The sequence below is a fragment of the Podarcis melisellensis genome, assembly GCF_964234715.1.
Source record: "Podarcis melisellensis genome assembly, chromosome: 18".
NCBI lineage: Eukaryota > Metazoa > Chordata > Lepidosauria > Squamata > Lacertidae > Podarcis > Podarcis melisellensis.
In genome coordinates, this window is record NC_138536.1 from 12,545,324 (window position 1) to 12,609,865 (window position 64,542).

General features: G+C 47.8%; 2 protein-coding genes across 10 annotated transcripts; one reads left to right on the top strand and one right to left on the bottom strand.

Annotated features, from left to right (window-relative positions):
- The first annotated feature begins 12,172 nt into the window (after nt 1-12,172).
- Nucleotides 12,173-21,181, top strand: LOC309360703 (vomeronasal type-2 receptor 26-like). 3 transcript variants are annotated; one of them, XM_081895464.1, is made up of 6 exons: nt 12,173-13,146; nt 13,914-14,205; nt 15,731-16,585; nt 17,344-17,562; nt 18,122-18,248; nt 19,494-21,181. In XM_081895464.1, exons 1-6 carry the CDS (start codon nt 12,932-12,934, stop codon nt 20,396-20,398), a joined length of 2,613 nt encoding a protein of 870 aa, XP_081751590.1. In that variant the 5' UTR covers nt 12,173-12,931; the 3' UTR covers nt 20,399-21,181. The 3 variants fall into 3 exon arrangements, with proteins under 3 accessions (XP_081751590.1, XP_081751591.1, XP_081751592.1); XM_081895465.1 differs by having other exon boundaries at nt 18,125-18,248; XM_081895466.1 differs by lacking the exon at nt 17,344-17,562.
- A 2,032-nt stretch (nt 21,182-23,213) lies between these two features.
- On the bottom strand, nt 23,214-59,802 carry SLC5A5 (solute carrier family 5 member 5). Of its 7 annotated transcripts, XM_081895543.1 has the most exons (18): nt 59,730-59,802; nt 53,494-53,605; nt 48,962-49,035; nt 45,408-45,678; nt 38,426-38,491; nt 37,567-37,618; nt 37,189-37,256; nt 35,014-35,168; nt 34,755-34,895; nt 32,366-32,495; nt 31,791-31,879; nt 30,433-30,545; nt 29,994-30,064; nt 27,930-28,016; nt 27,377-27,582; nt 26,163-26,266; nt 25,627-25,730; nt 23,214-25,105 (listed from the first exon to the last, which is right to left on the bottom strand). In XM_081895543.1, the coding sequence occupies exons 2-18, from the start codon at nt 53,599-53,601 to the stop codon at nt 24,911-24,913; spliced, it is 2,034 nt and encodes a 677-aa protein (XP_081751669.1). In that variant the 5' UTR covers nt 53,602-53,605; nt 59,730-59,802; the 3' UTR covers nt 23,214-24,910. The 7 variants fall into 7 exon arrangements, with proteins under 7 accessions (XP_081751669.1, XP_081751671.1, XP_081751674.1 ...); XM_081895545.1 differs by lacking the exon at nt 53,494-53,605; XM_081895548.1 differs by lacking the exon at nt 45,408-45,678.
- Between the last annotated feature and the right edge of the window lie 4,740 nt (nt 59,803-64,542).

Consider the following 64,542-nt stretch of genomic DNA (forward strand, 5'->3'; position numbering starts at 1 on the left):
CGACGGTCATCTCCAGGCTTGACTACTGTAATTCGTTCTATGTGGGGCTGCCCTTGAAGCTGTCCCAGAAACTCCAGCGGGTGCAGAATGCTGCAGCGAGGCTCCTCACGGGGTCTCTGCCATGGGAGCAGATTCACCCAGTGCTTTTCAAGCTGCACTGGCTCCCGGTGGAGTACAGGGTCAGATTTAAGATGCTGCTTTTGACCTTTAAAGCCCTTCATGGCCTAGGACCCTCGTACCTACGGGACCGCCTCTCCTGGTATGTCCCACGGAGAGCCTCAAGGTCCATAAATAACAACACCCTAGTGGTCCCAGGCCCTAAAGAAGTTAGATTGGCTTCAACCAGAGCCAGGGCCTTTTCAACTCTGGCTCTGGCCTGGTGGAACGCTCTGCCTCATGAGACCAGGGCCCTGCAGGATCTGATTTCTTTCCGCAGGGCCTGTAAGACAGAGTTGTTCCGCCTGGCCTTTGGATTGGAGCCAATTTGATTCCTTCCCTCTCTTTTTTTCTTTTCCTTCTCCTCCTGCGATGAGGCTACATTTTAATATTTTAATGTTCCATTATTTTAATGCTGTATTTTATTTTTGTTTTTAAGTTGTAATCATTCAACTTGTTTTTATTATTGCTTGTAAGCTGCTCTGAGCCCGGCCTTGGCTGGGGAGGGCGGGGTATAAATAAAATATTATTATTATTATTGATATTTTATTATGTTATACATATGCTGCAAGCTGCCCAGAGTTGCTAGGGAAACCCAGCCAGCTGGGCAGAGTATAAATAATAAAATTATTATTATTATTATTTAACCTGGGGCTTGAACCGACGACCCTGAGATTAAAGCATATATCTCTTCAAATCATTCCCCAATGCCTATCATGTAGAAGAGGGCAAAGAACGGGTCTCCATTGTCCATCATGATCCCAACCCTGTATACAACTAAGAATACTGCAAAAAGCAAAATTGCTACATTTGTATAATAATAATAATACTCCAACCCCCTCTTTGAGCAATGTCTTTTATCGGGACGGGATGGGGGGGGGATTCAAATCAGATGCAAATGTAGCACAGTTATCCTTTGAGACTTCTTTGATGTCTGTATTGTGTGCCAGTAGAGAGCGACTACGCAAGCATGGCGCACGAGGTCAGCCTCTCTCTCCTGTTTCCTAACTATACATGCAGCGGGGGGGACGAGCTGCTCTCCGTCATTGGGGGCCTTAACACCAGAATCTCAAAGCCGATGGCACACATCTGGACGAACTTCAAGGTTCCTCAGGTACCTTATGTTTCCATGGGGGGTGTTAACTTGGGTGGTATTGTTTAATTTGGTTGGTGGGGTTGCTTTAAATTGCTTTTAATCATAGAAGCATAGAGTTGGGAGGGACCCTGCAGATCATCTAGTCCAACCCTCTGCAAGGCAGAAATAGGCAGCTGTCCCTGACGGGGATCGATCCTGCAACATATATATATATATATTGTTTTTAAAATACAAAATTATAAAACATACCACACAATTTATCACAAATACATTCTTATTGGACTTCCATCAGCACCTCTGATAATCCTCCGTCTTATTCACTTCTTACGCATTTCCTAACTTAATATTGCCTTTACTTTCTGAACATATCCCATCCCCTTCTTCATTTTTGCAATATTTCTAATATTATTCCTCACAGATCTTCTTGCAAACCTACAAATGTCGCCTGGTCATCGCAAATACTTTTCAAATAATCCGTAAATTTACTCCAGTCCTCGGTAAACTTCTGGTTTCGGATCCTTCCCGTTAGTTTATCAAGTTCCGCATAGTCCATTGATTTCATCCTCCATTCTTCCATCGTTGGTAATTCTTCTTGCTTCCATTTTTGGGCCAATAGTATTCTTGCTGCTGTTACTGCATATAGAAAAAGCTTACATTCCTTTTTATTTACGGTATATCGTTTCCAACAATACCCAAGAGAAATGCTTCTGGTTTCTTTATAAATGGTTTATTTATAAATTTTGGTTTCTTTATAAAAAAAATTCAATTCATTATATAGCATCTCCCAGAAGCATTTCACCTTTTTACATTCCCACCACATGTGATAAAATGTTCCCTCTTTTTCCTTACATTTCCAACATTTGTTACTTACTCCTGCAACTTGTGGTGTTATCAGCACCACACTGTTAACTTGGATTTATGAATTTGTATTTGTAGGGGCTTTTGTTGAGGAGTGTATTTTTTATTAGTTTGAAGACATTAATATTAATTTTTGCTACTTTAATTATTTTTATGATGTATGTTGTGCTTTTATGTTGCAGCTTTGTGTTGTGAACATGCCCTGAGACCTACGTTTACAGGGCAGTATAATAATAATAATAATAATAATAATAATAATGCCAACTGCACACAAGACCCATCAGCAGGAAAGGGCATCTAAATGCACAGCTGCATACAATTGATTTAAAACCAATGAAAAACCAATAGTGGGGATTTTGGTATGAGATACTGAAAACTGGCAGCTGCTCTCCTTGCTTTCAGGAAGGGAGCTTTTTGCAACGAGAGCTAGAGAAGCTGGGGACCGTTTGCATGCAACCAGTTGCTCCAGCCCTGAGCTCTGTTGCTTCCCTTCCCTTTCCACATTCCAACTTCTCAATATCCTCTCGGTGTTCTTTCATCTCAACTGTTCCTAAAATTTGATCCACTTCTGGTTCTTCAGTTAGGTTTCCTGTCCTTTGACTCCATTCTGAGTGACCCAGTCCACTCCCCAAGCTTCTACCACACTGACATGCAGAACATGGCGTTGTTCTCCCTCCTCCTCTACTTCCAGTGGAACTGGGTTGGGATCATTGTTCTGAAAAGTGACTGAAGTGACAATTTCATCCAGAGCCTGAAAGCATTATTTGCCCAGAATGACATCTGTGCAGATTTTGAAAGGAAGATCCTTCAACGGTTCTCTGTATTCAATGACATTGCAGAAGATCAGGTTGCACTAATCTTGACAGTTTTTGAGAGCAAGGCCCAGGTTGTGATCGCCACAGAGGTCACCAATATCATTTTCTGTCTACAAGGAACACACCAACACTACATTTGGGAAGGTCTGGATCCTGACAACCGAGTGCGAACTTGCTGCAGTTGGGTATCATTATGCGTGGTGGAATGTGCAATCCTTCCATGGCGCTTTGTCCTTCACAGTCCACACGAGACGTTCCAGGATTCGACCGCTATCTTTCAGCTTTAGATCCATACTGACCCCACAGTGATGTTTTTCTCAGTGACTGGTGGGAAGTTGCGTTTGACTATGAGGTTCTGAAAGCAGGCCACGCTTCACCAGATGGCTGGGGACGTTGCACAGGAGAGGAGAAGCTGGAGGACCTGCCAGCCTTTGTGTTTGATATGAGCATGACCGGCCACAGCTACAGCATCTACAATGCGGTCTCTTCTGTGGCACAGGCATTGCATGACCTGTACACATCTGCATCGAAACACAAAAACACAGAAGATGGAAAGGGGGCATTTCTTCTGAACCTGGAACCATGGCAGGAACCATTCTATTCCCGCTTACTCCTGATTTTCTCCCAGCAGAGTTTCAGAAATCCAAGTCAACAGACCACAAAGTTAGTGTGAACATTGCTTGTTGGATTGTCTTGGTCCTGCCCCTCACAAGATGTTTTCTAAACTGTATTGTTTACATCTGCAAAACGTTGAGGTTCTCCTGGGCCTGATGGTGCCTCTGCCACTATGTGCCACTTGGAGAACAGAGGATGCTATTAGTTCATGGATGGAGCTAGAGCAGCGGTTCTCAACCTGTGGGTCCCCAGATGTTGTTGGACTACAACTCCCATCATCCCTGACCACTGGTGATGCTGGCTCAGAATGATGGGAGTTGTAGTCCAACAACATCTGGGGACCCACAGGTTGAGAAACACTGAGCTAGAGAGAGATTGTGCATTTCTGTATCACCAAGACTGGGTTTTAGCTTCTAGATCTCTAAACTTTGTTTTCTACATCTGCAAACATTGGGGTTCTTCAGGGCCTGATGCCGTTATGTATCATGTGGAGAATGGAGGATGCTATTAGTTCATGGATGGAGCTAGAAATGATTATGTCCTTTCCCTTACTCCATCTCTGAGATGCAGGGGGAAATGGAACTCCCATTAGCTGGAATGTTTCGATCCAATCCATGGCCCCTTGCCAACCCACCCCTACCAACAATGTTTCATTCCAGATCCATTATTCTTTGAGGAACATCCGCTTCAACAACAGCACTGGGGATGAAATCTCCTTTGGGGAACATGGGATGAAGTCTGCCGGGTTCGATATCATCAACTGGGCCATCTTCTCGAACAAATCTATGGCATGGAGGAATGTGGGGTGGATGGACCCTGGGGCTGCTGCAGGAGCAGATTTTGAGATGGACCCAGATGTTGTTGTATGGGCTAACCAGGTGGGGACCAAACTGGGTGCAAACAGAGCGGTAGCCACTGGAGCTGCTGCAGCAAGGAAGTCCTCTGCTCACTATAACCAATCACCGTCCATTAACCCAACTAGGCTTTGGGAAGGAGGAGGGAGAACTCCAGAACCCTGTCCAAGCCCCCACACCTCTTTTCTGAAGCCAGCATTTACAGGCTTTGAGAAGGAGGTGGGAAAGCGACCTGTCAGCTCAGAACCCGGTGTGGGGGAACTGGTCGCACTGGCCTAACTGTGCTGGGCCCAGGGGTAACAGGTCCAGGTCCAGTCCTGTTATGTACTGAGTTGAATAGGATTCAAACTGCAGCAGTCTGATTGGTCTTAGAACAATAGGATTCAGAATGCAGCAGTCTGATTGGTCCTAGAACAATGCAGCAGTATGATTGGTTGGCAGGAGCCACCCAATCCAGCTCCAGATAGAAGTGAATCCACAACCTGATTGGCCTACAGGAGAATTCCGGAATTAGCCAATCACGTGCAGCCCATTGTGTAAATAATGTATATAAAGCAGATACTTTGAGGGGACATTCATTCCCTCCTCATCACTATGAGCTGAATAAAGAGCATGAAATCCACTCTCGACTCTGAGTATATTTCACTGGCGACGAAGGTGGGATCCCGCTGAGCTGACCGCCACACACAGCACCGCCACCTGCCGCACCGCTGCCTCGCACCATGTATCCAGGCTTCAGCTCCAGGACCCAAGGAACTCAGAATGACAACCGACAGCAGCTTCTCGCCATTCAACCCAGCATCCGGAGACTGGGAAGCGTGTGTGTCAGGGGCTCAGGAGCAGAGGCACAGGAGAGGGAGGAAATGGAGAGCGAGGGGGAGGAATCTGAGGGGAGCGTAGGCGATGACAGTGGTCCGAGGGATTCCCTGAGTCTCTCCAGCGAATCGGAAGATTCACAGAAGGGGGCGCCCATGGCCAGGGCAAGGGGGGTGCCTAGGGGGACACCCCAGGAAGAAGGGGCCAGAGGGGAATCAGAGAGCAGCAGTTGGAAATCAGGACCAGCTTCCCCACCAGAGCGCAGTGGGGGGGAGGAGTCCCAGGTACCGGGATCAGGCTGCTCACCACCAGCGAGAGGAGATGAGTCAGGATTGACCACGCCTCCATCGGAGAGCGCGGAAACGGTCAGGAGGAAGGTTGGAGGCTGGGCGCGCGCGCCAAGTTCAAATGTACAGGCGAGCGGCACAGCAGGTAGCCCGGATAGGGAACCAGGTCCTAAAGCCCGCCGGAAGGAGGGACAAGAGTCGGGGGTCAGCGTCAGAAGAGTCCAGGAAGGAGGAGACCCCGGGGGGCAGAAGGACCCAGAGGAGGAAAGAACAACGGAAGAGGTGGAGTAAGGCTAGAGTCTTAAACTGGTGTACAGGGGGCGGAGATTCAGACGGAGCTTCGCCGGTCTAGGTTCTAGACATAGAGCTGCACGCTGCGGCTTGTAAATGGAAACTGAACTTCAATAAAGACTTTTGTACATTACCACCGGCTGGGGTTGGTCCTCTGTGAGCTGGGACCTAGAGGCAGCTCTGACAGTATGCCTCCTGTTTCACCTTCCTCCTAGAAGCCAAAGGGGTCACCGACGAAGAAGATGCCAAGAAGAGGGCGATATTCTTCAGCGTCTGCGGAGAGGAGACATTTGAAATAGCCCGGGCTCTCTTTGCACCTGAAGACGTCGCTACTGTTCCATACAAAACAATAATGGAACGGCTGAAGGGGCACTTTTTGCCACAGCCCTCAGTGGTGGCTCGTCGAAATGCCTTCTACGCAAAGCGGCAAGCCCCTGGGGAAACCATAACTAGGTTTGTGACCTCTCTCCGCCAAGCCGCCCGGTTCTGCAACTTCTCAGAATTGGAGAACATGCTTTGTGACCGCCTCGTTGGTGGCCTGAAGGATGAGAAGCTGCAACGACGCCTCTACGCTAAGAAGGACCTAACGTTCCAGGTTGCCCTGGAGGAGGCCCTGGCAACAGAAGCTGCCGAAAGGTCGACGCAAGAGGCACGACCGAGCCTGCCGTCCCAACCGAGGACCTCACCGACGACTCAGGATCTGACAGGGAGGAGGTGCACCGAGTACAGCAGCGCACTCAAGCAGTGCACAGACCACAGCTGCCTCGACGAGGAGGGAACTGCGCAAGCTGCAGGGAGAGTCACGAGAGGAGGACCTGCCGTTTCCGCAACGGCAGTGTGGAAAATTGGGGCACATCGCCCAGTTGTGTCGGGCTCGGCCCACCCGACGCCAGGCATCAGATGACTGATCCAAGAGCCCCAGATTCCAGGGCCCAACGCACCAAGGCAACTCGACGGAGCTCACAGACTTCCAGGTATACCAGTTGCCCCACCCCAACGTAGAGAAAATTTATGTAGAGGTACAGATAGAGGAGGCCCCATGCCGCATGGAGCTTGACACGGGTTCAACTCTATCCATAATCTTGGCAAGGACCTTAAGGAAACTGTGTCTTAGTGAGGGTCCCCAACTCAGGCCGGCCCCATTCACCCTCCGGGACCTCCAGAAACGTAAGGTCCCCACAATGGGGGTGGGGACCTTCAGGGTGCAATATCGAGGGCGGACGTGGCAACTGGACTTGCTTGTGGTCAAGGGCCCCTACATTAGCTTACTGGGATTGGCATGGTTTGGATCACTGGGGCTAGCCATCACCGGGGTGAACCACATGAGCTTACAAGTGGACGTGGACGCCATATGCAAGGAATTTCCGGGGTTTTTTATGGGAAATTGGGACAGTATACAGCCCCCCCATTGCTCTACAGCTTGACCCCGCAGTACGACCTGTCAGGCTCAAGGCCCGCCAGGTCCCGTTCGCCCTGAAACCCTGTATAGACGAGGAATTGGACCGGCACGTGGAGCGAGGAGTGCTGGAGCCGGTGCCTAATGCCCCCTGGGAAACCCCAATCGTCACACCCATCAAGCCTAATGGTTCGGTCCGCATCTGTGCAGACTACAAATGTACAAGGCCCTCACGGCCCACGCATACCCAGTGCCAGTGGTCAGCCATGTCCTTGCCACCCTGGCTGGGTCAAAAAATTTTGGCAAGCTGGACTTGGTCCAAGCATATCAACAGCTGCCAGTAGATGAGGCTATAGCAGAGGCACAGACGATTGTGACGCACAGAGGAGCGTTCAGGGTAAAGCGGCTGCAATTCGGGGTCAGCGTGGCACCAGGCATATTCCAGAATCTAATGGACTCTCTCTTTAAAGGGATTCCTGGCGTCACCCCCTTCTTCGATGATGTGTTGATTGCTGGGCCCACACCAGAGGAGTTTGAGGACCGCCTCCGCACCGTTCTGCACCATTTCCAGACAGCGGGTCTCAAGGTGAAGCGGGAAAAATGTCTACTAGGAGTGCCTCAGGTGGACTTTCTGGGATTTATGGTGGACGCAGAAGGGGTCACCCGACTGGGGACAAGGTTCGGGCCATTTGTGATGCCCCAGCGCCCAATAACAAGACTGAACTTCAGGCCTTCTTGGGACTAATGAACTTTTACCATTCCTTCCTTCCCCACAAGGCGGCAGTAGCGGAGCCCCTACACAGACTCCTGGACAAGCGAGCTCCTTGGGTGTGGGGCCAGCGCCAGGAGGCTGCATTCCAGGCAGTCAAGGACTTGCTTGTCTCAAACTCGGTCTTGGCACACTTCGACGAGAGGCTGCTGGTGGTGCTAGCATGCGACGCCTCGCCCTATGGCATCAGCGCTGTCCTGGGACACCAACTCCCGGATGGAAGAGAGGTACTGGTGGCATACTTTCCCCAGACACTCAACGCAACCGAGCGGAACTACTCGCAAATCAACAAGGAGGGTCTGGCAATCGTGAAGGGAGTAAAAAAAATCAATGATTTCTTGTACGGGCGGCCCTTTACCGTGGTGACTGACCACAAGCCGTTGCTTGGCTTGTTTGCCCCCGAAAAGCAGACCCCCAAGTGCTATCTCCTCGCATCCTCAGGTGGTCAATTTTCCTTGCCAGCTACCAGTATGCACTGATTCACCGCCCTGGGAAAGCGATGGGCCATGCGGACGCCCTCAGCAGGCTACCACTACCGGAAACAGGCCCCGACCGAGCACCTGCACAAGAGGTTATGAGCCTGGAGCTGCTTCCCGACCGCCCCATTCAGGCACAAGAAGTTGCACACCATTCCAAGAAAGATAGGGTCATCTCCCGGGTCCTGGACTGGGTGTGGAGGGGATGGCCCAGCAGCAGCCCCGGGCCAGAATTCGCCGGCTACACAACCCACAAACATGAACTGTCGGCCCACAAGGGGTGCCTGTTATGGGGAAGCAGGGTCGTTGTTCCCCAGCCCCTCCACAAAAGGGTCCTCACAGCCCTACACGAGACACATCCAGGGGTAGTGAGAATGAAGGCCCTTGCCAGGAGTTATGTGTGGTGGCCGGGGATCGACGGAGAGATAGAGGCCTGGGTCAAACACTGCCAGGCCTGCCAAGAATCCCGCCCAGATCCCCCAAGGGCCCCAGTCCAGTCCTGGGAGTCTGCCCGAGCACCATGGTCACGCCTGCATGTGGACTTCGCTGGCCCCTTTCAGGGGAAAACATTCTTCATAGTGGTGGACTCCTGCACCAAATGGCTGGAAGTCGCACTGGTACCGTCCACTTCCACGTCCGCAGCCATCCGGGTACTACGCAGGCTGTTTGAAACCCATGGGCTCCCTGGCACTCTCGTCTCAGACAACAGGAACGCATTTACGTCAGGAGAATTCCAAACCTTCACAGCACAGAACTCCATCCGCCACATCCGTTCGGCGCCATTCCACCCGGCCACCAATGGCCAAGCAGAACGCATGGTGCGGACCACCAAGGACGCCCTCCGCCGCATGACGCAAGGGGATTGGGAGTACCGCCTTTGCACATTCCTTCTAGCACAGCACAGCACACCCAGCTCAACGACTGGCCGGAGCCCCGCTGAACTACTAATGGGTCGGCGCCTTGCAATCAGATTGGACCGCCTTCACCCTGATAGAGCTCAGGATGAGGTAGTGGGGGGGGAGGCAGGAACCCCTGGACCTTCGTGGTCCAGGAAATAATTTTGGGGCAGGCCCTGCATGGGTACCCGCCACAGTCATCAGGGTCACTGGCCCCGTGTCGTACGAAGTGCTAACGGATGGGGGGCAATGCTGGCGCCGCCACTGCGACCAGATACGGCAACGATTCCCGGGAGAAAATCAGGAGGAGGACAGGTCAAAGGAGTCCCAAGGGAACAGTGGGGCAGTGAGGCCCATACAACAGGAGGGGCCAGCAGGAGAGGCAGAATCAGTAAATAGAGAGAGGACCCGCAAGGCCGAAAGGACACCGGAACCAGAACCACGACTGAGCGAGCTGGTTGCACCAGACCAAACGGCCCCATCACATTCAGGATCCTTGGAACATGAGCCAGAACCTGAACCCCGGACCAGGGAACACCCCAGGCTGCAACACACACGTAGGCCGCCAGCGTACCTTGAAGACTATGAATGCGACCTCCCGGGCAGGACTGGAACTTAGAGGGGAGGGGTGTTATGTACTGAGTTGAATAGGATCCAAACTGCAGCAGTCTGATTGGTCCTAGAACAATAGGATCAAAAATGCAGCAGTCTGATTGGTCCTAGAACAATGCAGCAGTATGATTGGTTGGCAGGAGCCACCCAATCCAGCTCCAGATAGAAGTGAATCCACAACCTGATTGGCCTACAGGAGAATTCCGGAATTAGCCAATCATGACCTCCTTCTTTGGAGGTCTTTAACTCCTTTTTTGGAGGTCTTTAAGCAGAGGCTTGACAACCATATGTCAGGAGTGCTCTGATGGTGTTTCCTGCTTAGCAGGGGGTTGGACTCGATGGCCCTTGTGGTCTCTTCCAACTATGTGCAGCCCATTGTGTAAATAATGTATATAAAGCAGATACTTTGAGGGGACATTCATTCCCTCCTCACCACTATGAGCTGAATAAAGAGCATGAAATCTACTCTCGACTCTGAGTATATTTCAAGTCCCAAATCCAAGGATTCTGTGAGGAGTCAGTCCGACAGGGCCAAGGCAGGACACGAGGCAGGAAACCAGGCAAGGTCAGGCACAGGATCACAGGCAGGTTCTGGCAAACAGCAACGTTGCTCCCGCAACCTGGGGCGGGGTCCGACAGCCTTTTATCTCTGTCGGGTAATGGCCGGTCCTGATCCCCCGGTGACTCACCTCCCTGTCTCGCCCAAAGGCAAGCATTCCTCCTGCAAGTACCCAGGTCTCTCCTTCTCTCAGACCTCAGTCTCTGCAGCTCGGGAGATGTTGGTGGGTTACCAGACCCAGGGGCCGCCTCAGCCTCCCCTGACCCAACTGGTAGTGGAGCAGATGTAAGTGATGGCCCAGCTGAAGGCAACGAGGTCATCCCCGCATCTGGAGCCAGGGCAGGCTCAGGCCCCTGACTGGGCCCAGCTGGTACTTGTTGCAGGGAAACCTGTGAAGACTGGGGCTCTTCAGAATCAAACTAGGTTCAGACACCGCCTGAGGCAAAGGATCCGGTGCAGACTGAGATTCCTCTGGCTCTGAGTCCGAGCCTGAGTCCCAGGCCATCACAGTAACTCCACCTCAGAACCATTAATATTTGTGCTGCCTGCCTGGGCAAGCTAGGAAACTCAAGGATGAGAAGCCCGTCTGCTGCTATGAGTGCATTCCTGTCTCCACCCGAAAAGGAACAGATCTCTAAACAGTTGTTTTGCTCATTCCAGGAGCCACTCACTGCACCAAGTGCCCAGACGATCAACACCCCAACCAGTCTAGTATCCCCAAGAACGTCAACTTCCTTTCTTATGAAGATCATCTGGGCTTTGCTTGAGCTTCTCTTGCCTTCTCCCTCTTTCTCCTCACATCTCTGTGCTGGCGATCTTCATTAAACACCGAGACGCCAACAACCGAGACTCACCTGCCTCATCTCCCTCCTGCTCTGCTTCCTCGGCTCCTTCCTCTTCCTCACCTGTTGCCTCCGACAAACGGCTTTTGGAACCACCTTCTCCCTTGCCGTTTCTTCTGTGTTGGCCAGAACTGTCCTGGTGACTCTTGCCTTCACGGCCACCAAGCCAGGAAACAGGGCCAGAAGATTGTTGAAGGGACAAACAGCAACTTTGATTGTCCTGGCCTGTCCCCTCATCCAGGCTGGTCTCTGGGCTGCCTGGCTGCTCACTTCTCCCCTTCCTTCTTTACCCAGCGAGATTGTAGTGGAATGCAGGGAAGGCTCCCTTGCCATGTTTTACTCTGTCTTGGCTTACATGGGTTTCCTGGCCCTTGTCAGCTTCACGGTGGCCTTCCTAGCTAGGAAGCTCCCTGATAGTTTTAATGAAGCCAAGTTTAACACCTTCAGCATGCTGGTCTTTTGCAGCGTTTGGGTCTCCTTCGTCCCAACCTACCTGAGCACCAAAGGGAAGTTCATGGTGACTGTGGAGGTCTTCTCCATCTTGGCCTCTGGTACTGGTCTCCTGGCTTGCTTCTTTCTCCCAAAATGCTACATTATTCTCCTGAGACCCGATCTCAACAGCAGAGAACATCTAATGAGGAAAAAATAATTAGGAAATTTAACACATTGAAGTTTAACACATTGAAGTTATCCAATAAACAAACCACAAGGAAGGTAGCCATATCATCCTGTTATTAATGTTCACTCTCCTTGGGAGATACCTGCAAGAAAAGTAGGAAGGATCTTCATCAGGGTGGGAGGCTGGGAGAGGAGGTGGGCACCCAGGTGAGAGCTGGAGGAGTCTGCTTTTCTATGTGTGGATAAATGCTAAGATATGCACTATATAAATGTGATAAAGGGTCTTTTTAGTTACCCTTATTCTAATCTTTCCCCTCTTTTTCTTTTCTATACAATTGTGTTTTGCATTTTCTTATAAATGAGCTTGAATTTTATTGTTTAATGTGTAAAAAAACCCACCTTTCATAAAATTGTTATAGCAAACATGGGCAATGCCCTTCCATATTTTTAGACAGGAACTGCTCCTGGAAGGTGAACCTGAGACCTTCTGCATGCAAAGTGGGCACTCAGAGATTGAACTATGGACCTTTCCATTAGAAAGCAAAGTTGTGATTCTAGTCTCTTTGATTTGAATGAATGGTTTTGATAGGCTTGCCAGGAGAGTGGTCCGTCCAGGCTGGTATGGCCTATAGCGAATTTCCATGGTTCCAGAAAACATGTTTATCATTTCTTCCTAAGATGGTGCAAAAAGAACTTACAGCATGAATTATCTTCTCGTCCCTGAAATTATCGCAATAACAGTCATTCCTGTTGAACCTCTGGAGGCTTACAACCATTGAGTCAATAATAAAGCAAAATACAGGACAAAACCGTCTTGTGGTAATAAGAAAAATGATCATGTTGAGCTACTCCATTTTATGCCTGACTATTGATCTCTCTGACCTAAAGCCCCACTGAAATTGGTGGTTTTCAAATCAGGTTCTGCAAAGGTGCAATTGTTGTTTCAAGGGAATATAATATCTCTCTGAGCTGCGGATGATTCGGTTGCTGCTCTTGTCCTGGCTCCTGCCTCAAGGCAGCTGCTTGATGAAGGGGAGAGGGACACGATCCGTGAAGCCCTTTCAACTCTACGAACACTTCCATAGGGAGGGAGATCTCATTGTGGGTGGGAATTTACCCCTCTTCAGGGCTGTGGTCAAAGACCCATCCTTTAAAGAGTATTCCAGAGAACAGGACCATCCTGATTTAAAGTAAGTATTCAGACAGGTAGGGCTCTGAGTTGGAAACTGGGTTGCTTTCCCTGCCCCCGCCCCCCCCAACTGAAATGCTGTTCATCTTTCTTGTGCAATCTGGGGACGTCCTATGCTAGGGCAGGAGTGGGGTGGGATCTGCTGGGGAGGTTGAAAGGAGTAAAATATCTCTACAACAATTTGCTGTATAGTCTCCCTCTCAATGTCACCATTTCATTTAGTAAGAAATCACTGCTTTGCATCCAATTGCTTCCTTATTGTTCAACATCACTGTTAATTTTGTGAGATTCTTCCCAGTTAAACCCATTTCCATGATTTTCTGGGGTTCCAATATATTATTATTATTATTATTATTATTATTATTATTATTATTATTATTATTTATGCCCCAGCCACTCTGGGCGGCTTCCGACATACAGTGGTACCTCTGGATGCGAACGGGATCCGTTCCAGAGCCCCATTCACATCCAGAAGCGAACGCAACCCACGTCTACGCGTGCGCGGGTCGTGATTTGCCACTTCTGTGCATGCGCATGACATCATTTTGACATTCTGCGCATGCACGAGCAGCAAAACCCAGAAGTAACGCGCTCCGTCACTTCCAGGTCACTGTAGCGCGCAACCTGCAAATACTTATCCCGAAGCTACTTCAACCCAAGGTATGACTGTATATCAAAACATAATATAACATCAAACATTGAAAACTTCCTGATACAGGGCTCAACTTTTCTATCGTTCCACCCATAACCATTTTACTCGCATCGCAGGCTTGTCCCCAAAAACTACCAGTACACCCTGGCCTTGCAGTTTGCTATCAAAGAGATCAACGAGGACCGGACTCTCCTCCCCAATGTCACTCTGGGTTCCCGTATCTACACAGAATGCAATGTTGCAAGCAAGACCATGGAGGCCACACTGTCTCTGCTTTCCACGCGGAGACACATGGTGCCTAACTACAAGTGCGACAGTCGGGACCAGCTGCTGTCCGTCATTGGGAGCCTAGAAGCCACGACTTCAAGACAGATGGCATCCATCCTGGGCTCCTTCAAGATCCCACAGGTGAGGAGAGCCACTTGCAGAAGCTATAAAGATACAAAAACCCATTCTCTGTAAACTGCTTCTGTTATAATGCCTGGATAGCTCAGCTGTTTAGAGCATGGTGCTGGGAACGCCAAGGCTGCAGGTTTGATCCCTGCACGGGGCAGCTGCATATTCCTGCCTTGCAGAGGGTTGGACTGGATGATCCTCAGGGGTCCCTTCCAACTCCACGATTCTATGACTGTGATGGTTAGTGATCAGTTTGGTCTTTTGCCTTCAAGCGCCTCATTAAGCTGTTGACAATGAATCATGATCAGATATGGTACAGTTGATCCTAATGCCCACTTACCCATTCCCTCTTATCTCATTTTTAATCCATTTTTATCCCTTAGTTTCTTTCTCCAGCCCAATGAATGAATGTCCTGATTATAATCCCATTGCATATTACCGGGGGTATTATTCCACCTCTCCCTGTGAGAGAAGAGTTCTTTTTAGAAAAACAATGAAGAACTCCTGCCCCAAAATTTACTCTCCCCCCCCATCAATTTATTGTGCTTAGCCAAAGGCCTTTACAAGGCTTTCCTCTGAAATCACACATCATACCCTATAAAGGTTTACAGCATAGAAAGTTTACAGCATAAAATTTTAAAATTAGAGAGCATTAATATATCTTGAACAGAGCTTTTAGCTGCCAGAGCAAATTTGGCTACAGTTGACAAAATTTACTCACATGTTGCAGTTTCCTAAACTACCATGTTGACCCAGATAATAGTTTCATTCAAACTTTAGACACATGAAGAAGGGGGAAATGACAGAGTGAAAAATATTGAAGCATTATGTTCAATAAAAAATATATGGGGGGGGGGTATAATTGCATTATGCAAAGTCCAGGGAATCCAGAGTCCTGCATTCTCAAAGGGACAACTTTCAGTCGGTGCTGAAAGTGAATTTTGGGAGACAGTCTGAACTTTAAAGATGGCATTTTGCTCAGGCTTCATTGGAAACTGCAAGTAACTCCTTGAAAGCCCTGTTTTTATGGTGAACTTTTTATAGGTCTTCCGTGGATGACTTAAAAAAATATTACAGCCAAATGAAATTGTGGGGAGCATTTGAGATAAAAGAAATGACAAAATAATTGCAATAGGGATGCTTGTAATGTTTAATGTTTTTATATATGTTGGAAGCTGCCCAGTCAGATGGGCGGGGAAGAAGAAGAATGAGGAGGAGGAGGAGGAGGAGGAGGAGGAGGAGGAGGAGGAGAAGAAGAAGAAGAAGAAGAAGAAGAAGAAGAAGAAGAAGAAGAAGAAGAAGAAGAAGAAGAAACTTTTTGTAATAGATAAAGATTGAATGCAGTAGAAAAGGTTTGAGTAAAGACACTGTGGAGGTGCTGCTTCTGGTGAAAATGTTCAAAAAATGTAATAAAAATTTGTGTGTATAGTTTTGATGGAGGACGGGGTGGCAGGAACTGAGGGGCCTAGAAGGCATCACGGAACGTTCACATTATGTCTCAAAGGTCACTTTCAAAGCACATTCTTGCTCTTTTCAGCTGGGTTATGGCTCCTTTCACTCTGACAAGGAAGATGAAACGGTATCCTCGTCTTTTTGCCGCATTGAGCCCAACCAAGTCCTCCAGTACAGGGGTTTAGTCCAGTTACTCCTGTATTTCCACTGGAATTGGATTGGACTCCTTGCTCCGGAGGAGAGCAGTGGCGAAAACTTCATCCAGACTCTGACACCCCTCCTCACCCAGAACGATATCTGCGTGGCGTTTGCCAGAAGGGTCATTCCAGAAACGGTGGCTTTTCTGCAGCATGGAAAAATATGGATGAAACATGTTTCAGATCTTTTCAAGAGCGACGTCCAGGTGGTGGTTGTCTTTTTGGACTCCAACACCTTGCGGAACCTATTGGGTCCCATGTCTGTCATGAAAAAGCTCAACAAGATCTCAGCCAGGAAAGTCTGGGTCCTGACAGCCCAGTGGGATTTCGTCACTGAGGGGTCCCAGAAGCAATGGAAGGGGCTGAAAACTTTCCATGGGGCCCTTTCCTTCCAAATCCACTCAAAGGAAGTGCCAGGATTTGCCCAGTTTCTCTCAGAGTTAGATCCACGCCAACCACAGGCAGATGCCTTTCTCTGTCGCTGGTGGAGAGTTGTGTTTGACTGTGAGTTTCTGGCATCAGGCCTCATACCTTCACGGAGCAAGAGAAAATGCACAGGGGAGGAAAAACTAGAGGACCTGCCGGCCTTCGTGTTCTCAGTGACCATGACTGGCCACAGTTACAGCATCTACAACGCCGTTCATTCCGTGGCCCACGCATTGCATGACACCATGCACTCACCGGGAACCAACCGTGCAGTGATGGGAGGTGTCAACCGTCTTCCAAAACTCCAGCCATGGCAGGTAGGGTCCTTGTGCTGCCTAGTTTGGTGACTTTATTGGAGCAGCAAGAATGTTGCAGAAGCTGCAACAGAGATGGGGAATCTCAGGTCTAGGGCTGTGTGTGACCCATCTGGGTTCTCTTTCTGGTCCTCAGAACTCCTCAGTAGGGCTGGACAAGATTTAGCTTTCAACTTCAGGATATACAGTTATATATCACAATGTCTGAAATTAAGGGTGGAGCTGCTTTTAAACTTTGTGATATATCACCAGCTAAGCATTGTGATATATTGATATAGACTATCCTCCTTAATAGTCACCCAGCTTTATGGTGACGGGGAGAAAGTTGCAGGAAAGGACCATATTGGCACATGTGCCCTGTGCTGTGTTTATTGCTTTCCTTCCCCACAAGGACAAAATATGGCTGCTTCTGATCTTCATCTGGTTTTGCCCTCTCCTCGTCCCCTACCCACCCATGCGCACCCTAATTTTGGGAAAGGCAAGCTGGGGCTGCCATGTGGGGCCCTGCAGACCAGCAGAGCTGTTTGGGTTCCCATCAACGCATGCGCTCCCACTTACATGAGCACCAAAAATGGTGCTGGAATGGGGAAATCCCAACACTGGAACAGAACCTCTATGTAAGGGAGTTCTACCAGGGAACTGCAGAAATAATGTGGCTGGTTGAGGGAGCCGTGGACTTAGAAAGGTCGGAAGCCAGTGGATCCAAGGGAGTCAGACCAACAACCCCCCTCCCTGTTTTCTGAGTGTCTCTTCCATTTCAGATTCTTGCCGCTTTGAGGAAGACTCGGTTTAACAACAGCGCTGGGGAGGAAGTCTCCTTTTCTGAACATGGCAGCAGACCAGCTGGCTTTGATATCCTGAACTGGGCCTTCTTCCCCAATGACTCTTGTGCTGTTGTGGAAGTTGGAGGTCTGGATCCTCAGGCTCCGCCAGGCGAGGACTTCAGCATCAACCCAGACACCATTGTGTGGGATTCCCAGGTGGGGCAAAATGAGGGCATAAGGCCAAGGCCAGCACAAGAGTTGGCTCCCATCTCTCCGCAGCCATCACTACCTGCCCTTTCTTTCATGGTGGGCCCCACATCTGCACACTGCATTGTGGGGGTGCTGTTCCCCAGACCAGATCAAACCACAGTCTCATTTAGTCTTGAAATGTAGACTACATTTGACGAAACTTGATCCGAGTTCATTTTTGCAACATTTAAAGAAACCGCAAAGTTCTGAAATGGATCTGGCACTCCCAAGCTGGTTGTCTCTCTCCATCAATAGGGAATCTCCCGTCACCTCTTCCAAATCCTGTTTAGTTTTTGGGGTTTCTTAAAATCTATTTAATCAAAGCAAAGTGGTCTTGGTCCACAATGTTCCTCTAAATGATTCATTTCTTCTATGAGCCTCAGTTTTTGTGGTTCCCTATAACCTGCAGAGGTATGGAAGAGATTTGGACCACTCAAGTAGATAAATCCCTCCAAGTCCTTTTTCACTGCAAGACAAGCATTGACCTTGTGCAGCAAAACCCAGCATTTTCACTCTTCCCTTTCAGGAGATCCCATTTGCCAGGTGTGTGAAGAGCTGTCCTCCGGGGCAGAGCAGAAGAGTCCCAGAGGAGAAGCCGGTTTGCTGCTACGAATGCATTTCTTGCCCAGAAGGGACCTTTTCTAACCAGACAGGTATGTCAAATCTAGAAGCCCGTATTGAGGTGCAGAAGTTGTTAGGAGAAGGGTGGTGTGGAGAGAGAGAGAAATCCTGGATGAGAAGAAGTGGGAAAATCCCCTGCAACTTGGATTTGGGTTTATAGTTCTACCTGTTCACAAAGATGTCGTGAATTTGGGGCAAAAGATTCCTACATTGCGGAGGTTCGACTCATGGGGCCCCTTCCAGCTCTAAAGTATGACTCTGGGATTCATCAGAATAGTTATCAATAGTTTAATAAGTTCTAAATCGTTGATAATTATGAGAAACTGTTCCATATTTTCATAGCCTCTGTTTTAATAAACATGCATACATTTTAAAAGCATGTTGAAATGGGGTAGGTGGGTATTGGGTTGTTCTTGTTTTTATTTTGGTTATGTATTTTGTGTTTTTATATTGTGATTTTATCCTGTGAACCGCCCTAGGACCTGCGGGTATAGGGTGGTATACAATTTATTATTATTATTATTATTATTATTATTATTATTATTATTATTATTATTATTGGTGATGATAAACCCAGATTAAACAGTTCACATCAAGACATGTTTCCATAGCTGTGGTTAAAAACTTGGCTAATTGGGGTTTTAATCTGATCCTGTGATCCAAAACATAATTGTCTACCCCTCCCCCCCCCAGTGTGCTGAGGAGGGCTGCACTAAGAAGGAATGGTGGGAGCCTCCCCTCCCCCCCCCCGCTCCTGATCAGGATCCTGAATCTTCCCAGGAGAAGGGAAGTAGTATAGATTTGGAACAGCGGTTTGCAGAGGGACATAGTTCAGAAGGCAGAAGCTAGGAAATACTGAATGGGGAACAGCTAGGAGAAGAAGCACTGGGAGAGAGAGAGAGTTAACAGATTCGCTGTCTCTGGAAAGCATTCATCCGCTCAGCCCAAGGTCAAGAAGAGCTGGTAAGGAGGCAGCACAGAAAGCACAGTGGTTACGAGATCAGGTTACAAGACGCGGGAGTGACGGGGGTGACTAGGGAGGAAGTGGGTGGAATTCTTAACTGGGAGCACCGCCATCCCTAGGAAATGGATTCTTTATTCTCTCGCTGTGATCATTAAAGTTTCTAACTGGTAAGAAGACTCCTTTTCCTTTGTTCTGCTTATCTACTGCCAAAGAGGGGAGGAAGCCAATTCCCTGAAGCCTGACAGAGTGGCAACCACAGTCGAAAACACAAATGGCACATGTGATATATTTCAATAGTGTTTCCTTATGCCAGATGCCACTCAGTGTACCAGCTGCCCTGAAGACCAATGCCCAAACAAGGACGGTGACCAGTGCCTGCTGAAGAAGATCAACTTCCTTCCATACCAAGAGACTGGGGGTGTTCTTTTAGCTTCCCTTGCCCTCTTCCTCTCTCTGATCACACTTCTCATGCTGGCGACCTTCATCAAACAACGGGACACACCAATCGTCAAAGCCAACAACCGCAGCCTCACCTACGTCCTCCTCGTCTCCCTCCTGCTTTGCTTCCTCTGCTCCTTCCTCTTCATCGGTCGACCCAGGAAGGTCACTTGTCTTCTCCGACAAACTACTTTTGGCATCGTCTTCTCTGTTGCCATTTCTTCCGTCCTGGCAAAGACCATCACGGTGGTCCTGGCTTTCATGGCCACCAAGCCGGGAAACATGGCAAGAAAACTGTTGGCGAGACAACCAGCAAATTCTATTGTTCTGATCTGCCCCCTCATCCAAACTGCTATTTGTGTTGTTTGGCTGGCAACCTCTCCCCCATTTCCAAACCTGGACTTCCATTCCATAGCTGGAGAGATTGTAGTGGAATGTAATGAAGGTTCAGTCACCATGTTTTATAATGTCCTGAGTTTCATGGGTTTCCTGGCCTTCGCCAGCTTCACAGTGGCCTTCCTAGCTAGGAAGCTCCCTGATAGTTTTAATGAAGCCAAGTTTATCACCTTCAGCATGCTGGTCTTTTGCAGCGTTTGGGTCTCCTTCGTCCCAACCTACTTGAGCACCAAAGGGAAGATCATGGTGGCTGTGGAGATCTTCTCCATCTTGGCCTCTGGTGCTGGTCTCCTGGCTTGCATCTTTCTCCCCAAATGCTACATCATTCTTCTGAAGCCCAACCTCAACAGCAGAGAACATCTAATGAGGAAAATGGGAATCTAACCCACTTCAATCTTCCCTGCCAGTTAAATTTTCACAAAATTGTAGGATGTAAAACTTATAGCAGTCAAGTACAACACTCATACAGTGGACATGTTAGGGGATGTTTTGTCCCACTCAAGAGAAGACTTCCTGTTTCCTCCTGAGCTGGGACAGACTTGAAGAGGGTGTGGTGTGTTGTACTAGCATAGAGGAGCCCACAGCCTCCATGTTTGGATGAGTGTGTGTTCTCCATTGTGTATGTTGCTGTGTTTTTGGAGAAGTGACTCCTTAGTCGCAGTCACTTGGGACTGACTTCTTTATGGAATAGTTCTAGTTGTTATGTAACCTAAGCCTGCCTTCAGAGATATGTCTGTGAACCTGAATGAATCTGTGAGTAAACTACTTTTATATTGTTTAATCAGATTCTCATGTCTATTCTTTTTAAGAGGGAGTAGAAGGGATCTCACTAGGAATCTTAAGTAGTGAAGCTCCGACAAGCCAGCAACAAGCTATCCACTGTGTAATTTAAAAAGGGGGATGTTTGGAACTCTGCTAGAATATGGAACTTGCTAGCACAAGTTAGGAAGGATATGATTAAATAATATATCCTCTCCTGCCTTCCTAATCATCCCCACAAAAATGAATCACAATTTCCTAGTTATCAATACAAACTCTCCCGTCAAATTCTGCAGTTGGCAATGAGAGCAGATTTGGTTACTTTCCAAAAGTCTAAGCAATTGTCTGTATTTCCCCCGAATATCCTTTTTCTCTCAATCAATTAAAACTGTGAAAAACCAGAGAGAATTGTGCCATTCTATTCCAGTGTTGAAGTTGCTGTGTCTTCTCCCTTCCCTGGAGGTGGGCCATCTGGCATGGGCGCCTTTGGGGTTGGGCTGAATGACTCTACAACCCTACAATCCTATGGTTGGCACTCTCCCCACCCATTGCTTCTTCCCCTGGGCAGTGGGGGATGCCAGTCTCTGAAAACCTAGCTGTGTCCCCTTCTCCAAAGGAATAATATATTCTGTTCCAGTGCTAGATCCCACAGAGAAAGGCTGGAGGTTGCCAGACCACAGAGAGTTCCCAGTGAGACAGTTGCTGCAAGCGAGGTTGGGAGCCAGCAGAAGCCTTTTATCCCTCTGGGTCCAGACTAAGTTCTCCAGGCTCTACCCGTGGGGAGGGACTTCAGAGTCTTAAAGGGTCAACCCTGTGACCTGAAGATGCTCCTCCATCCCAGAGCCTCCCTTCTGGGGCAATTCCAGATGGGTAGTGGGAGGCACCTGGTTCTTCAAACTCAAGAGAAGGTGCCTGTGAAGGTCCAGGCCTTGGCCATATAGGCCCTGCGGGGGGGGGGGGCTGGGAAGTTCTGTTTCTGAAAGGTGGCTTGAGTTGCCTCTAGAGCGGCCCTTTTAAGGACAGCTTGCAGGAGCAGTAAGTTAAAAAGTTCAGGGGAGCACATTTCTACCTGACGGAATGCTGGGTACCAAAAATGATTATAACTGTGCAGTGTATTATTTGCATGTGTGTGTTGGGTCAACTTAGCCCTATCAATTCGGATGCTGTCAGTGGGTTCTTGTTATCTTGTTGGGCTGTGTGGGTGTGAAAGAGGAGCCACCCCAGGGTGAAGGCATCCTCTGTTATTTGTCCCCGTGTCAGTTTCAGTCTGTTGGTTAGTTTTTGTAGTACAGCTGTTATCCATACAGTGGTCCATGTTCATTCCAGACAGATCCCTCTAGTTTCCAGTAGGGTTATAACTTTTTTTACAACCTGCTGTTCCTGAAGCTTAATTAGATAAACTTTTGCCTAAAAATAAAGGAATGAACTGTCATTTCCAAATCTTTTGAAAAAAAGTCACCCCAAAATCCACAAATGGGTAGCGGGAGGCACCTGGTTCTTCAAACTCAAGAGAAGGTGCCTGTGAAGGTCCAGGCCTTGGCCATATAGGCCCTGCGGGGGGGGGGGGGGTGGCTGGGAAGTTCTGTTTCTGAAAGGTTTCGTATATGTAACTGTATAATGTATTTTTAATATAGTACAGGGGGAAATTGAATTTGCAAATTTTCTAATACTTGCACAAAGTGTTATACATTGTACATCCCCTCTTATTGCTTAGAATAAATCAAGCCTTGGTTTCTGCTTCAAGCACCATAAATTTCCCACATCAGTTTAGTTGCGTGTTCTGCGCACAGATGAGATCTGGATTGGCTCCCACTTCCAGGGCTTCTCCAAGACAGTTTTAGGTAGTTTCAGACAGCTGTAAAAGTTCCAAACAGTTCCTTGAAGTTTTTAAGTGTTCATACTTATGAGTAGTGAGGTTATATATACAGTGATTCCAATTTTTCATTTTGGGGTGATCATTTTTCCCAACTGAGAAGAATTAGTCCATTTTTCAGTGTTTCTAAGCAAAAGTTCATCCCTTTATGATACAGGAAATCATTTTTTTGTTTTTGAAGAAAAAAAGAAAGTCAAAAAGTTATCACTCTAGTGTCCTGCTAGGATGCTCCCAGCTGCTGAGAGTAGAGAGCTTGTAAAAACCTCGCAGATCCGTAGAAAGGGCGCCGTGATTTGAAAACAGAGACGATGTATGTACTTTTGCAAGCCCAGAAAATCTTTAATAAAAACAATTTTTGAAAAATCTGTGCAGCGTTTTTTTGTTCTTACGCATCTGGCTTTGTAATACCTTCGGCTACACAAATAAATGAGCAACGGCAATTACCGTAAGCTAAGCAGGTCCTGTAGCCATCCTGCTCAGCTTTGCACAATGTCCTCATTGGGGCCACAGGGATATGTATCCGTTCCCTTCTGAATCTGTCATTCCAAACACAGAATTAGCATTGGCTTTTCTACAACATTCTCTTTATTTCATGCCGAGCATTTCCCCTCAAATGGCACAACACCAGAGTCCTTTGATCATTGGAAGCCAGAGCAGACTGAATATATATCTTTATACGCATAGATAGGAACATACACCCTCTGGCTAAGCCCACCCATTCAACCCTGTAGCCCCTGTGCAGCCTGAAGGTCCCACATCTCCATCCTGGTGCATCTTAGTTACATGGCAAATATCAGGCGGGGGGGTGGAGAAGAGGCCAGGAGGAGCTGTCAATACTCCTGTCTACACACTTCTGACAGGAGGACGGCCAACATGGGATGGAGGAGAGGGCACAGCAGGGACCAAGCCAGACTCGATTCCCATCCTCCAGCCTAAGCTTTGGCCCTCTGAGCATGCACAGAGTGGCTTTTCCATGACAGGTGGAGGCAAGCAGGAGGATCAAGGTCCCAAAGGAAACGACGCAGGAGGCCCTGAGAAGTGGCAAGGATAGTGGGGACAGGTGAGCTGGAAATATTTCGCACCTGGCAGCCAGGGCACCCCTTTAGTTTCTGGTAGTACGTGGGCAGACGAGTCTAAAAAGCCCAGGACACAAATTTCCACAGCCTTCTAGCAGCGATGGTGGTTCCTTAACTAGAAGAGATGTATTTAGTGTTAACTCTGGAAGTGCTAACTAGATTCTGACCAAATGAAGCCTCTTAGAGCAAAATATACATCAGCTGCCCAGAGTGGCTGGGGCAACCCGGTCAGATGGGTGGGGTAAAATAATAAAACCATTATTATTATTATTATTATTATTATTATTATTATTATTATTCCAGTTTGCAACATCTGCTTTTTCTCATCTTTGCCAATCTCAACTCCTCCATTTCCAGATGAAAATGGAGAATAGATATCAGGCTAGATGAGGAGGAGGAGTGGAGATGCCCACCCCAAGAGGCGCCCAGGGAGGGGGCAGAAGAAGATTGTGTGGACCCAGGTCCTTGGTGGTGGGAAACACGAGGAGGAGGAGGAGGAGGAGGAGGAGGAGGAGAACTGGGAAATATTGGAGGGCAAAGAGCAGGGGTGAGCTAGCAGATGCACCAGCCCTGAACAGAGACAGGAGCCAGATGTGATAGGGAGAGTACCAGAGCCAGTTGATACGATGTCCCTTGAGAGCCTGATAGATCCCCCTCCTTCCCCTAAAACCAGATGTTTCCTCCATGTCAGAGAGCAGAAAACTAGACATCAACAGAAGGGCAGCCACGGTAGACAGCAGGACGGGTCTGATACGGAGAAAGCGAGCTTCTGGGGAGAGGAGCAGGCCCCCTGGGCAGCAGCTCAAGCCTTGAGGGAGCACACTTTATGGATCTCCGTGTGTTTCTGTTTGATACTAATAAATGAACTGATGAAGATGCTCCCTGGCTGCCTGGTTTCTTTTGGCCATTGCCAAGTGTGTTGCTTGACAGCTCCCTCGGGACAGGACCCAGTTGGGACAAACAGAAGCCCCCAGGGGTCCACATCGCCCCGTGCTGTTGGCACAACTTGGCCAGATTTTGATAACAGGCCAGGAATGCCCTGCCCAAATTTCTCCAGAGGTTGCAGCTTGGCCTGGTCAGAGATCTACAAATATCTCTTTGTGGAATGAGGTCCACCCCTCCCAAAATGGGGTCCTTTCCCAAGTAAAGCTGGTCCAGGAGGCTTCTGGCCTCCAGCTGCCCAACCCTTTACACGTTGGTCTCTCTGAGCAGGTGGAAATAGCTGCTGTCAAAAGCGTTGCAGACGCAGAGGTTCTCCTCAGAGGGCTCTGATGATGCCTTCTCCTCCTTGGCCATCAGGGTCTTCTCCTCGGCCGGGAAGCTGGGCACCAGAGACGTTGAGCCAAAGGCTTTCTTCTGCAGATTGGGAGAGTTCCCTGCATCCTGTGCGGACGGTTGAGAAATGGAAGGAAGCCATTGAGAAAGGATGGATCCAGATTTACACCCAAGCAAGATGAAAAGAAAGAAATGATGAAGAAAATATAAATAATGATTTAAGGCAGAAAGGCAAGGGGCAGAGTAACCTTGTTTGTTTTGTTTTTGTTTTTCTTGTAAGGGTATATGAGCAGGAATTGATCAATAGGCATCCCTAGCTAGCAGGACCAGTGGGCAGGGTTGGTGGGAACTGTAGTCCAAAAAGCAGCTGAAGACCCAAATTCAGGTAATGCTGCTCTAGTGGCAGAGAGCTCCACAGGACTGGAACAATGACACTAAAGGCTGCTGTCAAATGAGCCTCTCCAAACTGGAGAACGGCCAGCGATGCTCCTGCAGCTACAGGTGATGGCGATGATCAAGCTGGAATATGAGGGTTCAGGTGGTCCCTGTTCTCTAAGCTGAGTGATGGCAGCTCCGATGCACTGCCCACTGCCCACCATTACCAGTGCCCAGTTTCCCCACTGTCCTACCTTGGTGAACGGTTTCTTCAGCCCCTCTGGGGAGACCATGGCGGTCTGCTTCATGACGTCCCACCAGAGCACACCTGGCTTCTTTGAGCTCCTTTTCGCAGGCCCTGCAGCAAAACCCAGAACCACGAGGGAGAGAGAATTTGCACACTTTAAGGCAATGAAACATGAAGTATTGAAATCAACTTCTAAAATGGTATTCTTTTGTAGAATATTAGGGGGGAGGGACCATCATAGTTATGTCAAAATGTACGCAGGATTTGAACAATAGCAACAGATGAGAATTTGTCATTTAAAAATTTGGAATTGATGTACAGAATGGATAAAATATCAGTAATATAGAAGCTTTATAAGGGAATAAAAGAACACCATGGAATGTGTCAACAGATATGAGAGATTTGTTCTGGTTGCATTTTAAAAGGATTGGTTAAAATTGGAAATATAATAAAAAATATTATTTAAAAATGGAATCAACTTATTTTAAAAAAACAAATGAAACAAATTAATAGGTAGCTAATGGCTCCACCCCACCAATTTACCGGTTAGGCAGCTGGCCAGAACCCCAATTACAACGGTGGTGAGCGTTCCCAAGGCACCGTAGTAGAGGTAGGAAATGGCATAGAAGTCATCCGCAATGGCCGACCTGCAAAGGAAGTGAGATGGTGAGATCCGCAGGAAGGGGAGTAAATGAGTTCTGGCTCCTAGAAGGTGTTGGCAATCTGGGAGGAGTACAGAGGAGGGAGACCAGGATGATCAAGGGTCCGGAAACCAAGCCTGATGAGGAACAGTTGAAGGAGCTGGGGATGTTTAGCCTGGGAAAGAGGAGACTGAGAGCAGACAGGAGAGCCATCTTAAGGGCTATCACAGGGAAGATGGAGCAAGCTTGCTTTCTCCAGCTCTGGAGGGTAGGACACGAACCCATGGCTTCAAGTTAGAAGAAAGGAGATTCTGACTAAACATCAGGAGAAACTTTCTGAGAGTGAGAGCTGTTCAGTGGGGAAGGGACTCCTGGGGGGGCAGTGACCCAGAAACCTCCTTGTAGGTTTTTAAGCAGAGGCTGGGGGGCCATGTCTCATGGATGCTCTAACTAAGATTTCTGCATTGCAGGGGGTTGGAACAGAGGACCCTCAGGGTCCCTTCCACCTCTAAGATCCCACCAAGATCCCTAGATCCTTTTCACATGTCCTGCTAGTGAGCCAAGGGTCCCCCATCCCATAACTCTGCATCTGGCTCTTCCTGCCTTCTGCAGAACCTGACCTTGTCCCTTTAGGGCCACCTGGTTGGCCCCTGTGAGAAGAGGATGCTGGGGTCAGTGGCCCCCTTGGCCTGGTCCAGCAGGCAGATTCCTCTCATGGAACCTCCAGCTCCGCAGGCAGACAATTTGCAGGTTATTGGGGGGGGGGGGGTTGGCCACTGTGAGGACCAAATCGGCTCCCTTTGACCTGATCCAGCAAGATCTTCTTAGGCTTGTTATGAACCTTCAGCAGTACCTTGTTCCTGTAAGCACATTGAACAGCACCAAAGCGCGTTGAGGCGCACTGTAGAATGTCCTTAGTTCTTACAGGCCATAAATGATGTTTTCCCATTACTGAATTCTACTGAATCCTCCTGAATTCTACTCTGGGCAAAGAAATGTTGTTTTGCTGTGTTTTCCTTTAGTGTTATAATAATCTTAATACCTTTACCCGCTCATCTGGCTGGGCTGCCCCAGACACTTATTTGAATTTGCACCAGAGATCAACAACCATCTCACCTGTCTGCAACTTCCGTGATGTTCCGGGGTGGCAGTGGGCCGAGCATGATGGTGGCGTTGGCTCCCTCGGAGGCGTTGTAGAGCGGGCACAAGTCTCCGTAGGATGGGAGCACCCCCATGGTGGTGGCGCTGGGCGGGTAGAGGGTGCCCCCCACAGCCACCCAGAAAGAGAGGGCGAATCCCAAAAGAAGCCCAGTCAACACCCCCTGGGAAGGAAGGAGAGGTCGGGTTTTATGCTGCTGCTGAGCTGAAAGTCCCACCCTCTCAGGAATTTTTGCAAGGGAAGGGAGATTCCCCACAGGCATCCAGTTGGCCACTGTGAGAAGAGGATGCTGGGATACATGGGCACCCTTTGATGTCCTTATGGAACCTCCAAGTCCAGGGGCGGTCTATCTAGATTCTTGCATTGTTAGGGGTATTTTTGTGTTCTTTCGTTCCAATCCTACTGCTTTGTTGCAAGGCCCCTCCATAGCACAGCACCTTTCTTCCAACACCCTTTTATGAAGGGTGAAGGCACCCAAAAGCATCCTCTTGGGTCCTCTTTGGGACTTACCACGGTGTTGCAAGCTGGGATAAACATCCCCAGGATGAAGGCTCCCAGAAGGGGCCCACTGATGACGCCCATGACGGTGAACGAACCCTGTGCAGAAACACAAAGCGGGGCAGAGAAGGCAAGGGTAAGCATGTTGTTGTTACGAGGTTGTCAAGCTGGAAGGTGTGCAGCAGAGGAGAGCGACCAAGATGGTGAAGGGTCTGGAAGCCAAGCCTTATGAGGAACGGTTGAAGGAGCTGGGGATGTTCCTCCTGGAAAAGAGGAGACTGAGAGGAGATAGGAGAACCATCTTCCCATATTTCAATGACATGGAAGAGGGAGCAAGCTTGTTTTCTCCTGCTCTGGAGGGTAGGACTCGAACCCATGGCTTCAAGTCACAAGGATGTCCTGGATGCTTTAGCTGGAATTCCTGCATTGCGGAGGGTTGGGCTGGATGACCCTCGGAGTCCCTTCCAACTCTACCATTCTATGATTCTGTTAGAGGCCTCACACCTCCTTCCCAAAGCTGGGCAACTGCTTACCAGGTGCCCAACGCAGGGCCAGCTGTCACACTGCCCTAAAAGCGCCTCTGGCCAAATCTTCAAGTCAAAGGTTTTAAAGTTGGTGGCCTGTGGGAGGGAGTTCTGCAGATGAACTCTGTGGAGAATGACTTTCTCCTATCTGTCTTAAATCCTCTGCTGGCTGTCCAAGAGTCTCATGTCACAAGAGAAGGAGGAACACTTTTCTCTCTCCACTGTCTCCCCGCCACGCACAATTGTGCAAACCTCTAAGACACGAGTAGCAGCTACAATCTGAAAGTGCCAATCAGCTCCCAGATATGCAGCTATGCAGCTCAAGTTGTTAACATATGAGATACAATGCAGAAAGCGATAAGCCGTGTGTGCGCACATCTGTGAATGCAAACTTTTCCTGGTTGCTACAAAGGCGGGTGGAGTGGCCTCCTTGTTGAAACAAGATGAGACAATACTGGGCCGAGCGTGAGAATCAACTCCCTACGCCATAAAACCAGCCACCGACACACATGACTGGAAGGCAGAGGCCTGGCTGCCAGCTTCCGTGCCTCAGCGGCCTCCAGGCTGGACTACTGCAATGCACCACGTATGGGGCTGCCCCTTGGAGACTGCTGGCAAGAACGCATATCAGCCTGCATTGGTCCTCAGTACATTCCCAGGGCCTGATGCAAAGGGCTGGATTTGTCCTTTTAAAAGCCTCGCAGCCCACCCTCTCAAGCTTGTTGAGGAACTGCTACACCAAGCAGCGTAGTTAAGCTAGACCATGTAGTTAACCTACAGAACTTCCTGCCACAAGAGGCCAATGACTTGGAGGACTTCGAAAGAGGCGGGGCAAATTCATGGAGGAGGAGGAGGCTAGACTCTACAGCTACAGATAAAAAGAAGGGTTAGGGGAACTCCCTGAAACAGGAATCATAAAAGGACCTCCTTCTGGGTTTCCTTTGGGGGCACCTATGAGAACAGGGGCAGGATGAGATGGGCCTGATCCAGCAGCCAAGCTCTTCTGACAGCAGAACCTCCATGCCCAGGAGCAGTCTACCTCTGAATACTAGATGATGGGGAAGCAACAGCTATGCTCAGATCCTGCTTGTGGGTGTCCCTTGCAGGCTGGCCCCTGTGAGAACAGGAGGCTGGACTAGATGGGCCCCCTTTGGCCTCATCCAGTCAGCCAAACTCTTATGATCTTCTTATGGAACCTCCTGGTCCAGAGGCAGTCTATCTCAATTCCCAGATTCTTAAGGACATTTGGCCACTGTGAGTGCAGGAAGCTGAACTGGGGGGGGGGGGGCTTTGGCCTGATGCAGCAGCCTCTTCTTGGGTTCTTAAGTAGTTTGGCTCCCTGAAGAAGACAGTGGAGAAACGTGGCCTGCAAAAAACCCGTTGCCATCTCGAATGCAGATTGTGCTTTCAGGGGAAAAAGCACGAGCCAAATCCTTGTGGAAGAAAGAGAAGAAATTGAGGGAGGGGTCATAAGCGGAGACAGTTACCCAGCCAGATGGGCAGTTTATAAATAGTAAAAATAATAAAATAATAATAATAAAATTATTATTACCTGCAACACCCCACCTCCCAGTAATGAAGACAGCGCTGCAACGGTGATGCACGACGTCCCATAAATCAGTGCTGGAAACGTTAAGAATAAAGGCACAATTCCCATTATTATTATTATTATTATTACTGCTATTTTTTCTCATTGGCCATTTTAGTGTTTTAGCCTTTCTGGAGACTGCTTGTTTGTTTGTTTTCAATCAAGCAGTGTATAAATTTTATGAAAGGAACAAATCCTCAGGAGCAGATCTGTTGAAAACAATTGGCTTAGGATGGTAGAATCGTCGAGGGTCATCTAGTCCAGCCCCCTGCAATGCAGGAATCTTTTCACCCAACGTGGGGCTCAAACCCACAACCCCGAAATTAAGAATCTCCTGACTGAACTATGCTTGTTCCCAAGGGGTCTCCGGGGATACCCAGTGCCCCAGCCACCCTTCACTCACAGAGCCCTTTGGAGATGAGGGTCAGCTTCCGTGGGGAGAGGCTGGGCAAGTTCGGCTTGATCAGGTCCTCCACGGTGACGGCGGCCATGGCATTGATGCTGGTGGAAGCCGTGCTGCAGAGGGAGGGAGGACAGGGCAGCTGCTACAATGACGTCTCACGGAGGACAAAGCCCCCAACAGCCTGAATTAGCTAGGAAGGAGCCTCCAGCTTCAAGAGCAGTCTATCATCAAATGCACCAGGGAAGCAATCCCAAGAGACGGCTGTTCAGCTCACGCCATGCTTTTCTGGCAGTGCTTCTTTTCCCAGCCAGAGAATGCCAGAGTGCAGTTCCAGCACCTCTCAGGTGGGTGCCATCGACTTGTGGAACCTCCAGGTCCAGAGGCAGTCTATCTGGATCCCTAGGTTCTTTGGGGTAATTTGGCCCCTCCAGGAACAAAATGCAGACCTAGATGATCCTTTGGCCTGATCCTGAAGGCTAGCTGAAGGACTATATCTTCCCATAGAGCGGGAGAGGAGCTTTTTGGTGGTGGCTCCTCCCAGACAACTTTGGAACTCCCTGCCTAGAGAAGCTAGGCTGGCTCCCTCCTTGCTGACCTTCTGCTGGCAAGTGAATCCTGTTCTTTTCGATGGGTCTTTTTTAAAAAAAGGAAACGGTTTTTAAGAGTGCTGTGTTGTTTTTATTATGTGTCTTTTTAATAGATCTTTTTCATATTAGAATCTATTCATATTAGAATAATCTTTTTCATATTAGAATCTGTAGTGTTGGAAGGGACCCCAGTGATCATCTAGTCCAACCCCCTGCAATGTAGAAATATTATTTTAATTCTATTAAATTCATGATTATTTTTATATGTTCCTCGCTTTTTGCATCTCACCTGCAGCATTTTAATCTGCGTAAACCAACACCCGTCCCATTCTAGAAGAAAGTGAGGCGTGTATTTCTGGTGTTCCTAACTCACAGGGCCACCCCTATTGAGGCCCCTAGAGATCCTCAGGCTGAGCCCAGGACATTTTGCCACTGCCATTCGTGTACAAAACCTAACCAGGATGGCTGTTGAATTTCAGGTCATTATCCTGCGCTGAACCAGAGTGCTGGAAACACTCAGAAAACTGAAATGGAAACGCTCACTGAGAAGCCACAATCTCCCTCCAGGGGGAGCTGGGGACTTTGGGGGCACCATGCTCCACCCCAGAAGCAGATGCAATAAAAGAAATTTTGTTGGCTTCCCCAGAGCTTCTAATATCGGGTAGCTTTAGCTATACTCAGGAATCAAAGTTTTTGTGTCTCCTTTGCAGGAAATGTATTTTTGGGGGGGTTCATTCTGTGTGGGGCAAAGAGGGGGTCTCCCACACTCACCTCAGAGTCCCGCTGTATGCACAAGCCAGGAAAAGTCCAGGCACCCCGGGGTATTTCTCAAAGATATCCAAGACCAAATAAGGCATGTACTGAGAGAAAAGGAGAGAAAGTGTCACTTCTGTTTCAGGGGCAGCAGGAGGGCAGGGAGATGGCCATGATCTGAAGCCGGCCACAAGATGCACATGGAATGGCAGAGTCAAAAGGGACCCCGAGGGTCATCCAGTCCACCCCCTGCAATGCAGGAACTGTTAACAGGGAAAATGATTGAATTATAAAGTTGGAAGAGTTCCGTGATTCTATGCCCACCCCCTGCAAGGTAACTAATAAATTTCTTAAATTAAACAAGCAGACCTCAGCAATTTCCACCCCGTCTGCTTTCTTCATCATTTCTCCAATGTGTGTTCTACCTCCTGCCATCCCATAACATTTTTGCACGACTGCAGCACGAGAACTTTTCTGTTTGGGGTTGTTTGTTTGCCCGTTCGACCCTTTGTTCTTTCCTACGGCAAGCAGTTTGCTTTGGCTTTCCAAGCCCCCTCTGAGCCCCAGCCCCACCCCACGAGGCAGAGGGGTACCTGGTCAGGTGCAGAGATGTATCCGGCCAAAAGGGGGTCGCAGTCCTTGTAGAGGGTGAACATGACAATCCCGCAGCCCACAGCGCTGGAGACGATGAAGAAGAGGCCCACCTGGTTGACAAGGAGAGCTCTGGGGAGAGAGAAGAGGGGAAGCAGAGAGGGCAAAAATAAAATTTGAACCCAGGACAGGGAGAGTAGGGGAAGTTAAGCAATTAAGGAGCTTACAAAGGTCTGGATGAGGGATGGGGAGCCCAGAAGGTGGCTCAGTTGGTCAGAGTGTGGTGCCAAGGTAGAAGTGACAATTACAGAATTGTCAAGTTGGAAGGGACCCTGAGGGTCATCTAGTCCAACCCCCTGCAAGGCAGGAATCTTCTGCACAATGCATGGCTCGAACCCACAACCTTGAGATTAAGAGTCCCACGCTCTGCTGACTGAGCTATCTTCTCAGTTCGTGGGTTCAATCCCCGTGTGGGGCAGCTGCACACTTCTGCATTGAAGGGGGTTGGTCTAGATGACCCTCGGGTCCTTTCTAACTCACAATTCTGTGATTCTGTAATCAGAGGCTTCCGCTGGATCAGGGCAATGGCCCCTTCTAGTCCAGCTTCATGTTTCCACGGGGGCCAACCAGGTTCCCCGAAGGGGAGCAGGATTTGAACACAAGAGCCCTCTCTCCCCTCCTGTGGCATTAGCCCACCTCCCAGGGTCATGGGGGGGGGGGGTCAAATGAGGAGAACCAGGCAGGCTGTGATATAAATGCCCTGATGAAATGAAACACTGAGGTCTGGCACCTTGCCTGGTCTATGCAGGAAAGCCCTGGATCTCCCAGTCTGTCCCCAGCCAACCTCTTTATCAGCCCAGCACTGCTGATAGCTTTGTGGGGCTGTGGGATGGGCACCTGGGTGGGGTGGCCAAGAGGGTGCCCCCAGGTTATCGAGCCTCCCCAGGATACAGCTTGAGTCTATAGACTCAGGGACACGTAGCAACGCAACTCCCTGGCAGGATCTGCCAGGGGGATCTCAGAAGCCTCCGCCAGAGAAACAGCCAGCTGCTTCCGAGGAAATAGGAGACAAAAATGCAGCCCTTTGGGGGCGGGGAGTCTCTGTTCGCCCCAGTGCAAAAGTCACCTTGGATTATTCCCTATTAAGGGCTATGCGGGAGCATTTATAATGCCAAAATAGATGTCAAATTTACCCATCCCCAAATATAGGAAAGCTTTTATGCTAACCAGATTTAAAATTCTACCTTCCCTACTCCTCAGAGGCAGAAATAATAAGATCCCTGTTTAAAAGTGGTAATTTCCCTGTGACATGGGAAGTGGCAAAGTATTATTCCATTGCCCTTTTAATTACAACCTCCGCAAACAGCTCATTACCCCAATTCAGGGAGATCTGAAGCAGTCTATTTAAAATACCTATTATCAGATAGAAACCCTCTGAGTACACACAATGGAGCACAATTCTGTGCATCTGCTGTTACCCGCAGGGAAATCATGATAAATCAAGACAGCAAGCCTGAGAGAGGCATTATTATCATTCCTTTAATGAAATCTTGTATTTCACACACGTGGCTCTTCTTCGAATCATTTTAGGTAAAGGTAAAGGTACCCCTGCCCGTACGGGCCAGTCTTGACAGACTCTGGGGTTGTGCGCCCATCTCACTTAAGAGGCCAGGGGCCAGCGCTGTCCGGAGACACTTCCGGGTCACATGGCCAGTGTGACATCGCTGCTCTGGCGAGCCAGAGCTGCACACGGAAACGCCGTTTACCTTCCCGCTGGTAAGCGGTCCCTATTTATCTACTTGCACCCGGAGGTGCTTTCGAACTGCTAGGTTGGCAGGCGCTGGGACCGAGCAGCGGGAGCGCACCCCGCAGCAGGGATTCGAACCGCCGACCTTTCGATCAGCAAGTCCTAGGCGCTGAGGCTTTAACCCACAGCGCCACCTGTGTCCCTTCGAATCATTTTAGTAACAACTAAAATTCTAGCTGGTTGGCGACTCGTCTCCCTGCTTTTATCCAGCTTGTTCTTACAACTATTTTTAGCCTTTTTTAAACTGGTGGTCTATGGCTAACTCATTGATTGATTGATTGATTGATTGATTGATTGATTGATATTCCTTATGATGTATATCAGCCTCCACCACTTTGGGGATTCAGTTCCCTCTGGCCCCTCCAACATTTCTTCAGCTTTTCTCTATTTTCTATTAGTTCCCTCTGAAAGGGGGAACTGGGAAGCTTCTAGGAAAATCAGACACAAAAATGCACCCCTTTGGGGCCGGGGGTCTCTGCTTGCTCCACTGCGAAAAGATGCCCCAGGTTATTCCTTCTCATTTTCCTCCTGCGTCTAATGGCGATGCTTAAATGAGCCCTCCCTTCAGGTTTTCCCCAACTCACAATTTCGCCTCTCTCTCTGTCTTGCAGGCCACGTAGCGCTGGACCTGGGCCTGATTCACCCCGTACATGGAAAGCCAGACCATCGTCCCGCCAAAGATGAAGGTCCAAAAGGTGTAGCGGCTGCGAGGATCCAGGTTAAAGCTGGGGAAACAGAGAGGGAGGAATGAGGGAAGGAAGACCTAAGAATCACAACAGACTGCCTCTGGACCCCCCAGAGATGGCGCCGAGAGCTCTATAGTTTCCACAACCCAGGACGTACTCGTTGAAGTTGATCCGGGAGTTATTGTAGGCGATGGCCAGGACTTGTGCGGGGCTCCCCACCAGGATGCTCCCCTGGATCAAGATGGCGACAAACCCCGAAAGCATCACCACCACTTGGAAGACGTCCGTCCAGATCACGGCTTTCATTCCTCCCTGGAAGACGGAGGGGAAAGTTAGGGGCGCCCAAGTCGCCTGGCTGCAGAACGCACAGAGAAATAAACGTGTCGTGGCTGGTTTCCTCTTTCAAATGTCTCTCTCTCTGTCAATTATTTAATTAAATGCTAACATCTTTACATATAAATTCTACATTCCAAATTTGTTATGCATTTCTCTTTCAACTTTGACTTCTGGTCTTTCTCTCCACGCCATTCTTAATCCCATCCCATTTACAGAATGTATTCTATTTTTTTCTGCCAATTAATTTTTATTCATTTTCAAATTTAAAACACATCAAAACCAAATTAAAATTAATTTCATACAGGTTTCTGCAAAAACTTGTTTCCCACATACCCTTTTACATGCTGCTTATTTTACAGATATATCTCAAATTAACACCCATTTTTAAGCAAATTCCTTGTCCTTCAAGCTGTCCCTTTACCAACGCCTACATGTAGATAAAACAAAATTATATCAAAGTAACAACATACTGCATTTCACCCAAGACATATTCTCCTTTTTCATATATTATCAGTTCTCTGCTGCTGCTCATATTCCAAATCCTGCTCATAATGTCATCTGATTGTGATATTTTACAAATATTCCAAAATATTATTTCAAATATTCCATTCTTCCAGGATCAGTGCGTCATACTGATTTCTTATTTTTAAGAGTGGTTTTCTCGTTTTATATTATTATTTTATTTATTTTACTGATACTTTTGTTGCAAACCACTTGGAGAGCAGGTACCTAACGGAATGGGTCAGGGAGGACTTTGGCTCCCCCAGGTGGAGAGGGAGCCCCCAAGCACATCAATCACTTAGGATGGCAGTGCCTAACCTTTGGAACTCCCTGCCTCTTGGCACCAGGCAGGCGCTCTCCCTGCTCCCTTTTCGGCGCCTGCTAAAAACATCCTTGTTTCTCCAAGCCTACCTTAAGAAGGGTGAGGTCATAGTAACTAGTTTTAGAATTTTTATTTTAAAGCAGGCTTGTGCATTTTTACCCTCCAGGTGCTGCAACGATAAAACTGCTAGCACATTTGCAAAGCTAAGCATATGCCCCATCTTGCCCCTGCTTCCGCCCCTTTTGGTGATGTTTCCAGGTCACTTCCGGGATCAGTGTGTGTGTGTGAGGTTGCGCACAAACTGAATGTGCATAAATAGAAGTTAATTAATTGTAAAGAAAATTTGGGAAATGGGTTATAATGAATTGAAGAAAATGTTTAAAATGACATTTGCAAAAAAACCCAGAAGCATATTTGTTAGGGATTGTAGGACAAGACCTGCCAAGGAAAATAAGGAACTTATTTATGTATGCTACAATAGCGGCAAGAGTCTTGATAGCACAAGGATGGAAAGTTACAGATAGGTAGCCGTGTTGGTCTGCCATAGTCAAAACAAAAAAAATTCCTTCCAGTAGCACCTTAAAGACCAACTAAGTTAGTTCTTGGTGTGAGCTTTCGTGTGCATGAGCTTTCGTGTATCTGAAGAAGTGTGCATGCACACGAAAGCTCATACCAAGAACTAACTTAGTTGGTCTTTAAGGTGCTACTGGAAGGAATTTTTTTTGTTTTGACAAGGATGGAAGAATGAAGAAATCCCGACAATGGAGCAGTGGCAAGAGAAATTGATGAACTACACAGAACTGGCCAAATTGACATACAAAATGCGAGACAAGGACAACTGTGACTTCAAGGAGGAATGGGAACTTTAGACAACTTATTTAAAAATACAAAAAAAATGAACTGAACTCCTTGGCAGGTTTTGAATAAACATACACAAATTTATTGTTGATAACATGAAGGACAGATATGTAAGGATATATATAATTTTATAACATGCAGAGAAAATATGTGCAGCAAAATCAGGGAGAGGAGCTGAGGGAAGTCGGGGGAGATTACGTAGGTGATTGTATGGTTTGATAATTTGTTATTTGGAAATTGAGCACTAAAAATATTTTTTAAAAAAAGAAACTAATAAATGGAAATAAATAAATGAGCCCATCCAACCGTACTCACAATGGTTGTGTAGAAGGTGCAGATGATCCCCGTGGAGAGCAGGGAGGCCCAGATATCCAGCCCCGTCACTAGAGACATAACCAAGAGGAAAGGTTGGTCTTGAAGCTGCCAGCGAAAAGTGTTGCTCCTCAAAAGGGAAGGGTTGTGAGCTCAGGGGGTAGTTTTCAAGCAGAGGCTGGTGGGCCCTGCATGACCCCCGGGGACCCCTTCCAACTCTGCCATTCTACGAAGCTTGCTCCACCTTCCATGCGAGAGCCCTTCCACTATTTGCAGGCGGCTCTGGTGTCCAAGGTCTCCTCCAGGCTGAACGGACCCCACTCCCTCAACCCCTCCTCATCTGGCTTGCTCTCCAGACCTGAGAGACAACACGAGACTGACCTTGGTTGAGGATCAAGGCTGGAGCATAGATGACAATCCCGGTATACAGCATCTGTGTTGGATGGGGAGAAGGAATTGTTTCAACATCTGCATCCATGTCTTAGAAGAAGGAACTTTGGAGGAAACAGGGGTGGACTTTGGGCTTTCAAATTTCAACAGTGCCCTGTGCAATGCTAAAATTTGGTGCCCCCCCCACTTCTTGCACTCCATTCTACAGTGTTGCTTTGGTGTCCCCTGCAGCATAGCGCCCAGTTGTGCTACCCTAAACCCACCTCTCCTGCTTCTGGGAAACCAGTGGGGAGGGGAGCTTGTTGCAGCAGGAGGGGGGAGACCCCCTGGCTTCTTCACCAGCCAGACTCCTCTCTGCCTCTCGACCTCCTTCCTCTCCTGCTTCAGCTTCTACCTGCTCACTAATACCCTGTTACCTCTTCCGCTTCTCCCCCCCCCCCCGCCCACTGCTCCCTCTTCTCCCTCTGGCCACTCATTGTCGTCCCACCTGCAGTCCCTGGGCTCTGAGCCTTCTTCCCTTGGGGGTTCCCTAGCTGCTTCCTCTCCCCATTCCTCTGCATCCAACCAGTCCATGTCAACTGCCCAAGACTCCTCCCTTCCAGGGTTTTCCCCAAGCAACCAGAGACTAAGCCAACCTCCCCTCCACCCTCTTCATGCCTCTCCTGGTTCTGGGAGATCAGGCAGGAGGGGAGCTTGTCGCAGCAGGAGGGAGGAGACCCCCTGGCTTCTTCCCCAGCCAGACTCCTCTCTCCCCTTGACCCCGCCTCTCCTGCTTCAGCTTCTGCCCTGATTCTGGCCTCCTCTCTCCCACAGATTCCTTGCCCGCCCAGCAGACCCCCCAGCGACTTACCGTGGCAATGATATACTGGATCGTCCCACACAGGCGGACTGCTTTGGAGAACCTCATTTCCAGGTACTGCCGAGAGAAGATGGAGAGTTGAGAGGAGAGGGAGAAGAACACGTGGGATCTTTCCAAAGAGTCTCCACAGGAGATTCCTCTCAGAAGCGTGACTGCCTTGCTGGCAGAAGGTCTCAGGATCAGTCCCATGGTGGCATCTCCAAGTGGGACTGGGAAAGACCTCTTCTCTGAAGTCCGGGTGGTTCATTGCTGCCAGCCAGTGGAGACAGTACTGAGCTACATGGACTAGCAATCTAACTTGGTATGACGCAGATTGCAATTAAATCCCTCTTTTTTTCAGAAACATGAGGGCAGGAGCCTCATCTTGGTTTAAGAAGAATCCTAGAATTGTAGATTCAGGTAACATTGTAGTGTTGGAAGGGACCTCAAGGGCTATCTAGCCTAACCCCCTGCAGTGCAGGAATCATTTGCCCAACATGGGGCTCGAACTCATGACCCTGAGATAGAGAGCCTCATGCTCTTATCCACTGAGCCAAGGGCATGGAGAAGAAGGACCTTCGCTCAGCAGTCAAGCCCCTATATTTCATGCAGAAGGTCACCCAGGGGCATCTCCAGGAAGGGCTGCAGGGAGAGACCCCCCCAATCTGAAACCCTAAAGAGTCATAGCTGCCAGTCTGTCTAGACAACACTGTGGTGAATGGGTCAAGGCTACAAGGGAGATTCCTTTGTTCCTATTGAATCAATTGGCCATGGTTGCTTTAGCTGAGATCCCAGCCTTGCAGGGGGTTGGACTAGATGACCCTTGAGGTTCCTTCCAACTCTACAGTTCCATGATTCTAATAAGGGTGTGGACTAGAATCTTTTTAAAAAATTATTTTCAGTGGAAGGGTCACGGTTCAGCATCCTTGCAAGTAGAAGGTCCCCGATTCAGTCTCAAAGGGCCCCTCCAGTGAAGGCTGGTGGGGAAAGACTAGTGGTCTGGCACGGGTAGCCCATTCAGCAAAGCACGAGACTCCAAGCGTCATGGATTCGAGCCCCACATGGGGCAAAAGGTTTCTGTATTGCGTGGAGTTGGGCTAGGTGACCCCTGGGGTTCCTTTCAGCTCTACAATCCTCTGATTCTATGGAAGGATTCCAGCTGTTTCCATCATTCTTTCAGCTCAGCCATTCCCTGCCAAAGATAGTAAGCAGCCTTCGTTCCCGGCAGCATCTCAGCTGACTGCCTCCCTTGTTCCAAAACACACACACACATTTTGTTTATTGATTTTGCAAGCACACAGAGACACCCCACTGTGTGTGTGTGTGTGTGTTTTGCCTTTCACCCCATCTCTGATGATTTCCAGGAGGTCAAGAAGTGCAGGGATGGGGACTTTGCCCCTGAGCCTTCTCTCACCTCTAGCTCAACAGTCTGCGGTTTTGACCTGACCCAACAGGGGTTCCTCCGATGTTCTTACAGGTCCACCTGGATTATGAGGCAGCTTCCACGTTGCTGTGATGTCCTTGAGAGCTCCTTGTGGAACCAAGCTTCCACATCGGCTCATCTGCGGCACTACCATACGCAAATGCGCACCACATCCTTCCATGGCTGGCTTCCTCAACCCACCTGAGATGCCTTCACTCCAGAGCTACATGGCTCTCTGCCTCTTTGAAAGCCCTTGAGGGTGCTTCTTGGCTCCCTGCCCAGCCATGCAAGCAAAAGCATCCAATCTGTGATGGTGGCTTTTGCGTCAGGTGAGGCCTGGCTGCCTGGCTTTCATGTGAGAACACAGGTCCAAGGAGCCCATCTACTCCTTCACCCTGTCCTCACAGTGGCCAAAGACCCCTAAGAATCTAGGTAGACTGCTTCTGGACTTGGAAGTTCCATAAGAAGATAACCAGAGCCAGCTGGATCAGGCCAACGGAAGCCCATCTAGCCCAGGGTCCTGTCCTCACGGTGGCCAAATACCCCATAGAACCTGGGAATCAGGATAGACTGCCTCTGGGCCTGGAGGCTCCACAAGAGCACGAGAAAAGCCTGGCTGCTGGATCAGGCCCAGCATCCTGTCCTCACAGTGGTGCACCAGATGCCCCAAAGGGAAACCCGCAAGCAGGATTCAAGAGCATCTCTCCCCTCCTGCTGTTTCCAGCATGGCTGACTCCAAACGGGTATGCATACCGCCAAACATTTTGTGAATCTAAGTTTGGCCTCATTGAGGGGCAGTATTTCAATATGAGTAGGAAAATGAGAATACCCCTAAACATATATTTTTTAAGAAAAAAATCACTGTTTAAAGCCATCCAGTTTGGAATCCCTCACTCCCCCCTGTGGCAGGGAGTTCCACAGTTCAACTATGTGGTGTGTGAAGGCGGTTTCTTCGCTTATCTGACCTCAGTTTCCGTTGCCTACAAGTTCTTGTGTTGCAAGACAGGTAGGGAAACTCTCAACCCGCTTTCGCAATCCAAACCACTTTGCAAGATTGGCAGTTCCTAAACCCCAATTTCTTTAAAAATAGTAATAATCCCAGCTAACTGCAGGCTGCTATGCAATGCAAACAAGATGACTGCAGGGCTTTGGGACACCGCAGTGTGATCCCAGGGATCTAGTCCAGATGCGGAGGATTGCGGTAAATCTGAAGTCAGACCTGAGGTTCACTCCTTGAGTCATTTGTTGATCTGCCTGACAGCACCAAACGTCTCCGAGGCAAACAATATAATCCTGTATATGCAACATTCCTCTAAATGTGCACTTTCAGACCACCAAGTGTCCCTATTTTCCAGGGAAACTCCCTGATTTACAGAAGCCGGCCCGATTTCTGATTTGATCCTGAAATGTCCTGCTTTCCTTTGGGCGGAGGAAGAGGAGTGCGGGGGGAGTGCACCGCCCCCGGCAGCGCGATCCCGGTGGAGGGGTGCCATCACGGCTGCTCCCCCCGCCCACGCTGGGCGCCAAGCCCCCGGGACGCATGCCAGCTCCCCCCCTGCCTGCCCTTTGCCCCCCCCCCCCGGTGCCGGAGCATGAAACTCCGCCACTGTTTAGAACGTCCCTATTTTCTCTGGAGAAATGTTGGGGGGTCTGGAGTTATGCAACCCCCGAGCCAAGGAGATAAGTCACTAGACAACCTTTGGACAACATCTGAATGCAGCCCTGGATAGGGAAGCCTTTTTTTAATGTGTAATGTTTCATTATGTTTTATATATGTTGGAAGCTGCCCAGGGTGCCTGTGATATAAATGGTGGGTATAAATAATAAAATTAATTATTATGGTATTATTGTTATTGTTATTATTATTTAATAGGGCATGCCTGTTTCATCAGAGAAATGTTGGAGGTTTTGTACTTAGCTGGAACACAGGAAGCTACATTACACCCAGTCACACCTTTGCTATATCACAGAATCCGAGAATGGTAGAGGGGGAAGGGAAGGGACCCCCAGAGGTCATTCAGTCCAACCCCCTTCAATGCACCACCAGCCTTTGGGTGAACAGCCAGACCCACTGACCCACTGTGCCACATGGATTCATGGGTGAATATAACATAGGAAAATGTATTCTGATAGCTCTGCAGATAGAGCATAAGAGCCTTAATCTCTTAGAATCCTAGGCGTCGCTACAAGTCTAGGATTCTAAAAGTGATAGCAAAAATGTGTTTATTGGGAGAAATCTGCTCTAAAGTATTAGTAAAATTGCATGTGGTGGCAGGGTTAAAAAAAAAGAAAATAGCAAATTGCTGCAAAAACGGGGTTTTAGATCAGAAGCACGAGGAGCCTAACTGAGGAGAGAGCTCCAATGGGCTACGTTTGCTTTGTAAATTTTACACACGTTGGCAGATTCCTGGCCAACATTCCCGGAGTGAGAACAAGGCTGCCTCTGCTGCCAAAATCTCTTCTCAGCTGGTCTGGATATGTTTGCTCTGCAAGAGGGTGCTCAGACAGGGCTGATTCAAAAGTCAAGAGGTGGTTTGTTTTGGGAGTCTCAAGATACGCTAGGAAAACACCCTTATCCTGCCATCTGGTTCGGGAGAGGCCTCTGCAGCGCATGGGCATGTGCGCTGGAAACATGCATGTGGTCACGTGGGTTTGGAAAACCAAGCTGGGCCTGGAGATCGTGAGCAGAGGAGCATTTTTCTTCCTCTGTCCTAACACTAGAACTCAGGGAACACTAGAAGACCCTCCACAATTTAAGCTGGAAGGTGTGCAGAGGAGGGCAGCTGAGATAATCAAGGGTCTGGAAACCAAGCCTGATGAGGAATGGTTGAGGGAGTTGGGTTTGCAGCCAACCTTTTGCAAAGCTCAGCTTCATGGGCAGCTCAGCTCTTGCAACACACATCCAAAGCAATAGCTTGGCCCAAGGGGTTCATCTTCCATGAAGTCTTGTGTCCAGATCCTGGAGATTAGTACTTCTACTATTCTGCCTTGGCCAGACCACTCCTGGGATATTGTGTCCAATTTCGGGCATCACAATTTAAGAAGGACATTGACAAACTAGAACATGTGCAAAGGAGGGCAACCAAGATGGTCAAATCCAGGCCTTATGAGGAATGGTTGAAGGAGCTGGGTATGCTTAGCCAGGTGAAGAGGAGACTGAAGGGAGACAGGAGCCATCTTCCAATATCTGAAGGCTTCTCACATGGAAGAGGGAGCCAGCTTGTTTTCTCCTGCTCTGGAGGGCAGGTCCCAAACCAATGGCTTCAAGTTACAAAAAAAGGAGATTCCAACTAAACATCAGGAAGAACTTTCTGACAGTGAGAGCTGTTCAACAATGGAACTGTCTCCCTCAGGACACTCCTCCTTTTTTAAGCAGAGGTTGGGTGGCCATCTGTCATGGATGCTTTAGCCGAGATTCCTACATTATACGGGGTTGGACTAAACGACTCTCAGACCCCTTCCAATGCTATGATTCTAAGGCAGCTTCCTGTGTTCCTAATGCCCCTTTGAACATAAAAAGACCCCTCCTGGATCAGGCAAATGGTCCACCTAGTCCAGCCTCCTGTTATGGGAAACCCGCAAGTGGGATGTGAGTGCAAGGATCACCCAGTGTTAGGGTCAAGGTGATGGACAGCCTTGCCTCTTACTCTGTTTGGTTTCAGGTTGTTTTGAGCAGGCAACACAAATCATCTGGCATGTTTTTAACTGTGCCAAAGTGACACAAGCACCCAAACAAAACCACAAGGTCCACAGGAGACGGTGCAAAGATTAGTGCTGTGCAAGAGGACTGACCTCGGTTTATCCTGAGGTCACTTTGCTGCTGGAAGGCTGGGAGCAAAGCAGCTAAAGTTCGCTCAGAGCTCCTTCTCTCACCCGCAGAGCAGCAGCCAGAAACCAGTTAAGCCTCCCTACACTGAGGTTGCAGTAACCAAAATGGAATCTCTAGTTGCCTTTGGGGGCAAGACGGCTCTAAAATCTTATTTTGTCAAATGATGGGCTGACAGTGCTTGATTCTCAGTTAAACATCTGACTAGTTCCGAGGACGACCCTGAACTGGGTTAAGAGCTGTGATAACTTAAGGAAAGTCACTTGATCCAGGAACAGTCTGCATATATATTAGCCTCTATACCAGAGACATGGACCATTCATAATGTAAGAATATTCTTCTCAACTCTGAGCAGGGCGGCGGGGGGGGGGGGGAGACAAGCAACAACAATTCACTATTGCATTGCTCACTGATCCTGCTCAGGCTGCACAGAAAAGGCATTTTGGTTCCAGAAATTCGTTCCAATTGTGCAGATGAAATATAACTGATAAAATTCTACAGGATGGGGCATCAGTGAGTGAAAACAGTGCAGATCCAGGGATCCCCAGATGGTGGAGATGTCAGGGAGGAAGTCTCAAGGTGCTTCACATGGTCAAACCACAATAAACACTTCACCTCTCCAATCTGCAGAACTGGACAGAGCCCAGCCCCCTGTTCTCACAGGGGCCAAATGCCCCATAGAACCTAGGAATCCAGAGAGATTGCCTCTGGCCTGGGAGGTTCCTTAGGGACATAAGAGCCAGGCAGCAGCTGGACCTGCCAAAGGGGCCCATCCTGCCCTTCCTCCTGCCCCGATGGGAAGCCCACAAGCAGGAGTCTGGCAACTCCCTGCCAAGAATCACTCACAGATGCCTGTCCAAACTCTCATAGATATCTCCTAGTTGGAAGGAGCCCTGTTTAAAGACCTTCAATGGAGCATAGAATCATAAATAGCTCCAAGGGTCCTCCTAGCCCAGCCTGCTGCAACGCAGGAATCACAGCACAATCTAAGACCTGGAAGAGACCAGGGTTCAAGTCCTCCCACTCAGCCATGAAGTCCACTAGGAGTGACCTGGCGGGCACTGACCTACCTCACAGGGTTGTTGTGGGGATTAAATGAGGACCAGGAGCTGGAAGAGACCTGGGTTCAAGTCATAGAATTCTAGACTTGTAGAGTTGGAAGGGACCCCGGGGGTCATCTAGCCCAACCCACTGCAATGCAGGAATCTGGGGCTTGAACCTGCAACCCTGAGGCTCCTGCTCTACTGACTGAGCTAGGAAGAAAGCTCAGTGGGAGCGACCTTGGGGGGCAGCCTCTGGCTCTCAGCCTGCCCTACCTCACAGGGCTGTTGTGGGGACTAAATGAGGAGTGGAAGAACCACCATGTGCGTCAGTTTATCTTGGGACAGCAATGCAACAAAGCAATCAAGAGATCAGGAAGAAAGAGTCTTTAAGCAAGATTGGAAAAGTTTTCTGGAATATCTAAAAAAAATATTTTGAACGGATTAAGACATTAGTAGGTTTAGAGTAAATTTAGCAGTGTAAACTTAACAGAGAAGATTGAAAAAGAAAAGAACACAGATTGATTGGAACATGCAGTGGGAAAGGATAACTAAAATGCATGACACGTTTGATCCTTTTACATGGTTTTGTATGCTTCATGGTATTTTATGCACTGTGATTTGCTGCAAAAAATTGTAAAACTCAAAAACTGATGAATATATTTTTAAAGAATTGCAATAAAGCCAACTAAGCAATAAGCTCACCTCGTAGGTGCTGGTGAGGCCGAGGCGGTAGAAGACGGGCAGGAAGAGGTAAGCGGTCAGGAGTGTGTTCAGCAGCTGCCCCAAGCACATCCACAGGAACTTCACCCCATAGCGATAGGCCTCGGCCGGGACCCCCAGAACCTGGATGGCCGACATGAAGCTGGCAGACAGGGAGAGCCCCACGGGGATGGCGGACATCTGCCGCCCCCCTGTGAAGAAGTCCTCAGAAGTCTTCTGGCCTCCTTTGGAGAGGGCATAGAAGAGGCCGATGCTGGTGGAGATGAGGAGCATCAAGGCAAAGACCCCATAATCCCATAAACTGAAGGTGAGCATCTCTGCTCGGAAGACCTCTAAACCGCCTCCTAGCGCCATATTGGGCAGCTGAGAGGACCAACGCCACAGCAGATGGAGAGAGCAACCCTTGGTGGGTCCAGGGGAGAAAGGAAAAGGAGGAGGACTTGGAGGGTTGGAAGGACAACAGCAGAGGGAAGAGAAATGCGCTTCAGTCCTTGGGGAGAAGGGAGTAAAGGTCGAACTCTGCTCAGCACAGGAAGTGGGGTGAAAGAGAGGGGGGAGGGATGGAGAGAGAGAGAGAGAGAGAGAGAGAGAGAGAGAGAGAGAGAGAGAGAGAGAAAGTCTCCACAAATTACTATTCACAAGATTTGGAGGTGCCTGGATAGCAAACAACTTAACCACAAGATGTGATACATTAGAATAGCAAAACGTTTGCAGGCAAGGAAGAAAGGAGCAAAGGTTTTATTTAAACAGAAACAAAAAAAGTGTGGAAAGCAGGAAGAGAGCCCCCCACCCAAGGAAGGGCGAAGGAATCAAGCCAGGAAAATAAAACCCACCCAAAATCTCTCAGGGATAAAAAGTCAGCAAAGACACACACACACACACACACAACCCCACCAGAATTGCTGTTTGCAAAGTAGGAATCAAATAAGAAGATAACCTATATCTTGCAATTATAGAGTCTACTCTATCCTCTCTGCCACTGTCTCTTGAAAATACGAAAATCTGGTTTAGGTGATAGCAACAGTTCAAAAGGAAATGAATGAATAGACGAGCAAAGGAGCCAGGTGGATAAAAAGGGAGAAAGTGAGCGATTTGTCCTGTGAGGTTCAGCGAAGAGGCTGAGATCCTGAGGTGAGAGGAAAAAGAGAAATTCGGCTTAGAAGAAGCAAAAGAGGAAGCCGAGAGAGGAATTGCCCGGGTTGCAAAGGCGAGATCAGCTGTTCGCAGAGCTTCCTTGCAAGCCACCTGCCAGGACTTTTATGAAGCCGGAGATGAGAGAGGGAGGCGGCACCCTTTCCCGCCCCCGCCCCCCGATCCCTTTCTTCTTTATCAAAGGTGATCTGTTTGGTGGAAAGAAGGACCCGGGCACCTGCAATTCTGGCTCCAGGTTCCCTCTCTTTCTCCCCCCCTCTTTTTCTCTGCACCCTTTCAGCCCTGAGATCAGGAAGCCCAGGCGCAAAAATAACCTGGGGTTTCTGCAAGAGGAAGTCTTCCAGAGGGCGAGGTCATGGGCGTAGGCAGGGGGCAGCTGGCCACCCCCTAAATCAAGGAAACACATAAAAATACTTATCTAAAAGTAGAAATGATCAGAATATTGGAAAATGAAATGCTTGCTGAGAGGTTTTTAAGCCAAGGTTGGGTCTGTCAATGGTGCTTGAGCTGAGATTCCTGCCTTCCGAGGGGGCTGGACTAGATGACCCCCAGGGTGTCCTTCCAACCTTGACATCTGTCAAGCATCCATGACGGCCATATTTCAAAAAGTGAAAATCCGGACACAAAAAGAGTTTTTGAGCTCTTTTCTCAGATAGTCAGTGATTTCCACTCAGACGCTGTTTACAAGGGCTGAACACCGGCTATTTCCTTTCTTTTTAAATTTATATTCCACCCATCTGGGTGGATTTCCCCAGCCACTCTGGGTGGCTTGCAAGCATATATAAAAACACAAAATATCCTATAGAAGCAACAAGCAAAGCTGCTCAGTTGCAGGTATGGGGTAGAATCTTCATTTTTCCGGCATTTGAAAGCAGAGCTACCTATTTGCAAATGAAATTCGCAGAAGAGAGAAAGATGAGTTTGTTAGGGAGAAGTGTCCTAACTAACACCTAACACTGAAAGCAAATTTCATAAAATCATAGAATTGTAAGGTAAAGGACCCCTAGACAGTTAAGTCCAGGCAAATTCAAGTGTGGGGGTGCGGCACTCATCTCACTTTTCAGACTGAGGGAACCAGCGTTTGTCTGTAGACAGAAGGGATCTCAAAGGGTCATCTAGTCCAACCCCCTACAATGCAGGGATATTTAAAGCACAGGATTCCCGAATCCTGGGAACTGTAGTGTGTTAAGCAAGCTGGGCAAGGCAGCTCTGTGAGAGGGAAAACTGCAGTTCCCATGGTAATGATGTATGAACTTCAAATGTATGGTTTAGATCTGCCTCAAGTGAAATGATGTCGCAAAACATTGAGAAAGTCACTTACCAATAAACAAATAGTCTATGGGGGGGATTATGAACACATTCCACCAACCCTGACGGCTTCAGCAGAGGATTCAATAAATTCATGGAGGAGAGGTCTATCAGAGGCTGGTCTCGTGTTTGAATCCTGCTTGTGGGCCAGATGGGCCCCCATTGGCCTGATCCTAGAGGCTTGTGCCTTTATGAAACCTCCAGCACCAGAGGCAGTCTATCTCGATTCCTTAGGGTTCCTTAGGGGCATTTCCATGGGGCATCTCCCATGGGGCAGCCCTTCAGATCTCCTATCACCCATCGCCTGCCAGCCCACTGGCATCTCTTAGGCACACACACCTTCAGGAAATGAGGGAGTTCAGAAGAAGGCCAGCTCTCTGCACTCCCCATACCTGCACAACCTGCAAGAGAAAAAAGCCCCACATCTCTGGGTTGTGTTATTGTGCAACCAGGAAATTTCTCTTTTCCTTCTGCACGCACTGTAAGCCTTCTTGCATCTTTCAGAAAGGACCCAGTCACCTGCAAATAAATATTGTACTCTATTTATTTTTTTAAAAAAAATGCAAACACATCCCTTCCTTGTAGAGGGTTCAGCTAGATGACCCTTGGGGTCCCTTGGTGGCTACTGGCTGTTGCTCTCCCAGCACCTGCCCTTTCACTCCCTGCCACCTGAATAACCTGCAAAAAGGCCCAAAATCAGTAAGAACAGTAAGTCTAGGGTTGCTCAACAATGACCTTGCCAACTTTTTGTCTGGATTTTCATAATTTGAAATATGCCAGCCCTACTCTCACATGACGTCTTGCCTGCAGCTGCTGAATTGTGTGCCTGCCTCTCTTCGAAATCCCTTCCTTACTCAAACAGCCCCAACAAAACAAAACAGAAAGTTTGTGGAGAGAAATGTGTCATCATAGACACGGGCTGGAAAATTCCCCAATTGCTGCAAGGCCCACGCAGTCAAGTTGCATGCATGGGATTTGGCACACTTAGAATCACTGGAAGGGACCAGGTCACTTGAGAGCTTTTTTAAACAATGAGATTGGAAAAGAAAAGAAAAAAGACTGTTACATTAACATACCTGAATATGCAGGTGTGTATATTCTTATTATCTGTACAGCTGGAAGGGACCCCGAGAGTCATCCAGTCCAACCCCTGCAAGACAGGAATCTCAGCTCAAACTTCCAGGAAAGATGGCCAGCCAACCTCTGCAACAATTGTCAGTAACCTAATACTGTATTTTCTGTGTAAAACTCATTCCCAATATCATGGTATTTATCCAAAGGAAGTCTGCCTCTGTAAGCAGTCCATTCATACGCTGCCAATAGTGTCATGTTGTCGAACCATTGATGAAGGAATAGGGCCCTCGTATTTACAGAACAGCCTCTCCTGGTCTGCCCCACAGAGGACCTTAAGGTCCATGAAGAACCATAGTTTAGAGGTCCCAGGCCCTAAGGAAGTCAGGCTATCCTCCACCAGGGCCAGGGCCTTCTCAGTGATGGCTCCGACCTGGTGGAATGCTCTGTCCCAGGAGACCAGGGCCCTGCAGGATTTAAGCTCCTTCCGCAGGGCCTGTAAAACAGAGCTATTCCACCTGGCTTTCAATTTGAACTTAGCCTGATCTTTTATTCCCCTTCCTTCCCTCCCTCTCCCCTATTTATGAAGATTCCCCGCTCTGAGACCCCACAGCTAATTCTCCCCTGGTCTCCTCGCTGGCCCAAATAGGACTAATTTAGCCAGTTAGCCCTGGCTAAATAAACATCTAATGTTTATTTGATGGATTTTCCCCCTAAACTGATTTTTGAATTCTGAGTTTATTGTTGTTCATGGTTTATACTGTATTTTATGATGTTTTTTGTTGCATCAATTAAGTGGTTTAAATTTGTTGTTAGCCACCCTGAGCCTGGTTTTCTGAACCGGGAAGGGCGTGGTATAAATAAAAAATTATTCTTATTCTTCTTATTATTATTCCAATTCATCCATATCAGTCTCTTGGCCACCACTGGGCAGCCTAGAATCCGTTTTTGCTGTTGTCAATTTCCATACAATGAGTATATGGAGAGTAAGGAATATTGTGTGTAGTTCTGGATGCCTCAGCTCAGAAATCCAATGCTTTTGAACCTCATTCTGAGGAGAAATCTGCAAAATAACTAAGCATGTATTAGGAGCCTCTCCAGAACCAGCCCTACTAAATATTTTTCAAGATGACAATGCACACTAACATTACAAAAAAAATCATAAGCTACTTGCAGATAGGAGTGTCATAACTAGACATTAGAAAGCCCTGTCAGGAGTGAACATGGGCCACTGGTACAAAACTGTATGAGAAACAACCCTACTAGAGGGGGACATAATCCACAGAATCTAAGTAGGAAGGGACCCTGAGGGTCATCCAGTCCAACCCCCTGCAATGCAGGAATAGGCAGCTGTCCTTTACAGGAATCGAACCTGCAACCTTGGCATTTCTTTTTACCCTTTCTTTCTTTCTCTTCCCTCTTTCTTACTCTTTTTCGTCCCTCTTTTCCTTTGATAAGATATTTAGATTCAAGTTTTAGTTTGGGGTGGGGAAAAGATATTTTTGTGCATTTTTTCTTCATACTCTAACAAATAAATAAACAAACAAACAAACAAACAAACAGAAATCAGAAACATCCTTGCTAGAAAAGCTAAACAACAAACTGAAATCAGCACAAATGAAAGAGGATGGTGTCACCCTGTTGTGGCTCCCCTTTATTATATATACAGCCCCAAAAGACAACAACCTAAGCCCCCTGACAGCATGGTTAGCTTGACCCAACAACCTTCATCCCACAGAGAGACAAAAACTCAGTACACGCAGCCGCATGTGACAGAATGAATCCTCACAATTATTATGTGTCCAAGAACAGTTGCAGCAGCTGGGGATGTTTAGCCTGGGAAAGGAGAGCCATCTTCCAATAGCTCAAGGGCTGTCACAGGGAAGATGGAGCAAACTGGTTTTCTCCTGCTCTGGAAGGTAGGACTCGAACCCATGGCTTCAAGTAACAAGAGAGGAGTTTTTAACTCAACATCAGGAAGAACTTTCTGACAGAAAGAGCTGTTTGACCATGGGATGGAAGGTGGCAGACTCTCCTTCTGGGAGGTTTTTAAGCAGAGGGAGATTCCAGGATTGCAAGGAGGTTGGACTAGATGGCCCCTGGGGTCTTTTCCAACTCTACAGTTCTATGATTCTATGATGCCACGCACAACCTGCCCTTTGAGCAGCCTGCTTTTCCCGTTCAGGAACAGCAGGTGGCGAAGGAAGGATGCTGGTTTCATGCAAGGGGGCACTTGGGGAAGGGCTTGAATGGCAGGATCTCTCCCACCCTGCAGGTAGAATCTGAATGAAGAGCATCAGCCTGGTGGAGCAGAGGATGGAGAAGAAGTCAGGATTCGTGGCCCTCTCCAAAACAACACATGAACCAAAACTTCTCTATCCTTCAGGAAAAAAATTGTGCCTCTCCGAATTTTTGCAATGAATCTGCAGCCAAAGAAATGTGTAGATTAGGGGGAAATGTGCATTTAAAAATGCAGGTAGGTATCTGCAAAAATAACATACAGGAATGCATTGCATATGGGCTTGCAGGAAGGTGCTTATTAGGAGAAAGGCAGGCTGGAATTCTGATGGATTTTCACAAGGACTTTAAAAAAATGGAGCAAACATTTCCCAAAAATCTGGCAAACAAAATGGAGGGTTGGGAAAACGTGGAACTGAGAGTCCTTGAAACTGACAGGCTTGTCCTTCCGCATATGATGATAATGATGGTGATGATGATGATAGTGATAAAACATAAGACATTAAAAGCTTCCCTAAACAGGGCTGCCTTCAGATGTCTTCTAAAAGTCTGGTAGTTGTTGTTCTCTTTGAGACCTGGTGGGAGGGAGTTCCACAGGGCAGGCGCCACCACCGAGAAGGCCCTCTGCCTGGTTCCCTGTAACTTGGCTTCTCGCAGTGAGGGAACTGCCAGTCAGATAGTTGTTTATCTCCTTGACATCTGACGGAAGGGCTTTCCACAGGGCGTACTGAGAAGGTCTTTCAGGACCGGTGTTATATGGTCTCGGCAGCCACATACGAAATGGAGCATCATTTACTAGAAAGGCCTTTGGTCTGATATAACTTATGGCCATGATGTAATGAACCACATCCTGACTCTAGTCCTCATGAGAAAGCAAATGTCGCTGAGTCATTGATCAGGGTCTGCGGACTTTCCTCTGTCTACCGAAATAAATGTTTTCTCTTTTTTTAATCCCCATGTCGCTAGTCCTCATGAGAAAGCAAATGTTGACGCGTCATGCCTAAGGCTTGTGGACGACCTCTGAACTAAATGTTCTTTTCATTTTCCCTCAGTCGCCATGAAGAAACATTTCCTCCTTCTCCCTGAGAGTTTCCCATCTCTTAATCATCTTTCCCTTCCACACCCTAGAGAATAAACGCATCTCCCTCCTTTCTGCTGCATCACTCTGTGCACCTTTGTTCCCCAGGTGCCAAGATCAATAGCGCTTGCATAATCCATAATCCAGGCTGGGTGGGTGGGAAAGCCATGGGGGGCCCTTACACGCAGGGTGTGCCCGCCTCGCAAGGAAATACTTTTAACCCCGCAAGAAAGATCAGGGTGCCAGAGGCAGCGGGGAGACTGAGAACCCCACACTCCTTATGGTGGACGTCTTTCATTGCTCAAGATTTTGCTATGATAAAGAAGCAGAAGAACCCAAGAAGTGCCTGGCTGCTGGATGAGACCCAAAGGGCCTGGACAGCTCAGTTGGTAGAGCAGGAGACTCTTAATCTCAGACTCTTGATCTAGCCCAGTGGCCAAATACCAGTCTATGATTCTATGGCCATAACAGATTGGAGAACTGGGCCAAAACTAACAAAATGAATTTCAGCTGTCCCTCCAAGTGGCCCTGTTTTCCAGGACAGTCCCAGATTTACAAAATCAAATCATTGTAGAGTTGGATGGGCCCCCAATGGTCATCTAGTCCAACCCCAAAAGCAGCTGTCCCAGTTTCTGATTTGATCCTGGAATGTCTCACTTTTCCTTATGGTGTCCCTATTTTCATTGGAGAAATGTTGGAGGGTATGGAGTTCTGCAGCCCCCGAGCCAAGGAGATGAGTAACCTATATAAGACACCAGAAGGCAGTCCTGGATAGGGAAATTTTTCAATCTTTTATTATGTTTTTATGTATGCTGGAAGCCGTCCAGAGTGGCTGCTGCATCCCATTCAGATGGGTGGGGTATACATAATACTACTACTACTATTATTATTATTATTATTATTATTATTATTATTGAATAGGACGTCCCAATTTCCACTGGAGAAATCTTGGAGGGTATGTTTCAATGGGGACAAATGTACGGTTCTGCACTTAGGCAGGAAGAACCAGATGCACCAATATAGGACGGGGACACCTGGCTTACTAACATTACATGTGAAAAGGATCTCGGGATCTTAGTAGACCGCAAACTTGACATGAGTCAACTGTCTGATGCAGCACCAAAAAATGCTAATGCTATTCTAGGCTGCATCAAGAGAATTCTAGTGTCCAGATCAAGGGAAGTCATAGTGCCATTCTATTCTGCCTTGGTCATCCCCTACCTGGAATACTGTGTCCATTTCTGGGTTCCACAATTTAAGAAGGATGTTGACAAGCTGGCTTTGACAAATCTTCCTCTTCACTAAATGTCTTGCAATATCCTCTTTCATTCATCTACAAAAACAGTTCAAAGATTAATCACAATTGCCATAGCTAGCTGATTTTCTTTTCATGCATATCGTGGACATCGTAGATTCCAACAGTTTATTCTTTTCCATGTTCTGGAACGACTTTTCCCTGCATTGCAGGAAGAAGAAGAAGAAGAAGAAGAAGAAGAAGAAGAAGAAGAAGAAGAAGAAGAAGAAGAAGAAGGAGGAGAAGAAGATTTTAAAATTTTCATTTTAGCGGTGGTGGTGGGCAAATTACCACCCATTCTGGGATGCTCTGTGAGCAAAGGGCTTTGCACCCGTCTGTTGGCACCCTCTTTCAATAGCTTTTAATATCTCCAGTCCGAAAAGAGAAAAAGAGGCATGAAGGCAGGGAGGGGAGTTTGCTGTGCCCAAAACTTTGCTCCTGCCTGCAGACGCTGGGAGAAAGATCTGATTGTTTTGCATGAAAAGCCGAGGTTTGCCCCGACAGGAGATGAGAAGCGATCAAGGGCATAGTGACCTGATGCCAAGGAGGTGGTGTGAGGGGCTTGGGCGTTCCAAGCCAGAGACCTTTCGTTACCTGCATATGAAAAAGATTAGCAAAGGACATGGCATCTCAAAGCCTGGATAGCTCAGTTGGTGAGAGCGTGGTGCTGATAATGCCAAGGTTGCAGGTTCGATTCTTGCCTTGCAGGGGGTTGGACTAGATGACCCTCAGGTTCCTTTCCACTTCTACGATTCTATGAATCCAGTTCTCTCCACAGCCACCAATCTGCCAATGGTGTGGCTCTGCGTAAGGCAGCTTCCCTACTCCCCCATCAGATGGGAGGGATATTATTATTATTATTATTATTATTATTATTATTATTACTATTATTATTATTATTATCCTCCAGGATTACCTCTTCACAAACTCAGCCCTGCACTACAACTCCCAAATCCCATGGAACTTCAGCTGGGTGCTCAGCCCTCTTGCTCCCAAGTCCTGCCTCTTTGTCGCCTCCTTGCTTCCTCCCAGCAATTGCCTCACACTGTAGGCTCCCTGGGGGCAGAGACCTGTCGGGTTTCCTGCTTTTGCAATTTGTAATCTGCAGATTGGGGAGCCTGTCAAAAAGCTGAAGACAGATGCAACATCACCCTCTCTCCTCTGCCCAGGGGCAAAGCGGATGCGGCACAAACAAACATCCCCAGATTCAGTGAAGTAAGAGCCCCGCTCAATCTGGGTCAAACCAAACTGGGTCAGCAGGGCCAAAAGGCGGAGATCCCGCTAAGTCAAGCAAGAGAGAGCAGGGCATGCCAGGGCACGAACTCTGAACTGCGAGTGCTGCACCAATTATTTTTAAAGCAATATTATGTTTTTACACAATGGGAAACATGTGATTTCACATTCTTGGGGCATGTACATCCATGTTGCGGATTAACCCAGGGCTCGGTCTCAGGTTCTGACCGCCCCCCCTTTTCTGAAGCTTCCTGGGTGGTTTTGGTTGTGCTTCAGACATAGACATAGAATCATGTTGCTGACAAGGACACCAGTGGTCATCTAGTCCAACCCCCTGCAATGCAGGTGCCCAAGGTGGGGTTCAAACCCGCAACCCTGTGATTTCAATCCCATCTCATTGCAATCAGGAGCCACAGAAATGCAAAACTGGTTTCATAAGCCCATGGGGGACCTAGATCTAAGTTTCCTTAAACTGCAGCCACTCCTGCCAATTGATTTTGAAACCAAGGGACGTCTTGGTTTGTGTGGCATGGTCGTCAACGGTCAGCTTTTTTTTAAAAAAAGAAAAAAACTTCCATTGGGCTAGTGGAAGAAGTTGATATATGAAAATGATATATAGGTGGTACATGACCCCAGTCAAGTTTGCAAAAATATACCATTTGTCTGATAATAAATGTTGGAAATGTAAAGAAACTGAAGGAACGTTCTTTCACCTCTGGTGGACCTGCCCTGGAGTTAAGGCTTTCTGGGAAATGATATATAATGAGTTGAAAAAGGTATTTAAGTATACCTTCCCTAAGAAACCAGAGGCCTTTCTTTTAGGCATCGTCGGCCAGAGGGTGTTAAAGAAGGACCGAACATTTTTTATGTATGCAACAACAGCAGCAAGGATACTTGTCGCCAAGCATTGGAAAACTCAAGATTTGCCCACACTGGAAGAATGGCAGATGCAACTAATAGACTATATGGAGCTAGCAGAAATGACTGGCAGAATCCGAGACCTGGGAGAAGAGGCTGTGGAGGAGGACTGGAAGAAATTTAAGGACTATTTACAAAAATCTTGTAAATTGTATGAGTGTTAAGAAAGATGCAAGATTATAAATAATATGGCACCATTAAGTTAGTCGAAAGGAATATGAAGATAAGTGAAAACATAAGAAAAGATAAATTTTGGATAAATATTATGTTAAGGTTTGGGTAAAATTATCTAAAATTAGGGACACAATATTGGAAAATTATAAAATAAGAATTGAAACAAGGTGATAAATTGCTGGGTAAAGTTTGATAAACTTGGAACGCAGAAACGAGAGACGTGAGGAAGTCCAATGAAGCGAAGAAAATATGGCTATTGTAAAGTTACATGTTATTTTGTTTGTTTTTTCTATTGTATTAAGAAAATCTTTCATAAATATCTTATAAAAAAAAGAAGTTTCCTTGAGCAAATATGTGAAAGTCCTTTGTTTGAGCTCAAGCCATTGCCACTGCACAGAAGCATCAAGAGATGTGGGCGTCATTTTTCTTGCATTCTCTTGGCTGCCTAGAAGCAAATACCGTATGTTGTAATCAGCCCCCAGTTGTTTTGTTTTCAAAGCTCTTAGAGGAATTCTGCAAGAATCTGTGTGATCTGCTCTTACAATGTCCCACACTGGCAATTTTTGGGGGGAGGCAGACCCTCCACGTGTCCCTATTTTCCAGGGACAGTCCTGGATTTACAGAAGCCATCCCGGTTTCTGATTTGATCCTACTTTCCCATTGGACATCCCTATTTTCATCAGAGAAATGTTGGAGGTTATGGAGTTATGTGACCCCCAAGCCAAGGAGGTAAATAACTATACCTTTAGAAGACATCTGAAGGCAGCCCTGTATAGATAAGTTTCTTAATTCTGTTGGGAGCTGCCCAGAGTGGCTGGGGAAACCCAGCCAGGTGGGCGGGGTATAAATAAGGTAAAGGTAAAGGTACCCCTGCCCGTACAGGCCAGTCGTGTCCAACTCTGGGGTTGTGCGCCCATCTCACTTAAGAGGCCGAGGGCCAGCGCTGTCCGAAGACACTTCCGGGTCACGTGGCCAGCGTGACAAAGCTGCTCTGGCAAGCCTGCACCAGTGCAGCACACGGAAACGCAGTTTACCTTCCTGCTATAAAGCGGTACCTATTTATCTACTTGCACTTAAGGGTGCTTTCGAACTGCTAGGTTGGCAGGCGCTGGGACCACGCGGGGATTCGAACCGCCGACTTGACAATCGGCAAGTCCTAGGCGCTGAGGTTTTACCCACAGCGCCACCCGCGTCCCTCCAGGGTATAAATAATAAATTGTTGTTGTTATCCTCTTATATATGTTGGAAACCACCCAGAATGGCTAGGGCAACTCAGGCAGATGGGTGGGTAGTATTGTTGTTGGTATTAAAGACATCCCTGTTTTCATCAGAGAAATGTTGGAGGGTATGGAGAGGGTAATAGAAACAATTAACTTGACCGGACAGAAAAATTCTTTGATGTTAATTACTTTATTTATTTTTTAATCTTAACCTTTCTTCATAGGGGAGTTGCTCCAATCCCTGGATCATTTGGGTTGCTCTTTTCCAAAACTTTTTTCAAATCCTGAATATCGTTTTCCAGAGGAGGCGACCAAAACTGACCACAGCATACGTTTCAATGCAGCCTCGCCATAGATTTGCATAATTGCATTGCTAGGCTGCCAATTTTGTTTTCGATTCCTTTCCTAATGAAAGGAAAACACCTTTTGCAAACAGATGAAATCAAACAATGCAGCTGCCTTCTTCCTGGTCCTGGTTCAGAGTCAACATGGGAAGGTGCCACTTGAAAAAATCTGACACCTATTTTCCCCCCTGGGCGATGCAAACACCCAGGTGCCTCTGACCCCCAAAGAACTTTTGACACCCACTAGAGGCGGGTGCACAGAGCCAAGGGGATAAATTGGAGGCACCCAGATGTTTTGCACATGCAAGGAGAGGCCAGGAGGGAGCTGCTATTAAAAAAACCATGAGGGTGCACACACATAACAGACACAAAATCCGCAGGAAACCAATCCTTCACCTTTCAGAATTTATGAAATATTCTCTGAGGAAATCACACTTTATTTTAGCACACAGAAGCTGTACTGGCAACTCCCAGACCCACCAACATTTCTCTGTTGAAAATAGGGACGTCCCATTCCATAATGATAATTTTACTATTTACACCCCACCCATCTGACTGGGTTCCTCAGCCACTCTGGGCAACTTCCAACATATATAAAAAACATAGTGAAGGAGAATGTGGGTTGAAGGAGAATTATATGAAAATAATGTACCAGTGGTACTTAACACCTATAAAATTAGCAAAGATGTATAGAATTGCTTCAAATGTATGTTGGAAATGTAAGGAGAAGGAAGGCACATTCTACCATAGGTGGTGGACGTACAAGATAACAAAAGCCTTCTGGGAAATGAATATATTGAGTTGAAGAAATGTTTTAAATGATGTTTGTAAAAAAAACCAGAGATACCAAAGGAGCAGAATCGACTATTTATGTCTTTCTTTCTTTGGTGATCACTCATAGCCAAGTAAGATTGTCTGCCATAAACATGGTTTTAAAAGTGAGTCCGTAAGTTACTGTGGAGGCCAATTCTGGATCCACACGTCCTTCCACAGTGGGGACATTGGTTTCCAGGCAGGAGTTGATCCCGGTGAGAGTTTGCCAAGCGTGCCTTCCTCTTAGCCTGTTTCTCCCTTTTGTCCTGAGTTCGAGTGTCTTCAAAGCCCATGACACCTTTGGGAAAGGCTATTCTCCAATTGGAGCACTCACAGGCCAGTGTTTCCCAATTGTTGGTGTTGATACTACTTTTTTTTAGGTTTGCCATGAAAGAGTCTTTAAACCTCTTTTGTTGGCCACCAGCATTGCACCTTCCATTTTTAAGTTCGGAATAGAGTATTTGCTTTGGAAGACGATCATCAGGCATCCGCACAACATGACCAGTCCAACGAAGTTGATGTTGAAGAATCATTGCTTCAACACTGGTGATCTTTGCTTCTTCCAGTACACTGGTATTAGTTCGCCTGTCTTCCCAAGTGATGTGTACAATTTTTCAGAGACACTGTTGATGGAATCTTTCGAAGAGTTGGAGATGGTGTTTATAGATTATGCCGAAATGGCGAGAATGACCGGGAGAATCAGAAACCAGGAAGAGAAGAACTTTAAGAAGGAATGGGAAAAAATTATAACGTATTAAGAGAACACTGTACACAACTAAAAACTTTGGCAGGATTTGAGTAACACTTGTGTTAAAAAACTAAGGGAAAGAATGGATTATTATTATTATTATTTAAATAGAGAAAATAAGTGAAGTTGTTGAAAAATATTGATAATGGTAACCATGGAAGGGCAGAGGGGAGTCAAAGGATTCAGGGAATCCTAAATGATGATGTTAATGTTTAATGTTTGAATTTAAATTTGCAATGTAAAACTTAGTAATAATAATGAAACATGAAATGTGTTTTTTCCCCCAAAAAGCCCTCTCTATACAGCGTTACCTTTAGATGTCTCGGTGCTTGATAACTCCAGACCCTCCCACATTTTTCCAATGAAAATAGGAATATCCTAAGGAAAAACAGGACATTCTGGAATCGAATCAGAAACCAAAATGGCTTCTGGGTCTGTCCCTGGAAAACAGAAGCACTGGACGGTTTGCTGTACTAATAACTCCAAATATTTCCTCTGCAGAAGGAAATATGTTGTAGTGTAGCCTTTTGGTGGGAAGAGAGATTATAAAAAAAGGTTTTGAGGCTTGAGGCCTGGTTGAGGGGAGGGTGACTACACAGGTTTTTAGGGTATCCTAACCTGTCCTCCTTCATTAGAAACCTTTCCCATTAGACAAATCCTTCAAATCTTGTCTTAAGGACACATTTTGTGTATGAATAGAGGAGGTCTGTTACCTGAATTCCAGAACTAAGGTATCTGCCATCTCAAAAGACTGGCCAGGTCATGGAATGAGCGGCCATCGTCAGGCGAGCCGTACGCTCAAATTTCTGTTGCAGATGCAGATTTCTGTGTGAGGCTTTTGGGTGGTCTTTGGCTGAGGGGCAAGGCAAATGCAAAAGTCTTTAAAAGTTCCTGCGCAGCTTTGTTGGGGGTCGTCACTTCCTTGCAAAAGAGCAGGAGACTTAGTTGCAACAGGAAAATAAAGGTCTTCTTTGCTTTCCTTCTGCTGGTTCCGGCCTCCATCCCTTCTTCTCTGACCCATCATGGACTTAGGGGAGTCCCTTGGGGAGCTGGGCTGCAAAAACGAACCCCTTTGTTTGACGCGCAGCGTAAATTAAGAATGCAGAGTTTTAGAGAAGAAGAGCTTTACTGCGCTAAAATCCACTTCTTCCTAAACAACTTGCTTCCAAACAGTCTGCCTGAGATTCCCTGCTGCTCAGAACTGAGGCGACTGACTCTGACTGACATCTTACAGAGAACAGAGAGAGAAACTGGCTGCCACTTAGAAGGAGAATGAGTCACATGCCAGAGTGAGAAAATGGCTGCCAAGTCACATGACTCAGAGTGACTCCCCCGTTGGCAGTCAGGCCTGGAGGACTTGACTGGGCAGCCCCAATGACTGGGCAGCCCAGCACTTCCCAGCCTGCCTTGCGGCTTCTCCTCTCAGGTGTCTTGGTCACATGAACCATAGAATCCTAGAGTTGGAAGAGACCACAAGGGCCATCGAGTCCAACCCCCTGCCAAGCAGGAAACACCATCAGAGCACTCCTGACATATGGTTGTCAAGCCTCTGCTTAAAGACCTCCAAAGAAGGAGACTCCACCACACTCCTTGGCAGCAAATTCCACTGTCAAACAGCTCTTGCTGTCAGGAAGTTCTTCCTAATGTTTAGGTGGAATCGTCTTTCTTGTAGTTTGGATCCATTGCTCCGTGTCCGCTTCTCTGACATTGTTTCTATAATGGAGCCTCGCCAAGGAGAGCTAGAAGCAGCAACTGAGAATTTGGAGAGAATTTGGAGAGGACCTGAGAGTCACAGGGGACTGCAATAATTAAATTTGTCACCTCCATCGAACTGCTAGGTTGGCAGGAGCAGGGACCAAGCAACGGGAGCTCACCCCGTCGTGGGGATTCGAACTGCCGACCTTCTGATAGGCAAGTCCTAGGCTCTGTGGTTTAGACCACAGCGCGACCCAGTGTCCCAGGGTATGAACTAGCCCATCATCATTTCTGTCCCAGGGTGGCTTGCCATCCAAATTTAAATGTTCAGAAGGTAGAGGACTCTCACCTCTTGCACCCTTTTCCTCCTTGTGAATGGAACTCTCTGCCAGCCACAGATTTTAGTCCCGCTCACCCTTTGAGCCAATCCCCTTTTTAATCTTATCCAGGGCCAAATTGCACATGGGCTTGTTCCTTTATTTGCACCCTGATTTCTCCAAGCCAAGCCCAGATACGGCAACTGAGCGGCACGTGGCTTGAGGAGATGAAATATACTCGGAGTCGTGTAGTGATTTCATGCTCTTTATTGCAGCTTGTAAAACAGTGAAGGAATCACCCCCCCACCCCACCCCCCAAAAAACTTCTGGCTTTATATACATTATTAACACAATGGGTCCTGTTTGACAGACTGAGTGACAGCCATTTGGAGTACGAGTCTCAGCGGTGGCCTCGTCAACTGGCAACTGCTGGTAGGCCTGGGCCAAGTCTAGGTTGCCAAAAATCTTAGACCCTGCCAGGGTGGCAAGGACATGGCTGACCACTGGCACTGGGTATGCATGAGCCGTAAGGGCCTTGTTTGTGGTACATTTGTAGTCTGCGCAGATGCAGACCGAGCCGTTGGGCTTGATGGGCATGGTGATCGGGGTTTCCCAGGGGTCGTTGGGCACCGGCTCAAGCACTCCTTGTTCCACAAGCTGGTCTAATTCCTCGTCTGTGCGGGGTTTCAGGGCAAATGGGACTCAGCAGGCCTTGATTCGGCAGGATCTAGTTGTAGGCCAACAGGGGGCCAGTATATCATCCCAATGCTCCGTCAGAAAAACTCTGGAAATGCTTTGCATCGACATAGGAGCTGGTGTGGTTCACCCCAGTGATGGCTAAGCTGGCCTAGGACTCCTTGACCACAATCAAGTCTAACCGCCACTTCCACCCTCAATCTTGTACATTGAAGGTTCCCACCCCCATCATGGGGACCTCACAATTTTGGAAGTCCTGGAGGGTGAATGGGGCCAGCCTGAGCTTGGAGCCACCATTTGGACACAACTTCTTTAATGTCCATGCTGAGATTATGGGCAGGGTTGAGCCTGTTTCGAGCTCCATGCAGCACAGGGTCCCCTATATCTGTAAAGGTAAAGGTAAAGGGACCCCAGACCATTAGGTCCAGTTGCAGACGACTCTGGGGTTGCGGCGCTCATCTCGCTTTACTGGCCGAGGGAGCCGGTGTACAGCTTCCGGGTCATGTGGCCAGCAGGACTAAGCTTCTTCTGGCGAACCAGAGCAGCACACAGAAACGCCGTTTACCTTCCCGCCGGAGTGGTACCTATTTATCTACTTGCACTTTGACGTGCTTTCGAACTACTAGGTTGGCAGGAGCAGGGACTGAGCAACAGGAGCTCACCCCATCACAGGGATTCAAACCGCCGACCTTCTGATTGGCAAGCCCTAGGCTCTGTGGTTTAACCCACATTGCCACCCGCGTTCCTCCTATATCTGTACCTCAATGTAATTTTTTTCCACGTTGGAATGGGCAACTGCTATATCTGACAGTCCGTGATCTCTGTCGAGTTGCTTTGGTGTGTCAGACCACGGGGCCTGGGACCCTTAGGTCGGCTATCAGATGTGAGGCGTCCTCTGCCCGTGGTTCTCCCCACAGGTGGTGCAGTTCCCCTCTTCTGGCCGAGGCAGTTGTGCTGGGCGTGCGGCTTGTGGAAGCCACTGCACTCGGTGCACGTCCTCCCTGTCGGATTATGAGTCGTCGGTGAGGTCTTCGTGGTGGGTCCTCGGTTGGGACGATGAGTTCGGCTATAATCCTTGCGCAGACCTCTCGGCGGCTTTGGTTGCCAGGGCCTCCTCTAGGGCGACCAGGAATGTCAGGTCCTTCTTGGTGTGGCGGCGCCACTGCAACTTCTCGTCCCTCAGGCCACCCATGAGCCAGTCGCGGAGCATGTTCTCCAGCTCTGTGAAGTTGCAGAGCCTGGCAGCCTGGCAGAGGGAGGTCACATACCCGGTTATGGTTTCTCCAGGGGCCTGCTGCTTTGCGTAGAAGGCGTTGTGACATGCTACCTCCAAGGCTTGCTGTGAGAAGGGCCCCTTCAGCCGTTCCATTATTGTGTTGTAGCGAATGGTCGTGATCTTTTCAGGTGCGAGGAGGGCCTGGGTGATCTCGAACGTTTCCTCTCCGCAGATGCTGAAGAATGTTGCCTTCTTCTTGGCTGTGTCGGTGACGTCCTTTGCCTCCAGGAGGAACTGGAAGCGGGTGGCGTATCCTTCCCAGTCCATCAGATCACTTAGGGATGTTTCTTCATGTCATTTAAAGTTTGCAGTGCCCATCAATCTTCCTTTAAAGCACACTGGCTGGTGGTGGTAACCTCTATTGTTGGACTACTGCAATGTGCTCTCTGTGTGGCTGCCCTTGAGATTGGTCCAGAAGTTGTAGCTGGTGCAAAATAATAAGAATAAGAAATCCATCCATCTGACTGGGTTGCCCCAGCCATTCTGGGGGGTTTCCAGCACATAGAAAAACATAATAATCCCTAAAATTAGGGATTAAAGGGGCAGAAATTCCAAAAAAGATGATTAAATTGTCTAGGCACAAAAGTGGAAGGAAGAAGAAGTTCCAACCAAAGAAGAATGGAGGATAAGTAAGGTTGTTTCATTATGTTTTGATATAGGTTGGAAGCTGCCTAGAGTGGCTTGAACAACCGTCAGATAGGCAGGGTACTAATAATAAAATGGTGGTTGTTGTTGTTGACTGTCAGGTCTTTGACCGCAATAAAGATTGATTGGTTGGTGGCAGTGGTGGTTGCCTATGCTGAACTGGCAAAGTTAACAGCCAAAACAGGAGAACCAATTATTATTGCTTTTTGGAATATTTAAGGAAATATTGCAGTTTGATTAACTCGCAGGCAAGATTAGAAATGATAGCAACAGAAGAAATTAGAGATTATAGTATCAAGAAGGAAGTGTGCAATAGAGGGGAAGAAATTAAATCACTGTGGAAAATGGGGTGGAAGTCGGAAAGAAATTAATTTATTATCTGTTGATATATGTTAAATCTTTGAAAACTTAATAGAAAAATTATAAAAATTAAATAAAATACTAAACATTGAAAACTTCCTCATACATATCTGCCTTCAATGACTTCTAAAAGTTGTGTGGTTATTTATTTCCTTGACTTCTGCTGGGAGGGTGCCACCACCGAGAAGGCCCTGATTCCTTGAAACCTGTCTTCTCGCATGGAGGGAACCACCAGGAGACCCTCAGAAAAGGCAGAGTATAAATAAAGATATATCAAGAATATAAATACAAAGCACAAATTATTATTAGCAGTATTATTTGTATTCATTGCATGCCCAAGTTCCCAGGGCAGGTTGCAACATTTAAGAATGAAATGAAAACAATGGAAGCAGCTGACAAGGGAAAGCAGAGTCCAGCGACACACCAACAATGAGATGTTTCATAGGTTGCTGGGTTAATCTCCTTTGGGTGAGTAAAATCCAGGTGCCTTCCCTCGAGATAAATCGCTGCCTGTGCCAGGATATTGAGAGGGTTGCT

Bases quoted from the DNA above. Each gene is read 5' to 3' on its own strand.
- LOC309360703 (XM_081895464.1), top strand. From the start codon at position 12,932: ATGATTCGGTTGCTGCTCTTGTCCTGGCTCCTGCCTCAAGGCAGCTGC. The intron at 16,586-17,343 runs GTAGGGTCCTTG...CTTCCATTTCAG, and splicing joins CAAAACTCCAGCCATGGCAG to ATTCTTGCCGCTTTGAGGAA. The intron at 18,249-19,493 runs GTATGTCAAATC...TCCTTATGCCAG, and splicing joins GACCTTTTCTAACCAGACAG to ATGCCACTCAGTGTACCAGC.
- SLC5A5 (XM_081895543.1), bottom strand. From the start codon at position 53,601: ATGAAAGAGGATATTGCAAGACATTTAGTGAAGAGGAAGATTTGTCAA. The intron at 37,619-38,425 runs GTAAGTCGCTGG...CATCCAACACAG, and splicing joins TCCAGTATATCATTGCCACG to ATGCTGTATACCGGGATTGT. The intron at 32,496-34,754 runs GTGAGTTGGGGA...CTCTCTCCCCAG, and splicing joins ACAGAGAGAGAGGCGAAATT to AGCTCTCCTTGTCAACCAGG.